The sequence below is a fragment of the Vanessa tameamea genome, chromosome 11 (genome assembly GCF_037043105.1).
Source record: "Vanessa tameamea isolate UH-Manoa-2023 chromosome 11, ilVanTame1 primary haplotype, whole genome shotgun sequence".
Taxonomy (NCBI): Eukaryota; Metazoa; Arthropoda; class Insecta; order Lepidoptera; family Nymphalidae; genus Vanessa; species Vanessa tameamea.
The window spans coordinates 9,266,773-9,322,920 of NC_087319.1; the positions used below are offsets into that span (position 1 = coordinate 9,266,773).

The 56,148-nt window shown below is 31.9% G+C and overlaps 6 protein-coding genes across 6 annotated transcripts; 2 read left to right on the plus strand and 4 right to left on the minus strand.

Annotated features, from left to right (window-relative positions):
* The first annotated feature begins 241 nt into the window (after positions 1-241).
* Positions 242-1,361, plus strand: LOC135193499 (cuticle protein 16.5-like). The gene is made up of 2 exons (XM_064216218.1): positions 242-334; positions 441-1,361. The coding sequence occupies exons 1-2, from the start codon at positions 323-325 to the stop codon at positions 1,296-1,298; spliced, it is 870 nt and encodes a 289-aa protein (XP_064072288.1). The 5' UTR covers positions 242-322; the 3' UTR covers positions 1,299-1,361.
* A 3,803-nt stretch (positions 1,362-5,164) lies between these two features.
* Positions 5,165-11,952, plus strand: LOC113402536 (ice-structuring glycoprotein-like). Its single transcript, XM_064216325.1, has 4 exons — positions 5,165-5,199; positions 5,630-6,546; positions 8,387-8,396; positions 11,033-11,952. Exons 1-4 carry the CDS (start codon positions 5,188-5,190, stop codon positions 11,807-11,809), a joined length of 1,716 nt encoding a protein of 571 aa, XP_064072395.1. The 5' UTR covers positions 5,165-5,187; the 3' UTR covers positions 11,810-11,952.
* A 2,872-nt stretch (positions 11,953-14,824) lies between these two features.
* LOC113402578 (pupal cuticle protein C1B-like) lies at positions 14,825-15,653 on the minus strand. Its single transcript, XM_026642870.2, has 2 exons — positions 15,618-15,653; positions 14,825-15,475 (listed from the first exon to the last, which is right to left on the minus strand). The coding sequence occupies exons 1-2, from the start codon at positions 15,627-15,629 to the stop codon at positions 14,870-14,872; spliced, it is 618 nt and encodes a 205-aa protein (XP_026498655.1). The 5' UTR covers positions 15,630-15,653; the 3' UTR covers positions 14,825-14,869.
* Positions 15,654-19,007: 3,354 nt separating this feature from the next.
* Positions 19,008-20,131, minus strand: LOC135193496 (pupal cuticle protein C1B-like). The gene is made up of 2 exons (XM_064216212.1): positions 19,995-20,131; positions 19,008-19,654 (listed from the first exon to the last, which is right to left on the minus strand). Exons 1-2 carry the CDS (start codon positions 20,004-20,006, stop codon positions 19,064-19,066), a joined length of 603 nt encoding a protein of 200 aa, XP_064072282.1. The 5' UTR covers positions 20,007-20,131; the 3' UTR covers positions 19,008-19,063.
* A 3,223-nt stretch (positions 20,132-23,354) lies between these two features.
* Positions 23,355-24,412, minus strand: LOC113402531 (pupal cuticle protein C1B-like). Its single transcript, XM_026642813.2, has 2 exons — positions 24,280-24,412; positions 23,355-24,073 (listed from the first exon to the last, which is right to left on the minus strand). The coding sequence occupies exons 1-2, from the start codon at positions 24,289-24,291 to the stop codon at positions 23,447-23,449; spliced, it is 639 nt and encodes a 212-aa protein (XP_026498598.2). The 5' UTR covers positions 24,292-24,412; the 3' UTR covers positions 23,355-23,446.
* A 2,682-nt stretch (positions 24,413-27,094) lies between these two features.
* On the minus strand, positions 27,095-28,474 carry LOC113402579 (uncharacterized). Its single transcript, XM_026642871.2, has 3 exons — positions 28,379-28,474; positions 27,842-28,125; positions 27,095-27,737 (listed from the first exon to the last, which is right to left on the minus strand). Exons 2-3 carry the CDS (start codon positions 27,923-27,925, stop codon positions 27,225-27,227), a joined length of 597 nt encoding a protein of 198 aa, XP_026498656.2. The 5' UTR covers positions 27,926-28,125; positions 28,379-28,474; the 3' UTR covers positions 27,095-27,224.
* Positions 28,475-56,148: the final 27,674 nt, after the last annotated feature.

Genomic DNA, 56,148 nt, shown 5'->3' on the forward strand with positions numbered 1-56,148 from the left:
CAAGATAGAAGACTTATTTACTAAACACACAAATAGCTGTTATAACGTTTCTATTATATGTCATAAAAAATAAAAATAAAATTATTTTTTAGCAATACGTAAGACCAAGGCTGCTTTGCCTTATGCCAAGTTAGCGTTGTACAAACGGAACACAATTAAAATCGAAAGGCTATCACTGAGTCACCGCCCTAGCTTATGTTAGCGAGTCAGAACTTGTTTACCTTGGCAATGAAAGTGAATTGGATTATATGAAGCAAACTTTGTATAAAAACCAGAGCACTCCTCAAGAAATTATTCAGTTGCCAGCATAACCAGAATAAACATGTACGCTAAGGTGTGTTAACATTTTGGTTATTATAAATATAATTAATTTATAAATTATATTTTTCAATTTTTTTTATATTAATCGTATATAATCTAATTATTTTAATATATTTCAGTTGATCGTCGCTCTTTGCGCCTTAGGCGTCGCCCACGGCAGTGGCCTCTTGGCGGCCGCTCCAGTAGCGTACAGCAGCCACGCTATCGCGGCTCCCGCTATTGTCACCAAGACCATCAGCCCCGCTGTCTCTTCGGTGTCTTCCTACTCGACCCACACAGCACACGCTGCACCTATCGCCACCTACGCTGCCGCCCCTGCCATCGCTACCAGCTACGCTGCCGCACCAGCCATCGCTACATCCTACGCCGCCGCCCCGGCTATCGCCACATCCTACGCCGCTCCCGTAGTGACCAAGACCATCTCGCCAGCCACTACTTCCTACTCTTCTTACTCGACCCAAACCGCTCACGGTTCTCCCGTCGCGACCTATGCCGCTCCCGCCGTCGCCGTACACTCCGCCCCCGCTGTGGCCGTAGCTGCCGCTCCCGCCGTGGCCGTGTCCCGCACCATTGCCCCCGCTGTGTCTTCCTACTCTTCTTACTCCACCCAGACCGCTCATGGAGCTAGAGCATACGCCGCTCCCGCATATGCATCATACGCTGCTGGTCCCGCGTATGCCTCATACGCCGCTGCTCCCGCGTATGCCTCATACGCCGCTGCTCCCGCGTATGCCTCATACGCCGCTGCTCCCGCGTACGCCTCATACACCGCTGGACCCGCGTATGCCTCTTACGCCGCACCCGCGTACTCCTCTTACAAGACCTATGCTGCTCCCGCCTACTCCGCGTACGCTGCACCTGCCTACTCCACCTACGCTGCGGCTGCACCCGTCCTCAGATCAGCTGTGTCGTACTCTGCTGCACCCGCCGTGTCTCACATTGCCTACAAAGCTCACGGTGCCAACTATGCCTGGTGAACTGAATCAATTGTTGTACCTGTAAATATGTAATTAACGAATAAAATTACTTGCAAATGAGAATTTTTCTTTTTATTAAAATTATTGAAAAGTACATTCCATACCACACGCATATTAATATAAAAGTATTTACCAATTACGAAAAAATACAAATCGATTACTTAAAAATATTCTACATTCCATCAAAGTAGGTATTTTAGGTAAAATTACTAAAATCGAAAGAAATCAATCATAAAACACCTATAACTTAATAACATCCAATTTTATTGACCGTTGTATTGGACCTGTTTAAGTATACATAACATATAACTTAGTAGGTATTTACTATGTTTTGAAAACTTATAAATTATAAAAAAAAACAAATAATTTCCTAACACCAAAAGTTATTTAATACTAAAATTTATACAAAAACACGACGCGATGTTCAGAAATAATATTGACTTTTCGAAATACAATAAACAAGTTTAATACAAACGTCAGTACGTATTGAACACTCAAGTGTACAAAGGACCTTATTAAGGCACTCTAATAGACAACTTGGCTATTATATCAAACGATTACAATATAAATTACCGACACTAATATTATAAAGAGGTAAAATTTGTTTGTTTATAGTTAAGGGTGTAATTACTGAAACTGATAAGCTAATTTAAAAATAAATCACTGGTAGAAAGCTGCATTATTCTTGAGTATTATAAGGTATAAATTATGTTTATATAATATCGTTTTCTTTATTAGTAAATTGCACTCGTGCGAAGCTGGAAGGGTAGTTACTATTTAAATAGTAAGAGAGATAAAACATATTAGGTACTAATTCGAAAAAAAGAGAACCTAAGAAATAATTCTTTTTTTTGGTAATGTTATGTTTATCGCTATAATTAATGTTGTTTTTTTTTTCGATAGGTGTCAATAATAGTTATAAAAAAGAACTTATTATAGAAAAAATGATCACACAAATGTATATTGTGTATAACTGTGTTCTGCTCCACTGGTTATGAGTTAAATATAAAAACCTTTATAGATAAGTTTTCTTTTATATTTAAAATTCCAGCTAATGGAAATTAATAAGTATACGGTTATTTTTTCTCCGTTTTATTTGCCACACAGTATTAGTTAATTACGAAATAAATTACATATTAATATTTCTTAAAGAATATATTTTAACTTTCGAATTCGGACAATTATATTGAAATATTACAGAAACTTATGTAACTTATACGTCTTCATGCGATATCAATTTTATTAAAATATTTTTTTAAATATCGTTCTTAAACATATCTTCGTTTGTATAATTAATTATTACACAAAATATTTAATAATGTTCAAATTTTTATGGACCAATAAAGGGTAGATAATTAATTCTTCATTTGCAAATAAAAAATATTTATTGAAGTTTGATCCAATTTTCTGTCTATGTTATATGTTTCAAAACTGGAGTTCTTATCGTCTTCAAATTTCTATGCGATTCATTTCTAGGAAATAGGTATACTCGTTATAAATTAAAGTAGGTATCGTCCTGACCGATTTCGAAGACGGCGGCCAAAAGTGTGTGTGTTGCAGTCTCAACATCCCCACTCTCAAATCCGATGGGACGTCAATCCGACACGACCGGAAGGAGTTCAGGCGTAGGACCAACGGCTTTACTTGTTTCCGGGCTGTTACTGAGAATTTTCAATCAGAAAAGCCCAATAACTTTTTATCGGGCCAAGTTGGGGTTTGAACCCAGAGGCTCTGGATTTGTGGCCTTATATTATTTACAATACGGATGTAGTAACATTTTGGATCTTGTAATTGGCATATTTTCAGTTTGAAGTAAGTTGCATAATTGTTTGTTTGCCTTTCTACCTAATTATAACCGAAAACAAACCCCTTGTTGTTTAAGTATATACCATAAAAGCTTACGTATATCATATTTAAATTTGAAATTAAGTTTAAAAAAAATTATGCCTTGTACGAATCGCACCGTCGGATTTTATCTTATTTAAAAAAACTTTAAATATATTCATAAAAGAGGAGAAAATTATTCGCCTATAAGTGTGACAAAATATACTTCATGAGATTATAATTAAAACTAAATGAATAAATATTTTATGAGAATGTGTTTTATAATCATTCAAATAAAATACACTTATTAAATATAGGTTACACTGAATTAAATAAAAACATGCAACCTGTGAAGTAAATTAAGCAATGAGCTCTGCTACGTCATTGCTTGCCCTTTCATTTTCATTTTGGAGAAACAAACGTAAAAATGTCCGTTCACTACACGTACATATACCATTTTTAAAGACTGTCCATGGAATCTATTCGTAGTTATGATTTTGGTGACTACCAGTTCCATTCTTCTCAACGGATATACTTCATCGTTAAATACTTAAATGCTGACAAACAAGATAACTCTATATTTCCGCATACTTATAATAAGCCTTCATCACGAGCGACACCTATTTTATTTTTGAATGATCGCGACTTCCTAATATGACCACCGAGGTGTTTAAAAAAATGTTTTGATTATTCCCAAGTTCTTCGTTGCAGGAAAATATTCCACGATATTTTCCTTAAGCAGATTGGTTAGTGGATACATATATGTATTCAAAATAAATTCTAATATAGATATACATTTCATTATATTGCCATTCGTTTCATCTAAAAATAATAATAGATTCTTAAAGCTGTTGTTAATACAGATTTTGAGATTTAACTGAATTTTTATTGGATATTTTTTTATTTACCCTCGTATGAATGATTTATACCTACATATACCTAACCTAACGAACATGAGTAATTTTTTTTTCTTATAAGTACGACAAAGTTTATCTGATATGGAGTGGTTGTCGCATTAAGAACAAAAGGAAATAATATTTCTCTAACATTGTAAATATTTATATTACTAATAACTGTCTTCTAATTAATCACATGACATACGAGTACATGATCTAATAACCGTACGCTCGACTGTCACATTAACTGGAAGTGTTAAACACTGCAGGCACGCATTTATATTACATTAGTTGTCGCCCGCTGCTTTGCTCGCGTTTTATAAAAAACGTAAATGTCCTTCATACCCAATTTCATCTAATACGGTTCATTGGTTAAGCCGTTAAAGAGCAAGAAACAGTCAGACAGACAGAGTTATTTTCGCATTTACGATATTAGTATATTAACAGGTATTTATTATCTTAGAGGTAACTTTTATTTTATAAAAAATATTTCGTGAGTACAATATTAAATAAGGTGAAAGTTGTTTTTTTACGTGTAAAATGTCAATTTAGTTTATTAAAGAATTAATAAATTACCTGATCAATTAAATTAATCGTAACAGTTACTATTTGTAATTTCGTCAAATTTCAATATTTTTAAACGTTGCGTTATTTATCGAGGAATACCTACCTTTTCCGGGTCTTACCTGTTCATTATATTAACAAGTGAGATAACTTACAATATTGTAAACAGTTTTAAGACGAGACCAGAGAAAATTTTCAGACCTAACGTAAAATTACAATCTAAAAAAAAATATTTCTTCGGTAAGGATGAAGAAGATATTTAAAGTTTATATTTTTTAATATCAACTATCAAAATCAAAATAAGTATCACTTATCGTCATGTCACTGTGTTGAATTAAAGCTACAGAATCAGATAGTAGATTCTACCGAAAATAACCGGACAGGAACTCTTTTACACCATGTTAATTACAGAGTATGTCATATAAACAAAAAAGGCTAATCGAAAGCCAATCACTGAATCGTGCCATATATGCACTTACCCAACGTTTGTAGATCACCTTGGCAATGAAAGTAAGGCGAAATGATATTACGGGCGAAATTTTTAGTATAAAAACCAGAGCGATCTGCACAGTAATTATTCAACAAGCATATTCATAAACATAAACATGTTCGCCAAGGTGTGTCTCCTTTAATTTATTATTATTTGCTATATTGGGTATTTTTAATATTTATTTTTTTATAGTGATTGTAATAACAAAATATTAAAAGTACATTTTAATATTTTGGATCTGGGGTGGTCCAGTGGAAAAAGCATGTGGATTTTCTTGAATCGGCAAGCACCGCAATGTTTTCATGTATAAGTAAATGGAACATTGGTGGTTATAATTCATCTTCTAGTGGTCAGTGTAGAAAAATATAATTAGGAGATCTTAAAATATCGGATGATATACTGTTTCCTGTCTATCCACCGACTCACATTGAAGTAGTGTATTGGAATTCATTCTTCCTTAAGAGGAGAGAAGAATTTTGTCCAGCAGGGACACTTACAGCATATTTATTTTTAATGTAATGTTTTTTTAAAAAATCAACTTTGTTTTGTTATTTCAGTTGATAGTCGCACTTTGCATTATGGGCGTCGCCCACGGCAGTGGCCTTCTGGCGGCCGCTCCAGTAGCGTACAGCAGCCACGCTATCGCGGCTCCCGCTATTGTCACCAAGACCATCAGCCCCGCTGTCTCTTCGGTGTCTTCCTACTCGACCCACACAGCACACGCTGCACCTATCGCCACCTACGCTGCCGCCCCTGCCATCGCTACCAGCTACGCTGCCGCACCAGCCATCGCTACATCCTACGCCGCCGCCCCGGCTATCGCCACATCCTACGCCGCTCCCGTAGTGACCAAGACCATCTCGCCAGCCACTACTTCCTACTCTTCTTACTCGACCCAAACCGCTCACGGTTCTCCCGTCGCGACCTATGCCGCTCCCGCCGTCGCCGTACACTCCGCCCCCGCTGTGGCCGTAGCTGCCGCTCCCGCCGTGGCCGTGTCCCGCACCATTGCCCCCGCTGTGTCTTCCTACTCTTCTTACTCCACCCAGACCGCTCATGGAGCTAGAGCATACGCCGCTCCCGCATATGCATCATACGCTGCTGGGCCCGCGTATGCCTCATACGCCGCTGCTCCCGCGTATACCTCATACGCTGCTGGTCCCGCGTATGCTTCATACGCCGCTGCTCCTGCGTTTGCCTCATACTCCGCTGGACCCGCATACACTTCTTATACCAAGACCTACTCTGCCCCAGCAGTTGCCTCTTACACTAAGGCATACGCCGCTCCTGCAATCACATCATACGCTAGGACCTACGCCGCACCAGCCCTCGCCTCATACTCAGGAAACTATGCTGCTCCTGCTTACGCCACTTACGCTGCAGCTGCCCCAGTCTTGAAATCCTCCGTGTCATACTCTGCTGCTCCCGCAGTTTCTCACATCTCCTACAGCGCTCATGGAGCTAACTACGCTTGGTGAACTAAGATTTAGTTATCGTTGTATAAAGAAATGGAAATGAAAAAAAAACAATAAAGAGTTGCGAAAGTCCTTTACTTCTTTAATTTAATACACACTTCTTTTCCTTATCATACAAAACTGACCGTAAAAGTATGATATCAGAATAGTACAATACAGCCTTTTTAATATTTCATAAGACAAAGCTCGGCTGCAAGACATCCAATTTGGCTTTTATGAGTGCCTTGTACCCAAGCGTAAGCATAATTTATGGTAATACACTCGTATATTAAAGTAGTCAATATACTCGCCGTAACTACATTTTAATATTACTTTTTTTTTTAATATTTTGTAGTATTGGGACATCAACGCTTATGATATATTAAAATATTCAATATTTATAGACAACAAGAAGTATTTATATGAAAAAGTGATGATCGATTTTATTATTATTATTAACTATTATTAAATGTTGGATAACTAAATACCTAGTTATTTAATAAAACTACTGACAATACTATTCAGTGATCAGCATAATTTAGTGTTGAGAATGTTTAGTCTGGTGATCAAATCACAGAAATATTTTAAAACCATTTCTCCAATAAACAGCCACAAAATTCTAATAAGTGACACGTTTTCAAATAAAAATTTACTGAGAGAACTTTAGGTGTTCTAAGAAAATAATATCGAGATGATTGCGGATTCAAATCGAGGCAAGCACCACTGAATTTTCGGTTAAATATTTTCTTTTAAATTGTCTCATTCTCGGCGGTGAAGGAAAAGATCTTGAGGAAGCTTGTACGCGTAGGAAGAATATCTGCCACATGTGTAGTCATCAACCAACATTCTCCAGCGTAGTTGACTAAGCTCCAAAACTGTTTCCTCAAAATAGTAGTATATTTACAGGCTTTTAGTCATTTATTTTAATAAAATAATGTAGTAAGCCAATAATCTACAATTATATTTTCAAATAATTTTTGATAAAATGGCTGGTAGTTTTAAAATAAGTGCCAAAAAATGATTAATTTAACAATTGGACCAATAATGACCTAGTAGTTGTTAAATTACTTATATTAAGCGAATTTACTCGAATTAATTATAAAATTATTTAGTGTCGAGTAGATCTGTGATATAACAACTGTATAATACAACTTCATTTTCAAGAATCATTAAACTTACAAATTATTAACACATTTATAGTAATTGTGAGTCCTTACTAACAATTATAATAATGAATTACGTGTTCATAATTTCCGTAAATGTTGCAAAGCTGGACAAAGGCCACTTTTCCTTTTAAACGTTCACAGTGTATTCCATCATCCTGCTCTATATGGATTGGCGGGCCAATATATTTAATAATTACGTAATTTCCTTTTACGAACGTTTACCTTCATCGCCAAGAACGACATGGACAGTGAATATAGCACTGAGAAAGCTTATGGAATCTTATTAAATATAAATAAACTCTTGGTTATGATACACTACCCTATATTCATCTATATATTGGGGTAATTTGGCCCAATACGCAAATATTGTCTCTACATTTCGACTCTGTAGACATACTGGCAGTTCTTATTGTCGAGGTTGTTGTTTGTTGTTGATTATCACTTTTTCACAGATTATAAATCAAAGTCATTAATATTTCAGGTTGGACTTAGTTAAACCATTCATAATAGATTGGCCTTTTAGTCATTGTAATAAGAGGAAATACTAAGCGACCGAATGATGGAACAAAAAGTATAACTCTTTTGGCGGATATAATTACTTTTACTTTTAATGTATCCTGCACTGATCAATCTCCTATCTAGTCTTTGAGATCGGATGCCGTGGACAAAATTCGGTTTACTTTGCTTTGTGCAGGCCCGTCTGGGTAGGTAACACCCACTCATCAGATATTCTGCCGCCAAACAGCATTACTCTGTATTGTTGTGTTCCGGCTTGGAGTTTGACTCAGCCAGTGTAACTACAGGCACAAGGGACATAACATCTTAGTTCCCAAGGTTGGTGGCGCATTGGCGATGTAAGGAATGGTTAATATTTTTTACAGCGCCATTGTCTATGGGCGGTGATGACCACTTAACCTATACCATAAAAAGAAAAGAACAGAAAAGGCTAGGAGGACATTCTCCTTATATATTATTCATAAAATATATTTTGTTATTACCTAGATGATACTTCTGATGCATTTCGATTATTTCATCTTTCAAGAAGACTGATTATTATCCTTAACACAGTTTATAGAATTAGCCTAGCAAGGATATCCAGTACCTGGTATATATTTCGTTTGATGACTAATTATACACTAAGACCACAATATATACATATATTGTCTTAAATAAACCAAGTAACTGTTTATTTGTGGTATAAATATTATATATTTTATATACATAAGAGGATAAAAGCTATGAAAAGTTAACTCAGTGAATCAATGTCTATTCCATTTATGAATTACATGGTATTCTTGATTCTGTCTGTATATTATACAATTTAAACATCATACAAAACTTTAGTTTACAAAAGATAGATAGATAGATAAATATATAATAGATATAGATAGATAATATTTTTTTTATGAGCATTATAATTTTGTATTCATTTGCTTGTGACTGTTCACGTTTTAAAATGCAAATAGTATCAATTGCAACTGCTTTTTTCAAGCTGTCTAAACAAGCTTGTATTGTTTTACAATATAAACTTATTCGTATAAATATATATAATATAATTAGCTTAAATATCACGGACACCATACTATATAGTTTTATCTTAGTGCACACTCTTGGTTTATATTCTTTCATTCAAATAGTTCAGCAATGCCCTAATTAAATTGGCTTGAACGTGTTTCTTATCGAATGTTAAGCGTTTTTTAAAGCTAATATTCGATTTAATAATTCTAATTTCAAAATAATCAACGTTTGTTAATGCTAACTATGTTTCGTTACTAAGTAATCTGTGATAGTGCATTTGTTCATATTTGGTACAAATGTATGTGTGAGCTGAGACCCGAGTGTATGCATTATGTATTAAAACATAAAATTGCTTTTGAAATGATGCAATTGCAATTTAAAATTTCATATCAACTGGGTCGTAGACTTGCAAGGTAAAAGGTTTTTGGACAGCTCTTAATTCATGCACCTACATCACGAATTATATTTATTTATTGTTTATTTTATTAATATATGTAAGTAATAAAGATCAGAATTAATATTCTGAACATTATTTGTACACAACTTTGCATTACACCATAATATATCATTAAATTAAGTTTTATATCGAACTCGCGATTTGAAAAAGTTAATACTATTGGCTGAAAGTTAAAGGCTTAATTACCAACTTGGTAATTAATTATTACATAACGTGGACATACGAGTATGAATGTTGCCATCAATTATATTGATTAGCTTAATTACTTCCTCAGTTTGTTAGGTATATATTACTCGTAATTGGATTATTTATTTGAATATCTTCAAAAAAATAATTATTGGTATAAAATGATGTGTCTTATAATTGATAAAGGGTGTCCATGTAATCTTGGGAGACGACAAATATTATACATTTACAAAAATATATATATTGGTACATACATACATAATATAAACAAGGCGATCTTAAATATTTAAGATATTTTCAAATAAAATTGGTTGTTTATTTGTTATTCCAAAAGTTTACAAATAAAAACAATTATATTACGAGGAAAAATTATTTTCCATTGAATAAAATGCAAATACAGAAAAGTTTTATTCAAGCGATATTTTTTCTTTTGTTTGTTAAGAAAGTGGCGCAGCACAGCTTGAACACATTAAAAGTAACATTTTATATGTTGAATCAAGTAACCAAAACGTAAGATTAAGTTTTTCGCTCTACAAAGTTTAAACCGACGTAAGTCCCAGGTGGTTATTTACATAACACACAATAGCCCTCTAATCTTATTTTGATAACGAGTACTTAGTTTAAATACAAATTACTTTTGAAAATGTTGTTGTAGAACATCTGCTATATACATATAATATTACGGTCGAATTCAAATAATAGTCATTCGAATTTCATTGATTTTGTCACGAATTAGGAAATCACACTATTTCGTTACAGTGAATTAATTTCTAGTACACATACTTTTAGGCGGTCTGGGTGTAGTTTCGCCCTGACATTGTTAAAGTTGGACAGGAGCTTAGGTTAGTAATTGCTTATGTATCTAACTGAAATAATCCTTGTTGCAAGACTAGAAAATATGTTTTGCAATATCAAAGGACCCAGCTTCGTATTGCATTAAGCTTCTGTAAGAATTAGGTACCAGTTTGTTCAGTGCAGTATAAAAGTGAATGCATGTGCTTTTGACGTTACTCTGTAAACATTATCTACTACCCTAACATGTATTCTAAGGTACGAATATTGTTTAAATTATCAAAAAGATATTTCGTTTTTATATTATTTATAATCCATAAGTAGTAAATAAACTTAAAAAGTTGTTTATAATGTGTTTTTCATACATTTTTATTGATTTATTTTCAGGTCATTATCTTCCTCTGTGCCGCGGGCATTGCTTCCGCTGGTAACCTACTGCATGCGGCACCCGTGGCATACAGCGCACCCGCCACTTCTGTTTCTTACTCTACAACCACTACATCTCACGCGGCGCCAGTAGCAGCTTACGCGGCGGCTCCGGTTGCCACATATGCCGCTGCTCCCGTCGCTGCGTATGCTGCCGCACCTGTAGCCACATATGCGGCGGCCCCTGTTGCGTCATACGCTGCACCAGTTGTCACCAAGGCAGTTGCTGCACCTATCGCTGCATACGCTGCTCCCGCTGCCTCGGTCTCCTACCAATCGGTGTCCACTCAAACTAGCCCTGTAGCATACGCTGCCGCTGCACCTGTTATTACGAAGTCCTATGCTACTCCTCTCGTAAGGTCGTATGCCGCTCCCGTTCTTACTAGGACATACGCCGCCGCTGCTCCCGTAATAACTCGCTACGCCGCTGCTCCTGTTGTGACCAGAACTTATTCGGTGCCAGCTATCTCAAGTTACGCTCCCGTGGCGCGCTCCTATGCTCCTTCTTTATCATACGCCTCACTGGCTACTCACGCAGCACCAGTAGCCACATATGCTGCTGCTCCTTCCATCTCATACGCCGCTGCTGCTCCTTCCATCTCATACGCCGCTGCTGCTCCTGCCATTTCATATGCCGCTGCGGCCCCTGCTATCTCATATGCCGCTGCGGCCCCTGCTATCTCATATGCCGCTGCACCTGCTGCTTCTTACGGTTACGGAGGCGGCCACGGATGGTAAATTACCGAATAAGCAAAGTTTTTGTAAATATATACCAACTATTATATGTATACCTAATTAAATATAAAAATGTTGATTAATTATTAATAATGTTATGGGCAACCATTTTAAAATTAAATAAACAAAAATTAATTTCATACAAACATATGTTTTATTTGTCCTTTTCACAAAAGCGTATACACTATACACAATGATTCTTTTAAAGTTAGTTTTGTTCTGTTAAAATAGTAGTCATTGAATATAAACATCAACACGTCGAAGATGTCTTATGTCTATAATTTGAGAAAAATAAAACATCAATTATCTCAGTAGATCTATATATATATTAATACGTGAAGTAAAACTTTGTACCACTTTTCACCAAAATTACGAGGACGGAGGAGTATGAAAAACATAGTTGAAATTTACATGGAAAAGAAGTATAGAAAGCTAATATTTTTATATTCATTATACATACATTAAATTAATAGGAAAATACACACACACGTTTAACACACTCACACGTATTAAATGAAACACTTATAGCCGTCCTGCAAATGACACGTCATGTTAAAAAATCAATGTTGCCTCTTTTGACAAATAGTTTTTTTTTTAAAACAATGACAAGGTCGCCCCTTGAGTTTCATTTCCTATCATTAGAATCAATGATCGACCACAATATGAATAAATACATTTAAAACATCACTTGGTTTCATAAGATTTTCCACTCATCAATCTTTCAATCATATTTAATTCAATTCATTTATACTTCAATAGTATATCTTCAATTCACAACCTATTAAAATTATAATATTAGGTTATATATATGTATATAATAATATAATATAATAAATATTCAGCTATAAATAATTATATAAAATAATTTCCGCCTGTGTTCATCTACCCATCTTGGCTCAATATTTTTGACAAGACTATATCTAACCTTACATGTATCGTGTGGGTTAAATATTGTAACTTTAATTAAAAACAAGTTCCATGCAACCGTTTGATAACTGAGGCTAAGAATTGAACAATGAAATTTGTTAAGCAACAGTATCGTCGCAGAAATCTCGATAAATGTTTTGTCCTTTGGTGTTATTATGATCGACGTAAATAGTTTGATATGGATGCATGTTTATTTATTTCTATCATGGCGGCATCACAGTTGCAATTTCAGGGTTAAAATTGGACTGTGCTATGATGAAATATACCGACCCACAGAACAAATTACAATAATGGTGAAATGTCTTTAAAATAATAAGCCAATCATTATACTTATGTATATACATATATATTATATAATGTTGCAGGATTTCCGTCACACTTTATACACTATAAAATTGTTTTTAATTTCAAATCTTAACAACTTATCAGTATGAGAGCCGAGATGGCCCAGTGGTTAGAACGCGTGAATCTTAACCGATGATTTCGGGTTCAAACCCAGGCAGGCACTACTGAATTTTCATGTGCTTAATTTGTGTTTATAATTCATCTTGTGCTCGGCGGTGAAGGAAAACATCGTGAGGAAACCTGCGTGTGTCTAATTTCAACGAAATTCTGCCGCATGTGTATTCCACCAACCCGCATTGGAGCAGCGTGGTGGATGCTCAAACCTTCTCTTCAAATGGAGAGGAGACCTTACCCCAGCAGTGGGACATTTACAGGCTGTTAATGTATTGTTACTAACGATGTCACAGGAACAATAAATAACAAAAATGCTTTTAAAACTGCAAAGTGATGGGAGTTATTTTTAAAATTATAGTACGTACGTACGTTATGATATTTCTTATTCTATGTCATCCTTATTTATAAACTAGCGACCCGACCCGGCTTCGCACGGGTGTAATTTATTTATAAAGTTAATTAGAAGTGTGCTTATCATTGACTTGTATATGTGTAATATATGCTAAAGGCTCTTACAAAAAGAAAATATCAAGTTGGTATATTCATTTTGACAACGTTTATTTATGTATTAATTTATATAAGTATTATGTCATAAATGACAAATATGAAGAATATTAAAACCGGTTTGAGTCGTTATATAAGTGAAATATAGATCAAAATTTTATTGTAACAATCTATTATCCCACCATCAGTATCGCAGCGAACGACTTGTTCGGTAGTTACATCATTTGAAATTGGTATTTTGTCTAAAGTGTGTATTGTGCATGTATTTTGTTGAACATGGGCCGAACTGACATCTTTTTGATTCGATTTGAATGTATGAAATATTATTGGACTTTATTATGAGATAATTTTGATGTAATTATTGATATTCGTTTGAAATAATTGTAATAATAATTGCATGTCATATTGCATGACAAATCATGCATAATATGTATTATGATTATATAGTGTGAAACATAAACTAACATATACATACATATGAATAAGAATTAGTAATGAGTTGAAGACATTGGTATATATAAAAATACATAACTATTATTTTTGTACCTTAGAATATTGCGGAGTTTTCTCAAAGGATTTTTTTAAGACTTAAAATTTACTGGTACATTTTTTTACTGTTTTTTTTTAAGGATTTTTAAAGGATATAATTTTATACAATACATATATTGTTGGGTTTTCAAATTCATCATCATGTCAAGAAGTTAATTGTTTGTTAGTCCGTAATGGACTTTCAGGTTGGAATTATAAATTTAATTCAATTATTGGTGAAATTATATTACGAAGTAAAAAATGTAGAAAAAGCTTAATAATGTTAACAGTTTTTGCTATATTTAAAAATATATATGTTTGTAAAGTAAACAAATATGTTATTTAATATAATAAATGAAACGTTACTAAAAGGGCAATATGTTAAGCATTCTAATTTATTCATGAAGTGGCAAAAGGACAAATATTTGAAGATATATTTTATGCATCTTAATGCGTCTTAGTGTATGTGACATGTATTTACTTGTATTATAAACTATGAAGATACAAAAAAAAATTGTGCTTTTAATATTTTTATTGACTTTTTATAACATTTATTTACATTTCAATATAATAAAATATTCAATATAATATAATATAATATATAAATAATAAAATATTCTATATATGTATTAACAATTGTTTTATTTACCAGCCGTAGCTAGCTCCTAAGCCGGTGTAGGTGACGTGAGACACAGCTGGGGCGGCAGAGTATGAGATGGCAGACTTAAGTACGGGAGCGGTAGCGTAAGTGGAAATGGCAGGAGCAGCAGCAGCATAGGTAGTGTATGCTGGGGCTGCGTAAGTCTTGGCCACAATGGGGCTAGCAGCATAGGTCACAGGCGAAACGTGATTTGCGATCGAAGAGTACGACAAAGCTGGAGCGGCTAAGGTCTTGGTTACAATTGGCTGCGCAGCATACGTTACGGGACCGGTATGGGCCAATGAGGAGTAAGAAACAGCTGGTGAAGCTGCATAGGTGGCGTAGGGGCTCGCTGCGTATGCAACAGGAGCAGAGTGGGACAGTGAAGAGTAAGAAACTGCTGGTGAAATTGCCTTAGCAACTACTGGAGCGGCAGAATAGGTAGCGATGGCAGGTGCGGAGTGTGCTGCGTAAGTAGCAACTGGGCTACCATGGGACGTCGATTGTGAAGAGTAGGACACAGATGAAACGGGAGCGCTGTAAGCGAGGGGTGCGGCGTGAAGAAGGTTGCCAGCAGATGCGATGCCAGCGGCGCACAAGAAGACGATCACCTGGTAAAATAGATTGCACACGTCACTAAAAATATTACTGTCTAGTAATAAAATAATTAAAACTTTTTATTAATTTAAATCACGAAATAAAATGAGAACAAACAACGCTTTAGCACATTTTGATATTAAAAAAAAATTGTACCTTGGAGTACATGTTTGATTGTTCCGTTGTTACGTTGGAATGATATTCGAAACATTGGCAGATGCTTTTATATGGTTGTAAGGAACTGGTATTGACATTTGCGATGTGCTCAATACACGGCTCGTCGCCGCGGGCACTGTTGTTTCAATGTCAAGGCTCGTCTCTACCGAAAATATTCATTCAGCTTGTATCGGACTCGTACTCGACTTTCGTAACTCGTAATAACAAGAACGAATTGCATTTACTTTTACTTTTAAAAATGATGTCATGTATATCTTTTTTTTACAAGACTTATTAATGAGATGGGTTCACAATTATGGTAGCCTAATTCTGGACCTTATTTAATTCGTAACATAACTAGATGCCACATGAATATTAAATATTTTAATCTAGCTACCCGTCCCGTCTTCGTACCGATGACATAAGAAATTACTCTCAATTTCAGCGCTATCTCAATCAAACACAATTAGGAGGAGTTCTGTGACATACACATGTTATGAATTATAATATACTAGCCACCAGCCCCGGCTTCGCACGGGTGCAATACTGATACTAAATATACTATAAAATGTCATTATATACAAAGTTCATAGCTTTTTGTTATTAGAAAATACAAACCGCTGTGTCCCTGCATTTTAAATCGGTAATATCTTCGAAAATATTTATTTAAATTACATGCTGTAAAGGGCATTATTGATCTATATCAAATGCACAATGTATTTAAGGTAATACTCAATTTGATAAGGATTAATGCTGTATTGCTTATAATCGCTTCTAAAATAAGCTATTGTTTATCTTAAAAAGTAAAGGATAAAATATGGTTATTATGGGTTATCCCTGAGAGATAGACATGTCCATGTATTATACATATAAATCTTCCTCTCGAAGCATCCTATCTATTAAAAAAAACCGCATCAAAATCCGTTTTGTAATTTTAAAGATCTAAGCATACACAGACAGGACAGACAGCGGTAAGCGACTTTGTTTTATAATATGTAATCATATAAAAGTAGTTTAAAAAACGACGCCACGCAGGGCTTTATCGGTTAACACAAAACAAACCCTTTAATTTCAAAACTATTGAATTTAAAACCTAGTCTGATTTGTTACATTATACACCTAATTTAATTTATTATTTGATAATTTAAGTAAAATTATTTCGACTTATGATTACTACGTGATGACCCTTAGATAACGGTAAGTGACGGAAACTTCTAAAAATACCTACCGCAAGTTACACCTGATACATTTCACTAGTTTAAATTAAATTTAAACTTAATAAATTTAGAATATCTTAATTTGATTGTGTAGTTTAATAATTATATTTATTTACTCGTTTGATTTCGTCCTGACCGATTTTGGCCACACCGGTCAATGGTGTTACTTTACGTGTTTTTAGATGCACGGGAGTGACACTTCCTACTTCCAGCCTCCGCAGTTATTGTATTTCTATAGAAAACTCAATAGCTTTATATCGGCCTGACCTAAGGTTTGATCCCATGAACTCGAGATCTGCGGCCTTATATTTAGCCACTGGACCTGGTATTATGAAATTACTAAAAAATATTTAGTATCTTGTTTTTAGTATAGCTCAAAATAACATATTTTGGAAGATCTAAGATTCACGTGTTCGAACCAGAATATTCATCAAAGATTGCGAGTTCAAACAACTGAATTTTCATGTGCTTATAATTCATTAATTCATCGTGCTCGGTGGTGAAGAAAGACATCGCAAGGAACCCCGCATGTATTATATGAAAATCTGCCCAATGTTTATCCAATCCAAAATGATACCTAATACCTTACCTTATGAAAGGATACCTTAACTCAGAAATGGGTCTTTAATAGGCTGTCACTTTACACCGAAGTAATGATAACGACATTAACCTCATAGTAGGGCTTTGCCTATGCGTCTGAGTAGTACCACCAACTCATCACATATTCTATCGCCAAACATAATATTTGTAGTGTAGTTAGGGGGCATAACATCGTAGTCCTCAAGATTGGTGATTGGCGATGGAAAAGATAATTAATATTTATTTTTATGCCAATGTCTATGAGTTGTGGTGATCATTTACGATAAGGTGGCCCATCATTTGATGGACGACTTGTATTTATCTTACATAAATCTTAGTTTAGGATAGTTTATAACTTTGTACAGGAATCCTCGTCTTTGTCACATGATTCATTTGTATAGAATTTCACCGCTGTGCTTTGAGCACATATGTCCGTTAGGAAAGGAGGTGGACATTTTCGGTTTACATGGTCTTTATTGTCGAAGGAGTTCAGGTAGGCATTTCTGCCACGGTTCTCTATGAAACAAAGTATTAAAAGCCGGCACCGCTGCAGAAAAAGATGAAGCGAAAAAACGATCCACATTATTTTTTAGTTACATTTGCTGCTGAAGCACTTGGACCTTGAAGTAGTAGTGGAAAAAGCTTCATTAAAAGTATAACACCTCGCCTCTCCACTGGTGTCAGGAGGGCTGGTTCGTTTTTTGCCCAGAGGATCGGAATTGCGATTCAGTGAAAATCATGCTATGAACACGAGACATAAGTATGAGCTTATAATGCCAAGTTTCCGCTAAGTCAATAAATCCTTCTTGGGGCTAGGTATTTGTTTCTAAAGTAAAATTCGATTCATATATTCAAACTATTTATTAAAAAAACATTAATAAATAAAGCATTCAACAAACTATATAGACGATAAAAAATGTGGAGCTAATACTTGTTGACTTTCAGGCAGGTTATATTATATGAAATTGTATGTAACTAACATGATATTGTATTTTAAATGTTGGAAAAGAGTAATTTCTGAGTTTCTTGCTGGTTCTTCTTAGAAAAATTATTCCGAATCGGTGGTAGCTTTACTTAATATAGTTTTGTAACATGACGATTCAAAAGTGCCTGTGAAAACTTACTTTTTAATATTGAATTGGGTAATAAGTTAGTTACAGCATTAAATAAAACAAGTAGTGTAACTCAATCTTCTGTAGGAAGTTTATATTGTCATTCATAACAATTTGATTTAACATAATATTATGTCATGTAATGTCAATCATGTTAATATTTCCTGGTGATCTATATTCTCTTTATTCTTGTGTAAAATTGTGGTCCCGGTTTTATTTTTCCTTCTGAATAAGCAGTAATTTTTTTTTACACTTAAAAGAAAATTATTTACAAACCTTTTTATAAACATTTTAAATTGACAATTAAGAAAAAAAGATTAAATAATATATCATATGAAAATAAAATAGTGTAGCTTTGTATTGTTTTTTAACAATTAATAACCAATTTAAAAGTTAAGTTTCATAATATATACCTCTTTTAATATCATTAGTATAACTGACGTATTATTAAGCTGACGAAGATTCTAAAGAAAAACAATATATAACGTTTAAAATATTTTATTAATAAAGTAAATTATTATTATTAACCAATCATCATTTACCATCCGTAGCTCGCTCCCAAGCCGGTGTAGGTGACATGAGAAACGGCTGGGGCCGCGGAGTAAGTGACGGCAGATTTGAGAACAGGAGCCGTGGCGTAAGTGGAGATGGCAGGAGCAGCAGCAGCATATGTGGTTAAAGCCGGAGCTGCGTAAGTCTTAGTCAAAACCGGACTGGAGGCGTAGGTCAGAGGTGACGAATAGGAAACGGCAGGAGAGGCCAAAGTTTTGCTTAGGATGGGACCAGATGCATATGCAACGGGAGCGGCATGCGCTATTGAAGAGTACACAGCGGGAGATGCAGCATAACTGGCGACTGGTCTTGCTGCATACGCGATAGGAGAGCCGTGAGAAAGTGATGAATAGGCGATTGCAGGCGCGGAGTGAGATGAGATGGTCTGGTAAGATACAGCTGGAGAAATTGTTTTAGTAACAATTGGAGAGGCGGCATACGTTGCGATGGGGGCAGCGTGGCCAGTTGTTTGTGTAGAATACGAAACAGATGATACAGGTGCGCTGTATGTCAACGGCGCGGCGTGAAGAAGATTGCCGGCGGAGGCGATGCCCGCAGCGCACAAGAAGATTACCACCTGGAAATAAAATGTGTCTGTTATATTAAGTCAATAGCAAGTAATTACCAGTGTAGAAGTAACACTATTTAAAGATAAAAGTATAGTATTTAAAAAGAGTTAAGATCACGAATTAAATGGTAGTTACTTGTTACCGGTTATTTTATTCATAAAAATATTTTTTGTTTAGGGATGATACAACTGTCTACTCAACACAAATAAAGAACGTTTCAAAAGCACACGTGTGTGACGTATACGAACGACTTTAACGGCACGGCAAAAACAATTAATATATTCTTATTTAGATATAAAAAATCCCGTTACATTAGTAATGTTAATAATGACTTATTTTTTTTCGTACCTTTGAATACATGTTTGTTTGTTTCAGTTGTTGTCGTTGGAATGAATCTCGTATCAATTGCAAGATGCTTTTATATGGTTAGTGAGAACTGGTATTAACATTGTTTATTCACAACTCGACCCATCGCTGCAGGCGTTTTCTTATTTCAGTGTCAAGGTTATACGCCTCCGGAAATGATACACTAATTATAAGACCAAATCATCAATATTAAATTATATCATTTTATTTATAGCTATTATTTTTATTTTCCAATTAAATTAGTTTATAATCAAAATGAAATATGTGTTCCAAGTAGCATTTTATGTTTTATTTTTTTGAACTTTGTTAATTGTTTTTTTTTTTTTAATTAACTTGAGCGAAGGTTTTGCTGTTATGTGTAAATACATAAGTAGGGCTAAATACGATATATTTCCTATACTATAAGTATGCCAATACTATTTACTAAATTCAGTTTATTTCCGTTAAATTACATTTATATCCTTAAATCGGAAGTAATTAAAGTGTCGGAAAAGTTTTTATACAGAATTCCTCGATGATTCTTTTCGGTAGAAATATTTCGAACCAGAGGTAGCTTTGAAATTAATCTTGTAAAATTACGTTTTAAAAGCGCCAACCAGACAAAAATTTATAACATCTTGAGCATTACACCAGAAATGTATTACATTTAAAAAAAAAGATAATTATTGAATACATCTTAATAAATCCAATAAATCTGAATTTATTCATAAACTAACATGTATAATATAATTTTATAAAATGTATTGTTTGTTTGATTATTATATTTTGCTTAATTTTTCTTTGATATTCTATGAAGATATTTTTATATAAATTCGTTTATACAATATTCTGCTCTTGTATTCTGCTTAGTTTGTTTGCACTTACCCACTCGTTACCTAACTTCTTTCGATTCACCAAAAGTGTTCCGTGACAGATCGCTGTAAATGATAACAGTCGCTGCTTAAATTTCTAAATCAAATACAGTATTTTTCCTGTTATTCGGATTTGTTTTGCTTATTACCTGATATTTATTTATTCTTCACCAACAGAAATGAAAATATAACAGAGATAAATAAAATGAACACGATCATAATTGTATTTCTTTTTATATGAAATCACAACATGTATTAAATATTACGCAATTAAAATTAAATATTTATTTAGTTAATAAAATAAGAAAATTGCTTGTTGTTATATGCGAGCTTATATATAAAAAAGGTTATTGTTATATTTTATATCAATGATATTAATCGATTTGAATGCCGTTTGATGGATTACTATTATATAAAATAGAGAAATACGTTTATTTTTCATGGACAGTTCTAATACTGCCATGAATATCAATAATTAGTTGCCAATATCTATACTTAGTTTTATCATGCTACTCACTTAGTATATCAACTTAAATGTGTTTCTATATCATTCAATCGATCGCCATGATAATTGTTATACATACATAGAAATAAGGCACCATTCATGGGAACTGAACAGTTTTGTATGAAGGTTATGATTTGACATTATGATATTACAAGATTAAATCGGTCCTTGCTTTGTTTAGCGAAATAAATAATAGTTTTTCACTACAAACTATATCAATACGCATTATGTTAAGGAAGTTTTAAGGAAAAGTTAATGGTTTGAAGACATTAATTATTTTGGGTAGTTATAAGATTATTGTTTGAAAAAATATATGTATATACCAATGTTATTAAGCCGCGCCTAACGCCATTATTGATAAATGGGCTATGTTATAGAAAGTGTCACTATTGCTCGAAGACATTGGCACGGTAAGAATGATTAATAACTATCTCCTATATCTTTAATACGCCACCAACACTGTAAACAAAGATGTTAAGTCCCTTGTGCTATATGCTGATATGTAACGGGTGTTATCTATATTTCCAGAAGGGTTTACATAACATATATGATGCAGATGATAATGATAAATAATAATTATTACATATTTATTAAATTCAATGTTATTTATTAATTCCTACGAGCAAGGATTTCATAAGAAAGATTATACAGTTACACAGATTTGTTATGTTATGTTGCCTCTTATTAATAATGGCGTCTGGGAGCCGTAAAAAATAACTAAATCCTTTTATTATGCAGTTCGTACACTGAATCGATCCTAAAAATGTTATATCGAAGAATACGTGATGAAATCATTGAAAAAAAAACCATAATATTATAATGTAACCAGACCTTACAACACAAGAGACATTACCTAAATTATTAAAACTATAAAATTAGTATTAGGTCGTGATTTTTTAAATTTAATTTACATAATAAGGTGATGACTCGACCATTTTAGGACACAGCGTGCATTCTCAAGGGAGACTAGTGAATTACGCAGGACATATTGTACGAAGCGAAAATACAACTGCACACTCAATTCTCCTTTTATCATAATCCGCTAAGAGTTTATTGGGAATGTATAGACTGACTAGTTTCAGAAACCATCGCAGCAACCCGGATCTTTTCAGTCAATGTCAGTTTTCAATATTTATGTCAGAAAAACCTAATAAGTCCATATTTTTATTACGTAATTTAGAACAGTGATAAATAAAAGTTCAGTAGTGCTTTCGTTGTGTATCAATTACCAGTGATCTCCTGTAAATTGACAGTTAATCGAATTTGAATTCTTTTTCATAATGCTTAGTATGATTCAACCAAAGTTAGCAACTACATATTTCACTTGAATGCAATTCTTACATGTTTCATCTGAGTAATAATTTCTTTCTTCATTTTATTAAACTATTCATTTAATAATGAGATAAATGTAGAAAATTTTTTTCAATGGTTGATATAATTTAAAATATATATTTCTAGTGATTTTTTTTTTTATTTAATATTTTATTACATTGAAAAATCAAAAATTTCATTTTGGCCACAATAAATAATTTTTATCTTAATATAGTATCACGCATTAGTCTCACAATCGTTTAATTTAGTATCAAGCATTAGTCTTACAAACTTGTTTTTTTGAAATTTATATTATAACAAGCTTATATTGAAGTTGTAATATTTGTTTAGGTCAAATCTTGCAAGGTGAATAAGATTCACTCCATTTTATAACATGGAGTTGAAATTTTACATGCTCGTTCATTTTTGATGTCAATGCATTTTTATGGTAAGCATGACCTCATCCTACAGTTTACTACCTCTTGACGAAGGAATTCTTCATCGGTCAACAGCATGGTTATATATATTGTTTTTACTTTTTTTGTTTTATATCTTTGTAATAAAATTAAAATCAAAATTTGAATTCAAACTGACAAATGGTTTAATAATATAAAATAATTGTAAAATCTAATTATTTATGAAAAGGTCTCTTAATGTACTTTGGTGTAAAATAAAAGTAATATGTATTTTTTTATATTTTATTCGCGTTGTATAAAAATAAATATACACATGACATAAATCTAATTTTGTACACAATGGTTAAGTGATCACCAGCCGTGACCTGCAAGACCGCCGTAAGAATACGCAGGGGCAGCTGAGTATGTGACTGCTGATTTGTACACAGGGGCCGAAGCGTAAGTCGCAACTGGAGCAGCGTGGGCAGCGTAGCTCAGAGGAGCAGAGTATGAAACCGCTGGGGCAGCATAGCTCTTTACGATCGGGGCAGCAGCGTAGGTTGAGTAGGATGGGGCGGCGTAAGAAATAGCGGGAGCCGCATAACTCTTGTAGACTGGAGCAGCCGCGTACGTGGTGGCGTAGCTGGGAGCTGCAGCGTATGTTGCGTAGGGAGCGATGGTCTTAGCTACCACAGGTGTAGCGTGGGCGGTGTGGGTGGAGTATGACGAGACTGTGGACACAGCGGGTGCAACAGCTTTCACGACGGGAGCGGAGTATGCCACAGCGGGAGCTGCGTATGTTGAAATGGCAGGAGCAGCGTAGCTCTTGATGACGGGGGCTGATGCGTATGTAGCGTATGAGGCAACAGGAGCAGCGGCGTATGACGCTACGGGGGCAGCGGCATATGTGGCAACGGGAGCGGCGTACGAAGCTCCGTAAGTGGCTCCGTATAAGCCTCCAGCGCGGGCGGTCGCAACCGCGCACAGGAATACTACGAACTGAAAATAAACAAATAAAGCTTAGACGACATTTTAAACAGTTTTGCTGACCATTACAATACAGTTAATTGTATTATATTATTATTTATAACGAAATCATTTTCATTTATTTTTTAAGAAAATTATTTTTTTCTCTTAATAAATACGTTTAATATTTCTGCTTATTTAATAATACGTGAATATTTTATCTAATCATAAGTTTTTACCTTGGCTGTCATTTTATGATATTAAACTCGGTACGGCAAGTGATACGGTCAGTGTGTAGGCGCGTACTTTTATACCATTCTCGTTAGGTATCCCCGTGCGCCGGCTTAGCTTGTTTCGTTCTAGGCCTTACGTTAGAACCTTATTACGGATGTTAATATTTTATTAGTCATTAAATTCCATTTAATCTCAAATAACCTATATTTTTGGATTTGTATGAATAGAATAGATTGTTTTTAGTAAAATGTTTTTAAGTATTTTTAGAAAGTGAGATTTGTTTAATTGTTTTAAGTGGATTAAAAATGTTTTAAGATTTCTTTAAATACATTATTTTGAAAAATAAATACAATTGCTTGTATAACAACGCTTATAATATTTAATATTTTTAGTAACATGTTATTTTTTTGTGTAGGTAACATTATTATAGAGAATTTAACATTACATTACTTTCAGATTCGTTGTATAATTTTCGAATTCAGTGATTTCCGTAATTGAATTTTTGGATATTCGTTGATCTAGAAAAATCACGTAGCGAAATATTTGTTTTATTCATTCATTATTTTTATATTAATATAAAATAGGTAATAGTAAAAAAAATCATTAGATTTTACCATAAAAAAAAAACTTTCATTGTGTGATAATATAATTATTTATTATTGAACTTGTTAAATTTCAATAATAAATTAAATTAAATATATTTTTAATCTATGAATGATATCTTGTTTTCTTGAAGTTTATTACGAGATATTAGTTTAGCTATTTTTTTTTTTTTGTTAACAGAAATAAATTAATCTGTTTAATATAAATAGGTGTCAAAATTTAATATTGCACACTTAATAATTTTTCGTTTGTAATTACCATTTAATGAATTGTTAATACTATCAAATACTTTATAATATTTGCATATATTTTTTTATACATTAATAAAAAAATACAAGGAGATTTTAAAATAAAAATAATTATATATAGTTATTAATGTCATTAGTTGGTAACACTGGCTATATGGTTCAATAGTATTATGTAAGTTCCTAGCATACTATAAATCGATCAAGATCATGTATAGTCATTTGGGTCCGGCTGAATTTACGCGATACATATGCGTTAGAATACGTAATTCAGTACAGATAACCACATATGTCCTAATCACTCTTGATGTCATAGAAATAATGACTATTTTAGCTTAAAAATAAGTTGACCACCATACGGAGACAAGCCTCATTTGAGTTGTGTAAATGTACCCATGTGGCGCTTTTGTTTATGTAAGGGTTTGAACCTAGTTCATGGCATTGTTTTAAAATTATATATAAAGCACAGTTATTTTTTTAAATTTATAATTACTTATTATTCATAGTATCACAACAGAATTACAACACTGTGTCAATTTCGCGATTGTATTGCTGGTAATTTGCGAATTTTAATTCTCAAACTATATAAATACATCTACATGCATAATTATACCTTATAACATTCTTAATCATTAACTAATCGTGCAACCAGGTAAAAATACTGTAACGTAGGTCTAATACTTAGAAAAAGAAGCCTAAACATCGATTCTCATATATCATACATTGTAAATATGTGATACAAATCGTCTTTCCCTATTGCTTCCCCTTGGGTGACGAATTTTCAGAAGTGCAGTAACGGTTACCTTTTATTCACAAACAGAAGTCTAAATATATAATTCCGTGACAAAAACTGTCGCTTAGGATGTTTTTCCATGGACACTTTCATGCCCTATTTAACCACATTAGGAATTGAGTTTTCAAAAATCCTCTCTTAATACTTACTTTCGTTTCATAATCCAGTTCAATCCAGTGGTTTAGGTTGTGCACCGTATATCAGTCAGTCACTGAAAATAATAATTAAATTCCTATTATTAGAATTGTTTATTTTTTTTTAATTCTTTGAGTCTTTTAAAGTCACGGGTCCCGCGCTACTGACTAACATTTTATCAAGCAACACAACCATCTGTTGTGTGTTCGAAAATATTGAAATTGTATGCCATACAAATGTATTGTGTATTTTAATTTTCGTGGTAAAATAATTCTAAAAATTTAAAGTTTGACTGCTTTAAACTGCAAATAAAATTGCATCTTATATGCAATTTTGATAAAATATTACAATTGTATATTCGATATGTATTGATACATTTATTACTAATTTTATTTACCTGTACGTCCGTCCTATAATCGAAATGATTTATTCAATTTCGATTTTTTATGTATCAGAATGTATTAATAATATTCACAAAAATAGTTAATAATTAAGCCTAGTTTTCAATTAATAAAAAAGACTCAGTGTGAAAAAGAATTTCGGAATAATGAATTCAATTGAATTGTATACTACGCCTTATTCACATGTTACATTTTGCAATCCTGGACAGGTCAATCGTGCCGCCTCGCCCCATACAGCCTAAACTAGACTAGGCATTCGATATTGCATTAAAACTCACGGAGCCCATAATGTTGGTAACTTTTCTTTGTTTGACATAAACAACTTGTTTGACAATACACCAATTTGGTATATAGATTAACTTGATGCCAAGGAAATTTAAATCTTTTTCAATTACATGAAGGTTTTATATTGGTTGTTCAAAATTTGGCACGTGTTGACGAGACAATACATTAAGACGAACGTGAGTAAAATTTTACTCAGAGGCCGTTTGTTCACAGTTTATGCAACGATGAGATACCGCGTTTTTTGTCGCCTTAAAAGTAACACTTACTTGTTCAAGGAATTCGTAGTATTATATTATATTTAAAAATAAATTAGAATGAAGTTAAAATGGATGGTATTTTATTTGCAATAAAAACACTCTTATAAAAACAATTATATAATTCGTAACATGATAATTATCTTAAATAAGCACTTTACATAGCAGTAATATAATTTATACTTAATTAAACTGTCAGTCGCGCATACCATAAAAACTAAATATTTTAAACATTCACCATGTATATGTCGTACCGAGCCCTGTGAATGTCATGTGAGAAACTGCAGGAGCTTCGGCATAAGCGAGACTTTTAATTGCTACATTTTGTATCGGATTATAAGAATCATATGTCACCCCAGATGATTTTGGAACATCTGGTGCTGTGTACGGTCTTTCTTGGAGTTCAAATGGAGTACTGTGAGTGTGTGTAGTATAGGTAACAGGACCAGAATTTGTTTTAGTGGTCGGTGAATTTGATTCAGAATATAAAGCATTATATGCAAGTGGAGCACCAATTGAATCTGCATATATTGAATCAAACGAAAATCGTTGCTTATCTACAGAGTTGACTTGTGTTTCTTGAGGCGATGCATCTTTTTCATATATCGGAGCTGGTTCTGCATTCGCTTTGTAATTTGGTGGGTTACTGATAGCAGGGTAAGCAGATGGCGTTGTGGATTCAGGTGTAAAGTAAGACCCAATGGCGCCAGCTCTGGCAACTGCCAACCAGACCAAAAATATCGTTACCTGTAATAAAAGAAAATCAATTATAAGATTTGTTGTTTATATTCAATGAATCAACATATTTATTATAGAACGGGTATTTTTAGTGGATATGTTTAAACATTTACCCTTTCAATCATATTCGTTGTGTCATTTATCAGAATCAAAGTATCGAATGTGAGTATTTTTGTACATGTCTGGCTTTTATACATTGTAACTGTATGAATTAATCTAGTCTTTAATCAACTTCACCCTTTTCTGTAAAACGTAATGGCCATATTTTAAAACCTGTCATCAGACCTTAAACTCAGTAACCTTTACTTGAATCAACAGGCTTCCCAAAAATTTAAAAGCGGTCTTGCTATAATATTTGGGAACTCGTTTAAGTATCAAGAGTTATCATTGATCTCGTCTGTGGAAGAAATAACTTTTCATCTTTTCAACATGTAAAATTATTCCTAATATATTTTCGTACTTATTTCTCGCCTGAAAAACCTTCATCGTATTTAAAAATATATATATATTTCGTACAATGCATCTTTTTATTATTAAGATAATGACAATAGTATACTAGTATATAATAGACCTTCCAGTTCATTTACCGCTCATAGGCTACTAACTAGTGGTAGTCTGAAGCGATATAAAGATATGATACTGGTTCTTACGCAAGAGTTTTGAGAATTGCTCCGTCGTGCGTTTTGCACTTGCGATATGTCTATGGACTGAATAAAGTATTAGCATCCGTTAGCATATTAGATAGGCGTGTGGGAGTAACCTAAATGGAAAATTTGTTACAGACAGGTTTTGCATTTTGTTAATAATGATGATTCATACAGTGTAGTACATAAGAATATGATACTTTGTCAATCAATAATGTTCTATTAAAATTAATATTATTTATATACGAACAAAAGCAATGTCATTAGAAGATTCCATATAAAACTCAATCTAATAAATCGAAATCGAAATTAAATACTTTTATTTCAGACATTAGGTTCTTTTTTAGGAATTATGCTTTTAAAGTTGACTTGTTTCTTATTTTAAGTTAAATAAATGATAATTTATAATTTTTGCAACAACAAATTAAAGTAGAATACAATAAAGGCATTTATGTTTAATGAGCATATTTCACTGGTGGTTTACTTTGTCCAGGGATGTGCGGATACCACAAATTTAACAATTACTTAACAGTCAAATGATTTTTCTTTGTTTTAATTACGTGTGTTTGTTCGACGAAACTAGCCGAGATGGCCCAGTGGTTGGATGGCCCAAAACGAGGGCATCTTAACTAATTGCGGGTTCAAACCCAGGTAAGCCACTAAATTTTCATGTACTTATTTTTTATTTATAATTCAGTTCGTGCTCGGCGGTGAAAGAAAACATCGTGAGGAAACCTGCATGTGTCTAATTTTAACGAAATTCTACAACATGTTTATTCACCAACCCGCATTGGAGTAGTGTGGTGGAATTTGCTTCGAACTTTCTCCTCAAAGGGAGAGGAGGCCTTAGCCCAGCAGTGGGAAATTTACAGACTGTTAATGTTGTACGACAAAAGCGTAAAATATTCCGCCAATGTCAAATATAAATGTGTTTTTATATTCAATAAAGTAACGAAAAGGCCAAGGGACAATATGTCTTATTTAAGGATATGGCGTATTGGTAACCGATTCCTTATTATGTTATTAGTGTCTATTGTCTTTTTTGCTAAATAAATAAATTACATAGCAATTTTGATCACAAAATAGGTTCATAAAATTATTAAATGAAGCGAAGTAATACCAATAAAAACGGTGAAGTGTTTGCTTGTTTGACCATGTTAGTCTCAGGAACATTACCACGGCCATTGTTAAAAAAGTATTTTCGCTATTCATATGTTTATTGTTCAAGCGAGACTTGTAAGCGTAACAAATAAATAAATATACTTACTTTTCGCATTTATAATATTAGCTACCATAACATGAAGATATTACCCCGGGCGGAGGAGCAGTAATGGAACCATGAGGACTAGCTAGATAAGGATAACTATTCTACTTACAATATAAATATATTTTTTTATGTAATGTAATTGTTTTCTTTGATAGAGTCAGGGCTAGAGCGATCCCTTGTTACATAATCACATTTATACATAACACTCTGATAAAGCAATGAAAGTTTAATGCGGTTCAGTTCTTCAACGCATCAATAAAACATGGAATAGTAAGTGCCAGCCGATGTCGAATCACAACGAGTTTTTTTACATCGAATCTTACTGAGACAAAGTAATTGCGTTTTTGATATAGCTTATATGGATATACTTGTTCATTTTAACGGGCTGCCTTAGTCGCTAACTTGTATGGCTGAATGTTCATAGCTCTCGGATTGGTATTCTGTGTTGGACCAAATTAACTATATATAATTTAATGGCTTTAGGGGTAGTTTCAAGTTATATTCAAAGCTATAATTCTGTATTTGATTTGCATTATTGACAGCGGAATAATAATTGAAAAAAAAGACGACGTGGTCCTATATCTAGAGCACATGAAACTAAGCCGAAGGTTGTGGTTTTACTCTGCAAGCATTATCGAGTTTTATGTCATGACGATGTCGTACGAGCGGTGAAGGAAACCTCCTGAGGAAATCACTTTGTACTAATCCGCAGTGGAGCAGCATGGTGGAATATTTTTCAAACCATCTCAAAACAAGAGAAGTTGTGACTTTACTAAACATTATAATATTATCCAAATATTGTTGTGTACTATTTATAGTATTTAAACATGACATAAATTGAAGTATTTCTCTATATTGTGACCGAGTAATTAGTTATTCAAAAACAAAGTAAAATATATAAGATTTTAAATTAACATGACTATTTTTATTACTATTAGTATTTGAAACGTGATATTTACCATGTTTTTTATTGTTCACTCGTGAACAAGACATTCGTAGATAATGTCGAAATATCGAGCCCCACCAAATAAAAATAAAAAACATGGTAAATATCCCGTTTCAAATACTTATAGTAAAGTAAAATATATGATAAATAAATTAAAAAAATTAATACAATAAATTTTCTAAGCCATACAAACGTATAGTAGAATATTTTATCAAGTGTGGGGTAACATTTGATAATAAAGATGGCCTTGGCAAAACTATTACTTCGCAGAATAATGATGTACGAATATCATTTTAGATACATTTAAGGTACTTGTGAAATAATTACTGCGAAATGAAACTATTATTACATCACCTTCTTTAATATTAACTAATTATACAAAATTGTTCTATAGTATTTACGTAGAAGGAAAATTAATAAAAATTCAGTAAGGTTTATTTATATAAATTATAAAACTAAATTTATTTGATAAACGAACTATACTTACAAAATACATACAGTATTTACTTATAAATCAACTTTTAGAGTGCCTATATTACTTTTTATTTGATAGATAAAAGTATAGTTTTTTTTAACAATGAAAACCCAGTAAGGTCAATTCCATTGCTCAATATGAACATGCAGAAAAATATTTTAAGACTATTGTTAATATAACGGAGCAATAAAAATATTATTTAGTTTGTTTATTTAAAAATTCCTTTTAATAAAATAATAAAGTTTTTAATTTAAAATTTTAAGGTAGACTGGGCAAATGCTTAATTGAGCTGATAGTAATTGCCCCGGAGCCCATAAAAATTAGCAGTGTATTTTCATTTTATTTGTGCCGAGAAGGCAACACCAATGTCACATATTAGCAGAAATGTCACCATTTCTAACACCGTCAATGATGGGAACTAAAATTTTATTACAATCGAGTTTCTAATTATTTAGAAGAGAGATCGATTCTGATCAACAATCGGGACAAAATACTACAAAAATGCTTCTACATTCTATACAGCTTAATCGAAGAATAAATTTGTAAAAACAAGAAAAAAAATTACAACTTTTAACGCTCGTTAACTTTCAAAGGTATCTGTGGTATGGTATATAAAACTCTCAACACGTGTGATAGAAATAAAATATAATGGACAATTACATAATGTCATATAGGATTCCAATTCGAATGACATATATAACCTTAACCTTTTTTTATGACAAACTGTGTGGCGGTCACATCACAACATTGTAACTAAGAATCAATCTGTTGTAACAAAGACTGCTGTATATATTAATAGCTTAATGACATGGTACTGGTACAGTGAGCCTTGTAAGTACTATTTTATTTTGTTTCCATTGTTAACTAGTGTTTTCAAGAACAATGAAACAATTTTTAAATTAAGTAGTTGAACTATCACTGAATAGTCGCTTTAATGTACTTTTAATTTATAAGATGTTGGATATTTGTTTTAATGTTATTTTTGATATAAACATCTTAATAACGGGCATACTTGTCTCTTTTTTTGATAACTGCCATTGCATAGAACCGATATAACAGCATAAAACAAGCAGATTTTAACTGAAGTCCTTGACCTTCAGTTAAACTTGAGTGGACCTTTCACATTGTTTTCGATGTTTGTTTTGTGTGGAATGACACATGTGTAACACCATCTCGCATTAGAGAATCTTGGTTGATTCAAACCTTTTTATAACTAGACAACGTCTTGAACCATCAAGTCACTGAACTCCTCCGAAAAGACTGCACTTTTGATGAAATTTTAAAATGTGTTTTTGAGGGGTCCTTTGTCGTCTAGAATGGATGATGATGGTAGGTGCTACTGTGGTGACAGGAAAACAAATATTATTAAAAAAAAAATCTCATTTCACCTGTAAGAAATCGGGACAGTAATAAGAATAGATTTTAATTGGTTGCAATCATTGCAACATCTACGGTATGATAATTTTACCTGTCATTAAGATATTTTATGAATCTTAAATTAGTGAGTTAGGCCAGATGAAATTACACTGAGTTCACTATGATTGAGTTATTTAAATGATATGGTTTGAAAATGTAAATTAATGCGTATCAATTAAGACAGCAAAACAGTCTAATCTGTCATATATCTGTATATATATAAATAATAAAAAAGAGATTATTTTGATATAAATTTATTTTTAGAAACCGAAATAGTTTTAATTATTACCTCTACAAAATCTCTATAAATATATCTCTACAAAAATATTATATCTCTACAAAACTCTTCATGATATAATATAATTCTTGCAATAAAAAGTGGTATAATATTAATGGTCTGTACGTGACCTTAATCGCTGCCGTTCTTCCTTTTGTTAATGATTTAATTATCTTTTTAAATATGACAATGAAAATTACCTTATCTAATACAATAGTATTACATTGTTTATTTATTTAATTTTTATAATAAGGAAGAGCTTTCAAGACTAGACCGTTTTGACGTCAGGATTGCTTCATCGGAGACAATGGGGCGTGTTTTACGCAATACAATGCAAATTGGATTACGAAAGATATTATTTGTACGCTACTACAAATACTGTTAATATAAATGCATATTAAATAACTAAACGTGTAATTAATCGACAATTTATTTATCTTCTAACTTAGGAAGTTAACTACGGAAGAGTATTTATTATTTTATATTACAAAGGAGTAAGAAAATTTCCTTTCTTAAAATTCTTATTGTATTATAAGTTTGCCTTATTTGAGAAATTGTAGGCAGTTTCTTTAGATATTGTTCCTTAAAAGTATTGAGATCACTTCTTTCGCCAAAGGATTTGTTTCGTGTAGAGACAGATTGATTTATTTTTATGGTAGGTACATTTATTTAACACTAGCAACATTGGCTTTGCATAGGTGCAGACTGGTAAAAAGGAAAGTATGTGATATAAATATAATTTTGCCTTCATACCTCAGGAAAAATATAGCTTTCAACCAGTGATTATTTTTAGAATTGGTTCATTAGCTCCGGATATTACCTTTTACATACCTACATACGAAGGAAAAAATTACCTCTTTATAATTTTAGTATTCATATCATTTATTGAATTATGTTTAACCATTTTTTTAAATAATGTAAATTTTTATCTTCTCTTGGGTAAAATACAATTTCGTTATAAACCACAGATTTCCTGAATAAGTAGTTCAAATTATTTATTTGGCAAGTCGCCTAATGCCAGTGGCTCTCTTAAAATACTTATTCGATTTTTTTTAATTATTCAATTTATTTACTGGAATGCTAAGAAACGTAGATCCATAATGTGATAACAGTCCAATCATATTCGTTATCGTGATTTTAAAACAAAAACGAGGCCAATCTTAACTAACTACTGACGCTGCAATTTCTAAAAATATTAATACTTATATGATACGTTAAATAATTGTATATTTTGAAATGAGAACTGCATCGAGCATTTTTCTTTTGTTTTTTGAATTTCAATTTTAATTTTGTATTACAAGTGAACGTTCATTTTCAAGTAAACACGAAATACATCTGTGGCGCCTTCAATAAAATTTATTGGCCTGAATTATTGACTTACTCAGTGGAGTTATTTCGCTTTATTACTTATTGCTTCAGAATACATTTTGATTCCTGATCTGTAAAGTCTACTTATAATGTTATACGATGTCAATGTTTTTATAAAGATATATACTTAACTTTTTATTAGTGGGATCATAAAATAAATTAATGTTGCCAGTTGTTTAAATGAAGCCATTATTTTTGTTGAATAACGTCTTTGTTTATTTTGATTACCAAATATACTTATGCTTATATCTCATTTATTTTCATACAATTTTTTCATCACCCGTGCATTTAAGTATCTATGTGTGCTGCTATGCTAATAAGAGCATGTTACGAAACTGCGCAGTGTAGAGGCGGTTTTATAATCTGTGAACAGTTACTCTGATTCTCATCGCAAAGGTCCTGTTGACATTTTAGCGGCCTTCAAACTGTATGTGGGTCATTGTAACACACTTATTTTTTTAAATCTTTGCCAAATTGCAGTGAATAGAATGGAAGGGCAGCGGCTAGCATGCCAATCGATGATTATTATATAAGAAAGTTTTCTATATATTTTGTTTTGTAAACTAAATTAACATACCAAGAATTTTAAAAATCGTTTTGCATTCCAATTTTTATTGGATGAAAAGTTTAAATATTGATTTTATTATGATTATAGCAATTTGTACTTGTGTATATAGGTATTTAGGTTAAAAAAATACTTAAATAACTTTAACAATGTTTGGCGTTATGTCCAATCAATTTACATATTATAATTAATTATTTTTTGTGAATTTAAAAAATGTATTTATCTCTATTCAATTGAATGTATAGATCTCGTTTTGCGAAGTATACATTTTATATCACGTGAGCGCAACACGGACAGCGTTGTCCAAGCTCATCTTTCCTCAAGGAGAAAGATAACAAAACTTCAATAACAAGTTACGACGTACTTCCTTTAAGGTTTTGATCTTATACTATGATTATTATATAAACCTGTACAGGTTGTTTTCGAATTTTGACTTTAGTTAGATTATTTATTGAAAAATGTATATAAAGACTATATAACATAAAAATACGTCCTACGGGAGCGATGCCGTTGAATAGGAGGAAATGTCGCGGATATTATATATATGTATATATAGTTCCATCCTTCCATATTCAACTGCTTGTGAATACCCGTGAAGTATTAAAGCAATTATTTGCTACCATTATTTCAAATAAACAAATACGGATAATGCATATTTCGTTTTATGTAAAATAAATATTATAATATTATCCACAGATTAACTAATTTATTGTAAGGTCAATAAATATTATGTCAACATTAAATTTCTAAAATTAGAAACGACGTAAAGTTTATTAACATTAAGGTGAGATAATTCAATGGTGAAATATAATTAATTTACGATTAACGGTCCCCTCATCGCAATAAAGACGTGATTCTATCATTAACATAATTTCGAGGCCACGACACTATATATACTAGCAAAAAAAACATAATTAAATTGATTAAAGTCGAAAGGATATCCTATGATAATATTTTTATGTCTTGAGTTGAAGGTGGAAATAGCTTCATATTATATAAGTGACGAATTAGTGTTTTGAGACGGGCTAATCTTAGGCATTACCAGTCCGAATCGATAGTCCATTTATTGAGAAAGGTTTCAAGATTACAACATGTACAACATATACAGCCTGTAAATTTCTCACTCTTGTACTAAGGCCTCCTCTGCCTTTGAGGAGATGGTTAGGAGCATATTCAACGTTGCTCCAATGCAGATTGGTGAATTTAAATGTGGCTGAAATTAGAAACATACACAATGTTTTCCTTCACCGCCGAGCGAGCCGCCAAACGCAATGAATTATTATGATGATTAAACCCATATTAAGCACATGAAAATTTCAGTGGTGCTTGCTCTTGCACTGGACCATCATTAAGATGACACTTGGACCTAAAAGAGCAGAGCTGCAACACATATGACATACATATTGTCAAAATGGATTGTTATGTACCTATTTAATAAAATGCAATACGTTTGTGCTCATCTTGTGTAAACTAAAAATGCATCGATTTAAACATTGGTTTTTTATTATCAATTTTATTAAGACCGTGCTACAAAGCTTTTTCTGAAGACGGTGCCAAGCCCAAATATTGTACCACTGAGTTTCTCTTCAATGTAAACAACTTTATATTAATAACGGATACAATTATAATAACGGATATCAGTATAATTAAGTACTTAAACATTCTAGTATTGCATAATAACTGGTAGCTGGGGATGTAATGACTAATCTAGCGTGTAAATGTACATAAAAGTTTATTATTCTTTAAGCAATTTTGGAATAAGTACCTACGTATCTTTTATAAAAAAACTCAACTGGGTTAATTGTATCTATTAAAACAATTGAAAAAAAAGAAAAACGATTTGAATTATTTTCCAATCATATATTTATACATAAGCATGGTTGTGAGACGGTGTGCTTAAATATTTAAATCTTAATTGAACATCGTCGGTTTAAAGTCGGGCATGTACCACTGAATTTGCTGAATTAGTTGTTATAACTTGGTAGGTGAACGAAAACATCTGGAGGAAACTTATATGTGTCAGACAAAATCTGCTACATGTATATGCAGCAATCGTGGTGGGATAAACTCCAAACCTATTGCCTCAAGAAGAGGTCTCATTTGTCGGCTTTATTAAGGCTGTTGCATTCTTTAGTAAGGACTAAGAAAGCTTTTATACCTACAATATACTAAAAGGTCAGTACCAAAAGTTTTATGGGCAGTTGCTAAACCATACTATACTAAACATATGTACATACATACATATAAATATATACGCAGCTTGAATCGATATGAAGAATGATATTGATGGTGATGATGATGTTGTCCTGACCGATTTCGCCCACATTAACAGCCTGTAAATTTCTCACTGCCGGGCTAAGGCTTCTTCTCCCTTTGAGGAGAAGGTTTTGGAGTATATTCCACCACGCTGCTTCAATGCGGGTTGGTGGATACACAAGTGGCTGAATTTCGTTGAAATTAGATACATGTAGGTTTCCTCACGATGTTTTCCTTCACCGCCGAGCATGAGATGAATTATAAATACAAATTAAGCACATGAAATGTGGTGCTACTTGCCTGGGTTAGAACCCCCAATCATCGGTTCAAATGCACGTGTTCTAACCACTGGGCCATCTCAGCTCGATTTCCCCACGGCAGTCAATCTCAAAAGAGACCAGAACATATTATAGTGCACAATAAATAATGGCTTTACGTGCTTTCTGAGGCACGGAAGTGCCTTCAATTCCAACTTCCAACACACTTCGACTTCGGGCTGTTACTGAGCTTTTTGAACAGGAAACCTAATGACATTTTACCAGCCCAATGTAGGATTTGTATCAAGGAACTATGGATCTGTGGTCTTATACCAATAAGTAAGTGATTTGGTGATCGGATCAGGAATATTATATCTACATATCTGGACCCAGATTAAGGCGACACGTGCATCAGAATCACTACGATACATTTACCACGCTTCCGCTATTTTACGATGGGAACCGTAGTCGTTATATCGAGCATTCCCTGACAAATCACGTAAGTAAAACTGTAATAAATATTAATAATAAACTGCAAGTATTTTTAAATTTACAAAGCGCAATATGCTTGTGTGTTCGTACTTCGCATAGCGCATCGCCTTGAGCTATATTAATGTACAGTTCACAAGCTCAAGCTACAAATAAATAAACAACGATTGGTTCTGTAGTAAAATAATTGTTTCAATTGTAATAAGCAGGATAGAAATATTTTAGATGATAAAAGTTTGACAGGAGCGTCGAGATCCGTAGAACGAGTGTAGCGTTTTGTGAAATCTCTCACTGAACCCAATAAAACACGTTGACATGACATGTTTATTAATAGCTTGCCCTGATGTTACTCCCGATACTGCTCTGACAACTTGTCATATTAATTACATTTGCTAATAGTCGTATGTATGTACCTATGTATGGACAAATCTTTTTAGGGCGTATAAATAGACTTAAGCTGTTCTATTGCTTATGTAAAAGTGCCACTCATTATGAATTGAATGACATGATTAATAGTACGCTTAGTATGATTAGTACACTCACTATTAAGTTACGCGATACCAAAACGAGGCAGATTTAAGGTCTATATTTGTTGTTAAAATAAAAGCACACATACGACCTTACTGTTATACGATTAAAATACCTTTACAATAGATATCTTTAAAAATATCAAAATAATTTAAAAAATGCGCTGGTATATATATTATTTAAAATTACCTGTAAATTTTAGTCTCGAGACGGATGTTATTGAAATATGTACTAAGTTTTTTCCCCAGTTTACTTTTCTCTAGTTTTCGTTTTGGGATCGAGAGAGATTGATTATGTGCAGTCTCTATTTGAAACTGATCCTAGTTTTTTTCGCTAGCTTCGATATCTGCAGCCTTATGCGGTACTCACTAAACCAACAAGACAGTTAAAAGCCTCCAAAACAATTTAACTGAGGGCTATTTTTTTTCTGACTCTGCCCGCTTATGAGAAAGGGGTGTGTACTTTATTGTTTTATGTACCCTTGACATTTTGGGTGCCGAATATAATGAAGATCGGTTGAATAGTTAAGGCGTAAAAGCGTAACAAACAAATTCACTTTCGTGTTTATAATATTAGTTCCCATATCCCTCAATACCATGCATTGATCGCATAAACTGATCACATTTTTTGATTACTATTAAAATATATTGAGACATTCAGTTTAGTAATAAAGTTTATAGCAAAACTTAATAAAACCTCATTTAGTTTGTATTTTAAGCAATCTATATTTGATACCATTTCGAAATATTAATTTATACAAAGGTAAACTAGAATTTCGTAGTAAGTCGGAGTCGTTAAAACTTTTATTGAAGGGAAATTACAAATTGAAAATTTTATCCTTGAATTAATCTTCGGGTTAACTTCTCAATGTTTCCGTTAGACAAAGATTATGAGATGAGAAAGTTAAGTTACATTAAGTATTGCTATCTATACTAAAAATATATTTAAATTACATACTTCGTCTTTTTGTCATATAAAGCGATATATTTTCTATTTATACAGAGAGTTTTGTATTACAGTTCTGTTGAAATTTAGTTTTATACCATATAAGGTACCATATTATAATGTACCATAAGAGGTACACGTAAACATATGAAGAGGCAAAAGTAAAAATTGTACGCAGGATTCCTCATGACTTACAACAGGTCACTGTGTTTGTTTGTACATAATATGTACAAACAAATAGAGTTTTTTTATGGAAACTTATGGAATTTTATGGAACATTTTATGGAAAGAATATCAACAAATAAAGCTCCTAATATTTCGTATACTTAACAGAAGTAAAAACTTAAAATCATATGAGATGTTTCACTCAGACGTTATATATTTACCCTTTGAAGTTCACATTTATCTATCATGCTATCCAAAGAAGTTTCGCTTCAATAATATTTTAATATAACGGCGGCCTTTCTTAATGGTGAATAACCAAAAATGTAGAATAGATGATAGTGATCAAGTGTGAGCGAATAGGTCACTTATAAGGCAATACGATCACATAGAGTTCAAGCGCAGGACCGACGGCTTCGCTCTCTTTAAGGGGGCACGAGAATGTGAACGCTGAACAAGAATGCCTGTGAACTTCCAAACTTTAAGCCGTTACTTAGAATCTCTTGATTAAAATTTTTTAACAATTATTTTTTATTAGCTCAACCAGGAGTTTAAGCCCAGGACCTTTCAAACTCTAAAATAGCTGGAATTTGTAGCCTTATAAATTAACCACCACCCCAAAATAGTTAAATTTAGCAAGATCGTAAAGATTACAACACTCTTACAACTCATATTTAATATTGATATTTATTTATTTTTGCTTATAAAATAAATTAAACAAAACAATAAATATAAAAAAAAACCATTAAAATTGTTATGCTTTTATAATATAAATTAATAAACCGTATTTCTTTGTAAGATTCTTCTCTCATTAATTAGTAATCTTAGTGTGAGTTAATGAGCACTTTTATTTGTTGTTGGCAAAAGATGCAGTCAATTAGCAATAAAGAGTAGACTTTCTGGCCACGGGGCACTAATAATTTTAATTTAAAGTCAACGTATACGAAGTAGAAATTTCATTTGAAACATTCAACTAATTCTAAGTAATACCAATTCTTTTCTCAAGTCACAATTTATACTCTGTAAAGATAAATTAATTTATAGTTAAAATTATATTCTCGAACAATGATAAGAAATTGTTACAAGCAATTAAATAAAAATTAAAACATAGTGTAAGCTATATGTATGTATGTATATTGGCAAACGACGGCGAACTTTGTTCAGTCTGTGGGTACATACCAATTGACATCTAAGTAGAACAGTAAAGAAGTTGATTAAATTTTAATGGTGATCGGACAAAAGTTTGTATACTTACGAACATCCATTTTTATATATTAAATAAAATAAAATAAATCACCAAGTTATGTATTATAATATAATGTGTTATAATAATATATTTAAAGAAATTAGTAATTTTTATATATATATATATATATATATATATATATTTTAAAATAATTTTAATATTCCTCTTTACTACTCCAATTAATCGAAAAGCTTATGTTTAAAGTGGGAACGACAATATCTTAAGAGAGTCAGGACCGACTTTCATCATTAAAGATTTGACAAAATTATTGGTAGTCAAGTATTTCAACAACTTCAAAAACGTTTATAGACTTCGATTAAATAATTAGTAAACTTGAGCTAAATATAAATCAAAATATATCTTTTACAAGTAGGCTTTTACTAGCACTTTTGAAATTCTGAATTTACAGGATAATATTACCTTAATGCAAATATACCTATCGGTTCGAAATGTTTATTCCAATTGAAGAAGGAATAAAAATAACATAACTTTAACTTTAACTTTTTTTATCACTTTGATATATTGTGCACTACTAAAAGTTCTAATATATTTTTATTTATAAAATAATACTGTTCCACTTAACTACTTATTAATTTTAATTCCAAAACTCCGATAATAGTTTCGTCAGCGTTCAATAAGCAATGTTTTCGCAAATACGTAATGAATATCATAGATTATATCCAATCTCTCGATCAATGGCGTCAATCCGATGTCAAATGTTTATTTGGCTTTTGTCCTCGTGTAGTTGGACTAGAGTATAAATAAAAGTCAGAAGTTACTCATTTCTACCAATTAAATAACATAGGTATATTAGTAATCCAATTAAAACATATTTTACAATTATATCAAATAATTTAAGTATGAAATCAGATAAGTGACGAATGATGAAATATTTCTAAATTCATAAATACAGTTTAAATGTATTGAGGTCTAATTATATTTTATTTTATCTAAATCAGCAAGAATACACATTTTACTTACACAATTAGGCTGTTAGTGTCCTACTTTATATTTATTTATAATTATCGTACCAATTACTTCTGTTACTAGTGAATCATTTCGTTTTAATATTTGTGAGTTGAGTAATTTCGTATATGCAATATTAGTATCAGTATTATGACCATGTACGAGCAAATGCAGCACTATAGCAAGTGCTCATCTTTTCCCGTAGATAATGTCAAAGCGTTGTCACTACTTCAATCAAATAAATCAATGCGTCACACTGCCTTAGTGTACGTAGTGTACAAGGCGTGTGTGTAAGCACAGATGGACGCTCTGTTCTCACTTCCATTGTATATTACAACAAACAGACAATAGTTCCAAATCGAAGCGTTTTCCGAGATCGATAATTTTATCTCTATATTTTTTTTAAATCTGTGCTGCTACGGTAAATTTGTTGAAAGAAAAAGTTAAAATTATTGTCTTCACCAGGGATTGCACTTCAAATTCTACAGCCATACACGTCATTTATTGGAACTTCGAAGAATTCGAAATTCAGATAAGGATAATTTTGTATTGAAACTACACCAACATAAATTACTCGTCTCATTCACAAAGACTCCTAACGAATTCAACTTATTAAAAGTAAAAGAAAAAGAGTGATTAAAAAAAAATCGAAAGAAATTTCTTAATCAAACTTTTCTTTAACTCGAAACGTGAATTTATTTTTCTCAGAATCCGAGTAAATTAACTTGGTTTTGGTTTTATTAAGTGGACGGACGAGAAATAAATGTATTTTCATAAATTTTTAAGTTATACCGACGAATTAAGCACCAAACCTATTCACATGTAAGTCTTAACACATGTGTGTCTTAATTTGATATTTTCAATATTTATCACTATTAACTTCGAGAAAATATAAAAGAAAATATAAAATATGAAACTCACTTGTAATAAATTAAATTTTATGTACCTATTGCAATAAATTAAATTGTTGGTATCGAATTTATAAACTGAATTCTCCTGTAATTAAGTTATGTAATTGTATTTTTAATTATTTCGCCTACAAGTACTATGATGCAAGTCGTCTGTGTTAAAGTTATTAATATAATACTAAATTAAGGAAAGCAAACATTAAGAAAACATTTATTACAAAATATATAATTCTATAAAAATAGGGTCTCTGTGCAAGCCCGTTTGCGTAGGTACTATCATCTATCTGCCGTTAAATAGCAATACTTAGTATTTTTGTTGCGGTTTGATGAGTGAGTGAGCCAATATAACTACAGACACTAGGGATGGAACACGATGGGCTCATTGGTGATATCTATTAGTTAATATGTTTTAGAGTGCCACTGTCTATGAGTGATGGGGTCCACTTACTATATAGACATAATTTCGTTACTATATATTTACGAAAGGACACGATTTAAAAGTAAAAAAATATTTTGCACTGATATCCTGTTTGCAGTAATTAGCCAGTTTGACGAACATAAGCTTCATCGAGACCATATAGTTATGTTGTTGAAACAATGGAACATAGCCTTAGCCAATACATTATAGAATTATAATAAGTGGGTAGCAGTTGTTATAATTGTCGAAGCAGTCGCTTAGTTTGATTTCTAGACTTTTCTAAATTTACATAATAGAAAAATCAAAATGAGAGTCATATGTATAAATTCATTTAGTACGTGACACTATTTTATTGTATATGCTGTTAAGTAAATAGAATTTAAAATTAAAAAGATATAATTTTACATTGGTCAAATGTTGATCACGTGACAATATATTAAATATTACCGTGTTACTTCGTGTAAGAAAAGTTTAAGGATAATGAAATAGTCTACTCGCCGTAATTAAATAACGTTTTAATAATATACCATTTTTAAGTTTCGTTGTATTTACGTTCCGTAAAGCTTTTAGGAACGAGCTAGTTATTCGTGACTCAAAAGTAATTGGTCGTTGTAGTTAAATATTAAGAATCGGGCATAAGATATTTTTATATGTTTTGATGTTTTCTATAAACGTTAATTCGTCAATCAGACTTGGTAGCTTGAAGCCCGCAGACGACTATTTTGCTTTATAGTAATAACGTAATCACAATACGAAATATTCTATTTTAATCTCATTAATTATAATTAATTAATCTGAAAATTATTAAACGCTTCTCAATCTTATTATATAGTGCGAATAGTCTGATACCGTGATACGTTAATAAGCTTATTAAAATGTTATTATTTATTATATTAAATTAAAATTTAGAGCAATATTAAAAATATATTTAATCACCTTAAGATTTTGTCAATAACATCAAGATTATTTTTATTTAATTATGAAGTTGGCAACACAAGTGAATGTTGCAACGCAAAATTAATGTTCGTTCATTGACCGCTTTGATTACCTTAAGCTATGATGCTATCAATCAATCTACATCGGTTATTCTATAATAAAAATTGACCGATATGATTGAATTTTATCGCATAAAATAAAAAATAAATAAGTTTAAAAAGTAAAACTCGACTATGGGACAATCGCGCTATGGTAAATGACTAACCAAGAAAATATTCTTATCTAAGATTTTGACCTACAAGCTATTCAATATTTATGAATCTAATAAGTTAATACACAGCCATAGTGATTTTTAGAGGATAACCATGTTTGTACGTCACCATGTACCTTAAGGATGGCTTGCTACTATAATATTGTACTCGTTGACTGCCTCGTTGGTCGATAAAAAATATTGTTAATTTTTTTGGAAGTTGGAAGTATGTACACTCCCGTGCCTCGGAAAACACGTTAAGCCATTGGTCCTGCGCCTGAACTCTTTCCGGTCGTGTGATAACCGTCCCATGGAATTGTATGTACCAGTGTTTGCGCACAGACTTGTAAACGATGTACAATATGTGCTGCGTAGTTGGCTGGTCTTTGGTTTGAGTTTGGCCACCGTGACCAAAACAACATTATCATTGTTGTACTATAAAATGTAGAACTGTGTAAATAACTTTTAGATCAAAGGGTAGAATCTCAATACAGGGTAACTCAGAATTACAAATATTAATAATTATAATTTAACAAAGAAAATTAGTTGCAATCACATTTATCAATTTCAGCTGATTCAGATCTATTACAACGAAAAAAAAAAAGGCTTGATCATCAGATATCGAAAGTTAGAAAAGGTTTAAGCTTTTCAATGCCCTCAATATAAGTACAAAGATGAAAGGTTTGACATAATACACGTGACTTAATTACACTGGCTATCCAAATGTCTGTATAAAGCCCTTTTCACAATCAATTTATCAATGATATTCTGTAATGTATAATGCCCATTACGGAGAGGCTAAAAGCTAATAAACAAATTTGATATTGAATTGCCGCGATATGATCAGTCGAGTTCTTGAATAATCTATAATATTAATTATACATTCGCGAAAAAAAAAACGTTTTGAATGTCATCGGAGCTATTATCGAAATTTCGGTAATAAAATTAAAGTGGATCAAGTGCTTAAGTGGAATAGTACTATAAATAAATATATATTAATCAAAACATGTTTGTATTGAATATTAACAGCAGAGCTATTAGGAAATCGCATTGACTGTTATGTTGATCTAAGTTTTGTTTATCTTTACACCTTTCATTGGAATCGAGAGTAATCAGTTTGATTTTCATGAATTTTAATGTTAGTGGATATAAAAATAATTCTTGTAAACATCTTTTTATCGTACAATTATTACCCTGTAGAGCTATTAATATTCCCTATTCGATATTTAATGGAATGCGTGGCTTACGGCAACAAAATTATAGTTTCACTGTTGTTTCGAAACTCATTACCATTTGAGTTTTAATATTATAATTACTTGTATATTTTGTATGATATATAACTATGCGGATGAACAAATGGGCCACCTGATGGTAAGTGGTCGCCGCCCATGGACAGCTGGGAAATATAAAAAAAGGAGAATAGCACGCTGTATGAGATATTAACCATTCCTTATGTCGCCAAGGCATGGCTGGCTCATTCAACCCTTCAAATTTTCCTTTCCACCAAGTAGTAAAACTTTTATTAATAAAACAATAAGGACCTCAAAACAAGGCATATTCGTAACTATATAATTAATGTATTTATTACAGAAGAAATGAGTTAAGCCACATGTTTCCTGATGTTTGGCATATAACACAAACACTCGGCAAAATTTATTTAGAAAATGTAAATGGTATTCGTAACAATGTTTGTGGGAAAAAAAATACAACAGTGTACACCCAAAACTATAATATAATCTGAATTTAGATGACCTAATAATTAAAATATTAGTGAAAGGGGTGACTTATCATATTGCGTGATATTAAATGGACGTAAGTGAAAATTTTGAGAATACGAGAAAGCTTATAATTTAAATTGCTTTGAACCGTTCTCATATCAAACTTCTGTAACCAAAGTTCGTCTTTGAGACATTTGCTAAAGTGCTATTAAAATAACCTTTTACGCTATTTTCATGGTAATTATGTGAGTTTTTTTTGTAATAAATATCGAAGTCGGGTATCAACATTACGATGTATTCGTGCACTAGTACACACGTTTTATAAAGTATATAAGCATAAAATAGGTACAATATGAGGAAGTAAGCTGATAATGTAGGGAAGCAGGAACAGAATTCTCAACAATTTAGAATCCAAAGAAATCAGTGCAGGAATTTGACGGAATATTTCGATAGTAGTTCTACAGAGACACAGTGATGATACTTTGTTTTATTTATTACAATACTCATAAATGTTATAGATTATTAGCACTAAATAATTCATCGTAATTAAATTCAATACAATTTTTCCTTAAAACACATTTTTATTAGACAATATTTGAACCTTGAATCTAAAAATATGAAGAATTATCGCAACTAATTTTAAAATTCTTTCCACGAGCAAGCGCATTTATTAATAAGTTACAATGTTTTAATAAACGTTCCGTGCAATTAATTTTAACTTCAATGTTATAACATTTTCAAACGCGCTCGGTATCGGAGGAATGTTCTAAAAAATAATTCGTGATTTTTCAATTGATATAAGTTTGACGCCAATAAATTCTTATCATTTTTTTACATAATAACATAATACATAAATAGACAGGTCGTTTTATACATGACTAGTTGAGCCTGCAGTTTAACCCGCGTGGAATGTATACAGACTATAGAACACGAACCGTCATCCATATTTTACCTCATCGAGGCGTGAATTTAAAAAAAGCCTATTTTCTTTCCCGAGACTCAACCTATCTGCATACCCAATAATAAATTTCATCTTAATCGCTTCAGAGTTTTAAGCGGAAAGAGGTAACAGACATAGTTACGTTCGCATTAATAATATTAGTATAGTTTATATGGATGGCAAAATAACGTGCAATAGAAATTTTGTGATTTTATGATTCAAAAATTATATTTTATATATTTCATTAGTAAAAATCGACATATGATTGGTTAGCAGTATAAACTTACAATACTTATTTTCATGAGCTTCATATAATTAATTTGCGAAAGGATAACTTGAAAACATATGTACAAAATTTAGTATCGATATCCCGCCACAAGTGATAAAAATATACCAATTCTTTTATTATAGTTTTGTAACACGCATCAGCTGAACTAAATATTTTAATTTTAATATGAGAAGTTATAAAGTTCATTACTTCTAAGGCATAAGGGTTAGAATTGAATAAATAAAGTAGCATATATACCTGTATTCATCTAGACAGTACTTTACCCCTTTTGTATTTCCGTATTGCTCAAGCACTATAATAACTTTCCGGGCATAATTTAAATTATTATACGTTGGCGTAAGAAACATATCTCTATAATAAGGGCTATTAAAATGTATAATATGAACGGCTTAGTTATTTAAATAGGTTTTTTTAGTGAAATAGACAGGTTAGAAATTTTAATTATATCCTACATCTCCAGCGCCACCAACCTTGGTAAGTTATTATATCCCTTGTGCCTGTAGTTACACTGACTTACTCCCTTCTCAAAAATACAAAGTATTGCTGTTTGGCGGTAGAATATATTATGCTTGGGTGATACCTACTGTTGCACAAAGCTCTATTACCAAGTAGTGTAAATATTATTTTTCATATTATGCAATAAGAAGTTTGTTAGTTTGTTGTTAATAGTGGAAATGATCTTCAGTTCGATTGCTAATAATTTTTAAAAAAGTTGTATCGTTATAATATATTATAATTAAGCTTCGCTTACGAGGGTTGGTTTTAGTCGAACAACTGCTGCTTGACAATGATTGGAACCGTCTGAACAGTTTGTCAACCTATTTGAAGCTCCTAAAATCGATTCAATAAGAGATTGCTATCTTTTAATTGCTACTGATTGTAATTATATTGATTGACTTTAATTTTAATTCCTTTTATATATTTTTTATATTCAACGATAATCTTACTTAAATCGAACCGGGTAAACCAGTGTACTGCTCACTTATTATCCTAGTTTTATTTTATCGAACATAATTATTTAAATGTATTTGACTTAACTAAAACATATTAATAAAATTTGTAATATTCCTAAAATATGTGATTGTGTTATATAAATATCGTAAAGTTTAGCTTCAAATAATTAGCGTTATAACTAAATAGAACATAATAATCATCATGTATAATTTGACCAAAATTAAATTCGTTAATTATGAAATATATTTTTTTATATACGAATAGTTGTTATTTCATTTTACTTTTACTAACAACTACAAAATTAAACGCTAATCGTACCGTTGCTAAGTCAATAGCGACGAAGTCAAAAATTTCGTCACTAGTATTTATCATCATGACGTTTAAGTATACCGCAGGTTTCGCAAGGTGGGCATGGTCGTGCGTAGAAACATACGCGTTTATCTGGATCTAGATCAGACTTTTGTGGCGAAAGTTCAATAAACCCACATTGTGAAACGCGAACTAACTGTGAAATTGATCGGGATAGCGTATCGAAAGTGCATTACAAAAGAACCAAGTACTTAAGCCATTAGGCATTGCGATATATTATGCATTATCTAGATTTTATAAATATAGGTATGCCTTGAATGTTACTTTGGATAAAACTTATGTAAGATTTCTTGCGCATTGCATTGCGGCTGTTCCTTTATCAAAAGGGCGAAGTTGAAACAATTTATATGAAAGTAGATTGTCTTGACCAATCCGTAAAAGTTAAACTTTTATTTGAAAGCCTCAATATAGTTTAATTCCTCAATTTATTAGTTTGACATTCACCGGTTTTCTCCTTATTCCAAATGCTATTATCGTGATGCTTAAAGCTTACTCGGAGAAATTGAGACAGCAAAATAAATTTGTTAAATATTAAAATAATATACAGGACGATTTTTTATGACGTTGTATATTCAGTTATGGCCTTTTAAATTAGATAATAACAATATATAATCATGTTCTAATCGAATTCGTTTATCCACACACGCTAATTTACGAACATTCTCTACAATAACAAAAATTTACAAACATGGGCTCAATTTTATATGTAAATAATACGAAAACGTGACTGGTTTCATTCACAACCTCTATGCTATAAAGATGATTCAATCGCATCAGTGATGTAATATTATGCAGTTGTTCAAAGATGCGCGGGCGCAGACGCGCTGTCTTTAGTGGCTCAATGGTCATTGGCATTAGTATAGAGGTTCAAGGTTAAAGCTCATCTTCATTTTGTTAACGGTTTTACTATGATTAATAAAAATGTATTTTATGGATGTGGTATTCTTACTAATAATATAAATATAAAAGTGTTATTGTTCCTCTTTCTTAGGCAATTATGAAAGCAACGGACTCGCCGGATTTTTGTCATAAAGATATTTCATGAGCTTGTTTATCACATAGGCATGATTTTCAAGATTAATAACTAGCACCAGATACTCTTTGGTAATTTTTCAAAATTATAACTCATCATTTTGGTTTTTCATTAATATTTAACAGCTTCCAGAGGGTTACGAGGGCATCAAGCAACACTACACCTCTTAAATTAAATATATCAGCTTAAATTTAGTCGTTGCCTCTCCGTTTCTCTATCAGGTTATTTACATAATTGCTGAAAAGGTCCAGCGATGTCAATACGCTCTGACGTGAACCACATTCTAACCTATATTCGTTTGGAAGTATGTCACCCCATTTCACATTGCTAATTTATCTATCGTGCCATTATAATGCCAGTCGGTAATTTATATTTATTGCTTTTTGACTATAGTAAATTGTAATTTAGTGTATCAAATTCTTAGGTAAGTAAAACCAGGTTTAATTTATAAAAGCATCATTACAGTAAATACCGAATGATATCCTATATTTATAAAATTTATATTTAATTCTTATCAATTCAATCACATCAAATTTCATAAAGTAATTAGCTTTCCTGTTGGTTATGAAAAAGATTTGTCTTTAAAAGTGTAAGAAGTCTTTACAGTACCTAGTACCAAAGTATTTTCTTATAAATATTTTTACATATTATATCGTATCCTTCTGAACGATTTTAGCCGGATCGGCCAATGTTTACGAAGACTTGACAACTGCCCAGAAGAAAATATATAAAATATGAGTGCAAACACAGGTACTGGCAATTGAAAGTTCGACACAATCGAATTTTCGGAGCATGTTAACGCAAAGCTAGATATCAATGTCCTGTAACTTCTCCTTCATCGATCATGCTGGCGAAGACACGCCTGTGAGATCCCGTCCCAGAATGTGTCGGTAACTTCAAAGACAGGTCCGGATTAATTGCGGATTGAAAAACTGGTACCTTTTATTCTATTGAACTTCCTAACGTTTTTTTATGTTGTTGAACAATTATAAATAAAATGTAACTAACGTAATCGTCAAGAAGATCCTTGATATCATTTATTATTTTCATACAATTTGCCGCATCAATTTCAAAACAATATATTCATAGATGCATGTTGTACGTTGAGTTTAATATTCATTATTTATTTCCACGATTGTGTCTATCACGATACTTACAGTTCAAGGTGAATTTTACTCATGATTTTAATTTGATTTGAATATATTAAGCGGTCACTGACGTGGGTTGCGTTTTTTTTACTTTCGCAAAGAATGAACAAGAGCGAATAGACAGATAATATTTAAACAAAGTTATTTGAACCTCTTTATCAATAACACTGAATACATTTTTTTATTTTTAATCGTTGTATTAGACGTACACATTTATTCCAACGCGTACGTGGAAGATGCATTTATTTCACTTATTTCGTATTTGAAAATATTTTAATGTTATTGTTTTTTTTTTTTATTTTTCGTTTTAATCTTTTAGTATCAATTATTTTTTAAGTTAATATGAGACTTTAGACTTTAACCTATTTACTTACACGTATATAAATATCAGTGTACACATAATAACATGAGCTTATAAATAACATGACATAGCTTAATTCATCATCATTCATCTTAATGTAAATCTATCGGACTGTCAAGTATATGAAAAGCTTAAAGTGTACCTACATTTACCGTGCGCAGATCGTTACGCAATTACCACAAAAGCGAACGCTTTGAAATAGTTGCGTGTGCATTGAATGATTACCAAAAACGCGTTTCTTTCTCGTTCAATATATTCATTGAACACGTTTGTAAACCATCTTTGTAAAACAAGCGTATAAGATATTGTGTTGCCCTTGTAAGAATCGTTTCACACACGATGAATATATTTATCTGAAGATAAAAAAAAACAAAAAACGGTTGCAATATAATTCACAGGAACATTACTCACATTGAAGTATAAAATGTATACTTAATATATTTTATATTGAGCGCATTTGATGGAGGAAAACACAAGTGACAAAGTACTCATTCGAATTATTTTAGCTGCCAGCTGTAGCATTGTGTCAAGTTATATTTTTTGTGGTATTACAAAACTCAACACACCATCGCGAATAAGTGTGCACTCTTTATCAGAGATCCAAGTGTTTCGATCCAATATTTGCGCCACTTGTTCGCTTCAACAGTTTCGCTGTATTTTATTGAATTGACATCTCAAGTTATCATAATTTTAATTTTGTTTTTTAATTTGAGATGAAAGTTATGAATTCTAAATAGAACAGGATCCAGTGAATCTCCTTGCTGTACGCCTACATTCATAGTTATTATATAATTACCTAATTTTAATCACAGTTTATATAAGTCTTCTAACGGAAGACTGTGAAAACTAGGAAAATTACTTTTTAAGCCTTATTGCCTTTTAAACTGCCTTCCATTGACAAAATGAGGACAAGCTAAGACGTCCGTCCGGTATAAATAAGTTGTGAATGTTTTAATTATTAATACATATATAACTTACATAATTATAATCCTTGTAAAGAACTCATAGTAAAACGAACATAGTCATGTTTAGTGTGTCACGCTTAGGTAATATCCTTTTTACTCTCGTATAAATATTAATATTTTTTCCTTGTTTCCTTTTAAGTAATGCATGTATAAATAAAACTTAGGCATATTGATATTTAATTTATTATAAAACAAGTATTTTATCAGTATTTAATCAGTTGTAGAACCTTTTTTTAGATATACGTTATAATCAATGAGAATGTATTGAATTCGAATGATAAAATTAGCGAAAAAAATTACTCGCAAAATGACTATAATTATGGCTATTCTAAAGCGAAAAACCAGCCAAGTGCGCGACGGATTTATTCACTCAAGATTCCGTACCACTCCTACGTATGTATTCTTTATTGTTACTTATATTTATTATATCGGATATAAGTACATGTACGTAGTAAAAAAAAAAACAATGATTATGGGTATAAATCTGGCTTTTTTATCGCTGGAAAATACTTATATTCATATCGACAGACATATTGACGGATGAGTAATCCGTTGGACACGGAACCCCAAATAAAACGACCACAATTTAGCATGAAGTAATGATAGAGAATTCAGATTACAATTAACTTTGAATACGTTGTAAAATATATAATTAATTTGAAAATTCTGTGCCAAGGTGACTCAAGTATAATCACGTTGTCTTTACAATAAAAGACGAATATATTTTATAAAAGTAATTGCTACAATATAGCATTTGTTTTAATATTTTTTATTGTGTCAAGAGTTTAGTTACATGCTTTGCTTGGTGGTAAGGCTTTGTACAACCGTGTCTGGTTGTACAAAGCCTTACATTTATTTTACGTCGACAATGTTTATGGGCGGTGGTGATCACTTATCATTAGGTGGCCTATATTCCTGCCCTACCTATGTCACATTTTTTTTTACTGTATAATTGTTTCAAGAACTTAAGTTACATAAAGAAAATGTTGTCACTATATACAAAACCTTTCAATTTTCCATCAACAGACAGACGCTTACATTTAGCGGAAAATACAACAAACAAATTAGGCTACTATTATACCTACATGCAAAAGTAACTCTATCTGTCTATATGTTACGAGATTCTGACTAAACAACTCAGGCAATTATAATGAAATTGACAGAGCTAGCCTGGGAGCTGGATAAGTATTAAAGACATTTACTGGAAAAAAATATTTTATCTCGAATAGAGCTGAAAAGTGGAACATATAAGTTACCTATATGAATATTGGAACCAATTTCGTTGTTTTTTTTATGTCATAGGTGGCAAACGAGCAGGAGGCTCACCCGATGGCAAGTGACTACCACCGCCCATGGTCATCTGCAACACCGGGGGGCTTGCAGGTGTGTCTCCGGCCTTTAAGGATGTTAAACCAAACAATGATTTCTTAATAAATAGATGACGACGATCGATTACAATCAGAAAACTTATAAACAATTTGGTTCGTTATATCTATCATCACGCTGTACCAAGGGTACGTTTATCTATGTTCATCTTGTTCCATAGACATGATCATAATAAATTATATCTATAATGACAATAGCCGGTGTTAATCCGTAGGCACCATGTTGCAACGCTTTCGTGCTTAAGGCCGCGCTGAAATGTTAACTGGTCAAGTTTGCTTGATGGATCATTACCAACTTGTGTAATACACAGATTATAGTATTCAACGTTAAGTACCTAGATTTCCTCTTAATTGGAGCTCTGAGAACGGATTTTATAACGATTTGCAATTTCATTCTCTCGATAACGTAGTGCCGACCCTGTTCGTAATAAATTGTCCGAACACCGGAAACGAACAAAGAAATATATTCATTGCGTAATGAAAAATTCCTATTAAAACATCGATTTATTAATAATTTCAAATATATATTAAATTTATCTATATTTTGTTTGAGATTTACATATTTCAATGAGTTAAATTAATTTAAAGATTACTTATAAAAGTACATTATATTATAAATAAACTTCTCGAATCTAAATAATTAATATATCAAAGAAATTAACGGACTATAACATTTAAAATACTAATAAAATATTATTTTATTTTATAATTTTATTTTATATTTATAAAATTGCACTAATTATTTTTTAAATAGATTATTCTTTTGTTTAATAGAAAATCGGATAAGTTCGCCTTTCTATCTGATTACCGGCTTTATCCCGAACGGGTCAGTAAATCGGTGTCTTATTGAGGTAATGGGTGGAGCAAGAGACAGTTCGTTACAGCAAATATTTAAGAGCCCAGTTTCTAAATGTCACAAACCAACAGCGAAGTTATTATGAAATCATGGATATAGATTGTATATATATCTTTATGTAATTGAGATGTTGATATTTAAAATTTATTTCAAGAACATGTTAGCTATTTATAGATAAAGAACATTAATTTAAATATTATGAATACTTAAATAATTTATGGACGTTGAGTTGCTTTTTCAGATTTTTTATGCGATATCGTCGCTGATCCTGATCCGATTATTAAATATATCTCAGTGACATATTTTGTATTGTTCTACCCCTAATGGTGGAAAAAGGGTGGAAAATTCTCCTCGCAAATTTTGTTAGATATACACACTTGATAGCGTGGCTGAATTTGTTCGTTCTATTTTGTAATCTCGAAATAATTTATTTTTATTAAATTTGACATGGTGGTTTTAAAAACAACCTACGATAACATGACAAATAGATTGAGAAATTACATAATATGTAAGCACCGAATAAAAAAAAAATGAAGTAGAAAAGTAATTAAGAAACTGCTCCATTTTTATTAAGTTATTCAGTCAGTTAGAAACAAATACATTAGAGATTACCAATGATATATGATACACAACTAATGGTGAGATATTCAAATGACCTTTAATCAACGGATTTGGCTCAATGCCAATACTTAAATGTCAAAAGTTGGCGAGGCAGGTTTTTACGGTTTCCGTTTCCGTTAACAGAATCCTTGTTTTGATAGTAACAGGTAGGGCGCCATAAAATATTATATTTACCCATTTTATTTAGGTCGCCGATTCCTATAAGTTTTATGCCCTTTATTTATTGTTATACGAAATCCATGGCTATTCGTAGCATGTTGAATTGGTTGTTTTTCTATCGGGAAAGCAACCGTGAAACCTGAATCGTGCGCTGTGTAAATATGTTACAAAAGATATACTGAGAGAGCTGAAATAAATAATAGTATATGAAGAGGAATATATTTAATGGAATCGTGAATTATACTGACTAAATAAAGGTTGGTGTAAATGAATTGCAAGTATTTATGTGTGTGTTAAAACAAAATGGCTTTGAATCTTCATATAAGAAATTAATATTTTTACAGACATTTTTAAATTAAATTATTAACTGATATTATGTGATACATAACTATTACTAAAAAAATACATCCGCCGTAAATATTAATATAAGTACATACATAATTTATATAATATAATGTAAAGGCTCATTTTAAACTCTGTTGGGAATAACAATTTATTTCTCTACTTAAATGTAGAAAATATCTACTGAAATGTTGCCCAAGAAGATATTATCTAAAACTAAAAACGGAAATAGAAAAACCGATGAAATTCAATTTTAATACCAACCGTGTAATTATATTTATATTAAATTCGCAAGAATAAATAGTTTAATAATACAAGAAAAATATCATCATGTATAATAATATAATTGTCATCCAACAATGTAGACCCAAAAGGTAGCCAGTTTAAAAAAAAAAGCCATTTCAAATTCATTCCACATTCGTAAAAACTCCTTCGTACATTATAAAAAAGTTTAATGATTGAATAACTATATAGTAAAACAAATGAAATAGAACACAAACTCTCTTAATACATGATGTAAATACGAAAACAAATATCTATAAACCTCACTAATTAGCTATGGTTAGTACAAATATTTATCATGACGGAATTTCAAACCGCGTCTCTATACCAGAACGTAGTCTCGTCACCGCACCGATATCAAAATGTATACAACATTGTATATATGTTTTATGTTTGTACAAATGACTAAATATTTATATGTCCATGTTTTAAACTGTGTCTAAGCAAGTTATGATATTTTGACCATAAGGCTTAAGGCATTGTAGGTCACACGTGTTGTTAATATGCAACTGCATTGCCACTGGATATACCACGGACACCCACTCACTTACAGCGATTATATGCATAGTTTATACGAAAACTTTCCACGATATGTATCTATAAATAGTTTTATTGATTATAATGAATCTTGTTAATATCGCTTGATATTTTGTTTAATTTTAATAAGCGAACTATTTTT

Excerpts from the sequence above, each read along its gene's own strand:
- LOC113402579 (XM_026642871.2), bottom strand. The coding sequence starts at position 27,925 with ATGTATAAAAGCCAGACATGTACAAAAATACTCACATTCGATACTTTG. Across the intron at positions 27,738-27,841 it reads CAACGAATATGATTGAAAGG|GTAACGATATTTTTGGTCTG; the intron begins GTAAATGTTTAA and ends CTTTTATTACAG.